Here is a 72,089-nt window from a genome sequence, read left to right as displayed (position 1 = left end):
TAAACCTCTATCAAGTCACCCCTCATCCTTCGCCGTTCCAACAAGAAAAGGCCGAGAACTCTCAACCTATCCTCTTACAATCCATTATCCTCCATTCCAGGCAACATCCTGGTAAATCTCCTTTGCACCCTCTCCAAAGCTTCCACATCTTTCCTAAAGTGAGGCGACCAGAACTGCACAAAGTACTCCAAATGTGGCCTAACCAAAGTCCTGTACAGCTGCAACATCACTTCACGACTCTTGAATTCAATCCCTCTGCTAATGAATGCTAATACACCATAGGCCTTCTTACAAGCTCTGAAGGATCAAACAACGTACTTTTGATAGGTGGATAAAGGCACTAAAAGTAGAGCATACCCATGACATTCTTACGGGATGATTATTTTGGAGGAGTTCAAAAATGCACTTCCAGCAATAATGAGAACCCATGGAAGAACAGAGAATTAAAACAATGAGCAGCTGAAATGGCTGATGATTGTGAGTTGGTTCACCAATCAAAGTTTGCTTTCCAACAATTTCAACCCATGAGGAATAGAAACTGGGGGAAGAGAGAAATCCTCACATGATAAGGGAACTGTCGACCTCAGTGAAGATCGTAAGGATAACCTACCACAGGATAAAAAGAAAACCCCATGAGGGGGAAAGTGAAGTTAAAAATCTCTGGTGCTTTCACTACAATAAAGGAGACCACATGAACTCACAGTGTTGGTCAGTAAAGAAAAGCACTGGGAAAGTAGGATAAGCCAGTGAATTTTGTTGGAGTTGTAAAGGAAAGCACAATGGAGACCAGAATGTACAAGCTGATCGGAGGTTGGTTTAGGAGGAAGTGCCAGATCTTCTAAAACCATATACTTGTGAAGGTAAAGTTTACTCACATATTCAGGGAGCAGCAGAATGTTGAATGATGAGATATATACCTCCGAAGGACCAGTGCCAGAAAATGTGCTAGTAAGTGGAACTCACGGCGAGACAAGAGGGCTCAAGTATGTAAAGTGAGGCTAGAGTGCAAAGTGGAGAAGTGACAGTCAAAGTACTGGATAAACTCTCCCTCTCCAGGAATACAATTTGTCCTTGCTAACGATATCGCTGGTTCACAGGTAGGAGTGCTGCCTACTGTAGTTGATAAGCCCAGTGGACAATCAGGCGGCTGAGCTATTACAAGGAGCATGCCCTGGGATTGTTCCTGACTGTGTGGTAAGGAGGTCACAATGTCACTAGTTCAAACAGGAGAGATCAAAGAGAAGTAAGAAATATGAAGTGGAATTATCAGACACCCTGGTTTGATCAGATGGTTGAGAACAAAACAGGAGCAGATGGATGACAAAGCAGACATCTTTAGCTCAGAGAAATTAACTGAGTTACAGCAGAAAGATGAAACACTGAAGCAATTGTATAAAAAAAACATACACAGAAGAGAAACTGAATGCATCCCTGTGTACTACTATCTTAAAAATAATGTCTTAATGAGGAAATGGAGACCATCACGTATTCAGGAGGATGAGAAATGGGCAGAAGTTCGTCAAGTTGTATTGACAGTGGGTTATAGAAAGGAGGTGTTACTGGAAGTGAATGAACTACCAGTAGGAGGTCATTTAGAGTCATAGAGATGTACAGCATGGAAACAGACCCTTCAGTCCAACCTGTGCTAAAATACAAAAATATTATTACTGACCTGGACTGCACAAGGATGTAGGTGAATTTTTCAAGACATGCCGTATATGTCAAGTATTGGGAAAAAACGCAGGCAATAATAAAATCTATAACTTTAATATCCATTCCTGCATTTGAGGAATTTTCCACAAGAGACTTGATTGACTGTGTAAGACCCCTACCTGAAACAAAAAGTGGGAACCAATATTTATTAACATTGATGGATGTGTCCACTAGATTTCTGGAGACATTCCATGAGGCAATATCACAGCTAAAAGGATTGCAGAAGAGTTATACAAAGTTTTCATGAGAATGGGCTGAGGAGTGGCAGATGGAGTTTAATTTAGATAAATAAGAGGTGTTGCATTTTGGGAAAGCAAATCTCAGCAGGACTAATGCATTTAATGGTAAGGTCCCAGGGAGTGGTGCTGAACAAAGAGACCTTGGAGTGCAGGTTCATAGCTTCTTGAAAGTGGATTCGCAGGTAGATAGGATAGTGAAGAAGTGTTTGGTATGCTTTCCTTTATTGGTCAGAGTATTAAGTACAGGAGTTGGGAGGTCATGTTGTGGCTGTACAGGACATTGGTTAGGCCACTGTTGGAATATTGCGCGCAATTCTGGTCTCCTTCCTATTGGAAAGATGTTGTGAAACTTGAAAGGACTCAGAAAAGATTTACAAGGATGTTGTCAGGGTTGGAGGATTTAAGCTGTAGGGCAAGGTTGAATAGGCTGGGGCTGTTTTCCCTGGAATGTCTGAGGCTGAGGGGTGACCTTATAGAGGTTTATAAAATCATGAGGGGCATGGATACGGTAAATAGACAAGGTCTTTTCCCTGAGGTGGGGGAGTTCAAAACTAGAGGGCTTAGGTTTAGGGTGAGAGGAGAAAGATATAAGACTCAGGGGGCAACATTTTCATGCAGTGGGTGGTGCATGTGTGGAATGAGCTGCCAGAGGAAGTGATGGAGGCTAGTATAATTATAACATTTAAAGGGCATCTGTATGGGTATATGAATAGGAAGGGTTCGGAGGATATGGGCCAGGTGCTGCCAGGTTGGACTAGATTAGGTTGGGATGTCTGGTTGACATGAACAGATTGGACTGAAGGGTCTGATTTCATGCTGTACATCTCTATGACTCTATGACTCTGTATGGACTACCCCCAAAGATACAATCAGATCAAGAGTTAAACTTCACATCAAAATTATTCAGGGAAGAAATGGACAGCTTAGGAATAAAAAAAATCAAATCCAATGCATACCATCCAGAATCACAGGGAGTGCAGAAAAGGTGGCATTAGGCATCAAAAACCATGTTCAGGGCTTAAAGTCAGATGATTAGGGTAAATGATTTCCATTTGTACTGTTTGCCATCTGTAATGCACAAAATAAATCGAACAAATTCAGTCCATTTGAATTAGTCTTTGGGCATGAAGTGAGAGGACCACTAAAATTGATTAAGGAGAAATTGATAAGCCAGAATCAGGGACCACATGTTTGAACTATGTGTAAAATTTTATGGAACGATTAAATAGAGTGGGGGTGCTGGCTACATAGCTTTTAAAAAAACATCACAACATACAATGAAACAGGAAGTAGACAATGAATTAAAAACTCGCAATTTTGCTATTGGAGATAAAGTTACTTCCAATGGTAGGTGAACCTTTCAAACAAAGGTTTAATGGACCTTATTAAGTTAAAATGAGATTGAGTGAGCTGACCTATTTGATAAAGACTCCAGACAGAAAGGAATCTCACCGAGTATGCCATGTGAATATATTCAAAAAATATTTTGATCGGGAAGGAAAGCAAAAGGGGAATGTGAAATGAGTTACAACGCAGAGTGAAAAACTAGTTCTGCGGATTCTGAATTGGACATTCCTCAAATTAAACTGGACAAGGAGGAAGATGTCAAAAATTGAGGTAAATTATTGAGTTACCTTCAGGAGGTGAATCAAAATGACCTGCAAGAGTGATTACTATCAGCTGGGGAATTATGTGGAAATAAGCTGGAAAGTACTGAGCTGGGAAGGTAGTAACTAAAGCCTTTAAGAACATAAGAACTAGGAGTAAGAGCAGGCAGTCTGGCCCTTTGGGACTGCTCCAACAATCAGTAAGATCACAGCTGGCCTTTGAGTTGATTTGCAGCTCAGGTTGAGGTTCTGGATGTAGCTTTGCTCGCTGAGCTGGAATGTTCATTTTCAGACATTTCATCACCATTCTAGGTAACATCTTCAGTGAGCCTCCAGATGAAGCACTGCGGGTACAGCCCACTTTCTATTTACATGTTAAGGTTTCCTTGGGTTAGTGGTGTCATTTCCAGTGGTGATGTCATTTCCTATAGTGATGTCATTTCCTGCTCTTTTTCTCAGGGGGTTGGTAAATATGATCCAAGTCAATGTGTTTGTTGATAGAGTTCCGGTTGGAATGCCATGCTTCTAGGAATTCTCATGCATGTCTCTGTTGGGCATGTCCTAGGATGGATGTGTTGTCCTAGTTGAAGTGGTGTCCTTCCTCATCTGTATGTAAGGATACTAGTGAAAGAGGGTCGTGTCTTTTTGTGGCTAGCTGATGTTCATGCATCCGGGTGGCTAGTTTTCTAGATAGAGTAGGATGGATTTTCAGATTGGTTGCTACTCTACACTCTCCATTCTGTTCTCTTTTTTGTTCGTGTTTCATTTGATAGGCTGTAAAACAATTCTGTTTTGTTTAAAACTGAGTGGTTTGACCAGCTGCTTGAGTCCTGGAATATCCACCTTCCCTCTGCCCAAGTTAACAAAAAATGTTAAAGTCTAGGCTACCTTCTTAAATGTTTTGACGGGATCCATAACATAAATCCAGTTCAGTTTCTTGTCCAGTCTAAATGTTCATCATGGAGAATTTAAATATGGTCATGTCATTGAATGATAAGCAGAGATGGTGACATTCTGTGCTACTGGTGACAGTAATCATATGTCACTTGAGTGGCACAAATCCACTCAGATCATTCTAGTCTGCTAACGTAGCTCATGAAGCACCATTCTATATGGAGTATTGGTCAAGTCACCTGATTTATAAGCATCTGCTGAGTGACTTACCTTTGAAGATCACCACCCTTATGCAGCAGGCCACAAGCTGAGGCATGAAGAGAAGAGGCAGAAATATGTCCACTACCTTAGCCTGCAGAGGTCTGCCACCATTTTTCCATCCATTATCACTTCCTTGGCAAATTCCAGCCAAACTCTACTGGAACAAACATAGATTATGAGGCCACTTTTCATCCTGATAACACTTTCAGTTTCCACCTTCCCATTAATGTATGTGACTAAGCAGTACACCTGAAAGCCTAAGTAAGATATAACAGACATGAACTTACTATGAGAAGCACAATAATTTTCCACTTCTCTGTCCGTTTCTTGCAGCAAATGTTATGACAATTATGATTCTCTCCAGAGGAAATTGTGGCCTTTCGAAATGTATCTCTGTCTACATGGTGGGCATGGCAGTAGCAGATCTATTCGTCATGATCTTCAATGTGATTGTGTACTTGATATTTAATTATCACTTTCCATATTCCTTTCTGTCTTACACTGCTGTATGTAAGTTTGTCTTGTACATAGCTTTTGCTACACTGGATATGTCAGTGTGGTTCACAGTCACATTCACATTTGATCGATTTGTGGCGATCTGTTGTCATGACCTTAAAGAAAAGTACTGCACCAAGAGAATTGCAACTACAGTTATAGCAACATCTTCAGTCCTGACTTGTTTAAAGGGTATTCCAATGTTGTTTTCATATGAAGCTGAACAAATAATTAACAATGTGCACTGGGGGTGCAGGACAAAAGCAGCTGTTTATACAATACCTGCATGGTCAGTGTATAGTTGGATGCAGTCATTGTCAGTCGTTTTGCTTCCTTTTTCTCTCATGACCTTGTTTAATTCTTTGACCGTCAGACGTATTTTATTGGCTAACAGAACACGCAAGGGACTCCGAGCTAAAAGCACCGAGAGTCAGAGTGATCCAGAGGTGAAAGGTCGGAGGAAATCTATCATATTACTCTTCACTGTGTCAGGCAGCTTTATTCTGTTGTGGTTAACATCCGTTGGAAGTTTTGCAGCCACCAGATTATCAAGCAATGTCTACTATCAAGGTGATTACTCAAATCCTGAATTTCTCGCCACGGAAACAGGATATCTGCTCGTGTATTTGAGTTCCTGTACAAACACGTGTATTTATGCAGCAACCCAGAGGAAATTCAGAGAAGAGCTGAGAAATGTTCTGAAATCTCCTTGGGATAAATTTCTTGATCCTTTTTTTAAAATAAGGAACATGCAAATTCAAACCAAATAAAATCTTGTAACTAAAGCAATATTTCATCTGGTTTTCTGAAGGGAAAGTCAATTGTCCTGACAACTTGACAATAGGAAATGTTGGGAATGGCATTAATGTTCTTAAATAAAAGCTAAAATGGTCCATTTAAAAGTTATATTTTCAATAATTTTCCATTGATTCCCCAAAGTAAATGATGGATGACACTGACACCAAGTCTGGTCTGGTCTGACCTGGATGTTGATAAGCAAGTATCTCTTGATGTTTCAGGAACCTGTCCCTCTTTGCAGTTGTAGTTGGCCGAGTTGTGTGTCTCAGGCTATTAATGTGAGGCTATTCCTGATGAAGGGCTTATGCCCGAAACGTCGAATTTCCTATTCCTTGGATGCTGCCTAACCTGCTGTGCTTTAACCAGCGACACATTTTCAGCTGTGATCTCCAGCATCTGCAGACCTCATTTTTTACCCTATTAATGTGAGGGGTCCAACAACTAGAATGAACTCGAAGCTCAGGTATCACATATAAACACAAGTTTCTGACCTTACTAAAGTGACAAGACAGCACAGTGGCTTAGTGGTTAGCACTACTGCCTCACAGTGCCTGGGGCAAAGTTCAATTCTAGCCTCAGTTTGTTTGCACATACTCTGGTTTCCTCCCACAGTGCCAGGTTAAATTGTCCACAATGTCTCGATTAGTTATGGAAATTACAGGGATAAGATTGGTGTGGACATAATGAGCTGAATAGTTTGCTTCCACACTATTGGGATTCTGATTTTATTAAATGTTATTTGATGTTACTTACTTTCAAATGAGTGTGTCTCAACTATTCTGAGAAATCTCCTTACTCTTGAGTAAGCACTTCCAGCATCCATACTGAAGCAGGTTGTGTGCGATGTGAAATTAAAAGATTTAGTGAAAGGTTTGTGGGTAGCACGATGGTTCAGTGGTTAGAACTGCCAGAGAGCTGGACTTGAATCCATCCTCCGGCGATTGTGTGGTTTCCACATTTTCCCCGAATCTGCAGGGTTTTATCCAGGTGGTCCGGTTTCCTCCCACAGTCCAAAGATGCACAGCTTCGGTGGATTGACCATGCTAAATCGCCAAGGAACTGCATGCTAGGTAGACTGACATTGAGAAATGCTAGGTTACGGGGATATGGTGGGAGTTGGTCTGATTAGATTAGATTAGATTAGATTTCCTACAGAATGGCAACAGGTTTTTCGGCCCAACAAGTCCATACCGACCCTCCAAAGAGTAGCCCACCCAGACTCATTCCCCTATCCTATATTTACCCCTGACTGATGCACCTTGCACTATGGGCAATTTAGCACAACCAATTCACCAAACCTGCACATCTTTTGGATTGTGAGTGTAAACTGGAGAACCCATAGGAAACCCACGCAGACACAGGGAGAATGTGCAAACTCCACACAGACAGTCGCCCGAGGTGGGAATGGAAGCCGGATCCCTGGCACCGTGAGGCAGCAGCGCTAACCATTGAGCCACCGTGCTGCCCCTCACTGAGCCACCGTGCCACCTCTGGACAGGGCTCTCTTCTGAGAGTTGGTTTGGACTAAATGGGCCGAATGGCCTCCTTCCACCCTGCAGGGATTCTATGATTCTATGAAGTCATTAAGATTTCATCTCAGAAGTTTTAAAAAGCCCTGATTCTTCTGCTTGAAAGCAGGATAATGTCCTTCCATCATCAACAAAGAATTTGGAGGGGGGTGGTTGTGGTAACCAGAGTTACAGATTTGAGGATGGTGTAACTGGTGAACAGGCAGATAGAGTGTGCAGAGAGTCTGTGAGGAAAGACAGACAGTTGATAGGGCAAAGTTACAGTCGGTGTGATGGGGTGAACCCCGCACTGCCTAGTTCTACCTCCTTCCCAAGATCCACAAGCCTGACCACCATGGCCGACCCATTGTCTCAGCATGCTCCTGCCCCACTGAACTCATCTCTACCTACCTCGACACTGTCCTATCCCCCCAGTCCAGGAACTCCCCACATACGTTCGAGACACCACCCACGCCCTCCACCTCCTCCAAGACTTCCTTTTCCCCGGCCCACAATGCCTCATCTTCACCATGGATATCCAATCCCTCTACACCTCCATCCGCCATGACCAGGGCCTCCAAGCCCTCCATTTTTTTCCTCTCCAGGCGTCCCCAACAGTACCCTTCCACTGACACTCTCATTCGTTTGGCCGAACTGGTCCTCACCCTTAACAATTTCTCTTTTGAATCCTCCCACTTCCTCCAGACCAAAGGGGTAGCCATGGGCACACGTATGGGCCCCAGCTATGCCTGTCTCTTTGTTGGCTACGTAGAACAGTTGATCTTCCGTAATTGCACCGGCACCACTCCCCACCTCTTCCTCTGCTCCATTGATGACTGCATTGGCACCACCTCGTGCTCCCACGAGGAGGTTGATCAATTCATCAACTTCACCAACACATTCCACCCTGACCTTAAATTTACCTGGACCATCCTGACACCTCCCTCCCCTTCTTGGACCTCTCCATCTCCATTAATGATGACCGACTTGACACTGACATTTTTCATAAACCCACCAACTCCCACAGCTACCTGGATTACACCTCTTCCCACCCTATCTCTTGCAAAAATGCCATCCCGTATTCCCAATTCCTCCGCCTCCGCCGTATCTGCTCCCAGGAGGACCAGTTCCACCATAGAACACACCAGATGGCCTCCTTCTTAAGAGGCCGCAATTTCCCTTCCCACGTGGTTAAAGATGCCCTCCAACGCATCTCGTCCATATCCCGCACCTCCGCCCTCAGACCACACCCCTCCAACCGTAATAAGGACTGAACGCCTCTGGTGCTCACCTTCTACCCTACCAACCTTCGCAAAAACCAAATCATCCGCCAACATTTCCACCACCTCCCAAAAGACCCCACCACCAGGGATATATTTCCCTCCCCACCCCTTTCCGCCTTCTGCAAAGACCGTTCCCTCTGTGACTACCTGGTCAGGTCCATGCTCCCCTACAACCCACCCTCCCATCCTGGCACTTTCCCCTGCCACCGCAGGAACTGTAAAACTTGTGCCCATACCTCCTCCCTCACCTCTATCTAAGGCCCTAAAGGAGCCTTCCACATCCATCAAAGTTTTACCTGCACATCCACTAATTGTTGTGGTTCTGTTCGCCGAGCTGGAAGTTTTTGTTGCAAACGTTTCATCCCCTGGCTAGGAGACATCATCAGTGCTCTGGAGCCTCCTGCGAAGCGCTTCTTTGATGTTTCTTCCGGTATTTATAGTGGTCTGTCCTTGCCGCTTCCGGGTGTCAGTTTCAGCTGTCCGCTGTAGTGGTTGGTATATTGGGTCCAGGTCGATGTGTCTGTTGATGGAGTTTGTGGATGAATGCCATGCCTCTAGGAATTCCCTGGCTGTTCTCTGTCTGGCTTGCCCTATGATAGTAGTGTTTTCTCAGTCGAATTCATGTTGCTTGTTGTCTGAGTCTGTGGCTACTAGGGATAGCTGGTCGTGTCGTTTCGTGGCTAGTTGATGTTCATGTATGCAGATTGTTAGCTGTCTTCCTGTTTGTCCTATATAGTGTTTTGTGCAGTCTTTGCATGGTATTTTGTAAACTAACTCCATCAACAAACACATCGACTTGCACCCAATATACCAACCACTACAGCGGACAGCTGAAACTGACACCCGGAAGCGGCAAGGACAGACCACTATAAATACCGGAAGAAACATCAAAGAAGCGCTTCGCAGGAGGGTCCAGAGCACTGATGATGTCTCCTAGCCAGGGGACGAAACGTTTGCAACAAAAACTTCCAGCTCGGCGAACAGAACCACAACAACGAGCACCCGAGCTACAAATCTTCGCACAAACCTTGAACATCCACTAATATCATTTATTTTATCCGTTGCTCCCAATGCGATCTCCTCAACATTGGGGAGACTGGACGCCTCCTAGCAAAGCGCTTTAGGGAACATCTCCAAGATACCTGCACCAATCAACCACACCGCCCCGTGGCCGAACATTTCAACTCCCCCTCCCACTCTGCCGAGGACATGGAGGTCCTGGGCCTCCTTTACCGCCGCTCCCTCACCACCAGACGCCTGGAGGAAGAACACCTCATCTTCTGCCTCGGAACACTTCAACCCCAGGGCATCAATGTGGACTTCAACAGCTACCTCATTTCCCCTTCCCCCACTTCATCCTAGTTTCAAACTTTCAGCTCAGCACTCTCCCCATGACTTGTCCGGACTTGTCCCACCTGCCTATCTTCTTTTTCACCTATCCATTCCACCCTCTCCTCCCTGACCTATCACCTTCATCTCCTCCCCCACTCACCCATTGTACTCTATGCTACTCTCTCCCCACCCCCAACTTCCTCTAGCTTATCTCTCCATGCTTCCAGCTCACTGCCTTTATTCCTGATGAAGGGCTTTTGCCCGAAATGTCGATTTCGCTGCTCGTTGGATGCTGCCTGAACTGCTGTGCTCTTCCAGCACCACTGAACCAGAATGGGGTGAAGTATGTCCATTTTAATGCAAGAAGTGTCAGGAATAAGGATGATGAACTTAGAGCATGGATCTGTACTTGGAGCTAAAGTGCTGTGGCCATTACAGAGGCTTGGATATCACAGGGACAGGAATGGTTGTTGGATGTTCCAGGCTTTAAGTGTTTCAAAAGGAATAGGGAGGGAGGTAAAATAGGTGGGGGAGTGGGATTCCTCATCAGGGATAGCATCACAGCTGCAGAAGGGGACCTTGTTGAGGAGAGTTTGCCATCTGAATAATTATGGTGGAAGTCAGAAACAGGAAAGGAGCAGTCACTTTATTGGGAGTTTCCTACAGACCTCCTCACAGCAACAGAGACATGGAGGAGCACATTGAGAGGCAAATTCTGGAACAGTGCAGAAGTAGCAGGGTTGTTACCATGGGTGACTTCAGCTTCCTCAATATTGATTGGATCTGACTTGGTGCAAAGAGTTTGGATGGAGCAGATTTTGTCAGGTGTGTCCAGGATATAGATAGGCTGACAAAAGGGGAGGCCATGTTGGATTTGGTGCTTGTCTTTATCCAGAGAGTGGCAGAGTCAGAATCATTGGTGACTTTTAAGCGGCAATTAGATAGGTACATGGATAGGTGCTTAAGCTAGGAGAAATGTTCGGCACAACATCGTGGGCCGAAGGGCCTGTTCTGTGCTGTATTGTTCTATGTTCTATGTTCTATGTTCTAAGTCTGGTGTCAGATCTTTCGGTGGGAGAGCATTTCAGCGATAGTGATCCTAACTCCCTGATCTTTACTACGGTCATGGAGAGGAATTGGAGCAGATGGTGTGGGGAGGTATTTAATTTGGGAAAGGGGGAATTACAGAGCTATTAGGCATGAACTATGGAGCATAAATTGGGAACAGATGTTCTCAGGGAAATGCACGTCGATAATGTGGAGGTTGTTTAAGGTGCATTTACTGCAAATGCTGGATAGGTTTGTCCCACTGAGGCAAGGAAAGGATGGTAGGGTAAAGGAATCTTGGGTGACAAGGGATGTGGAACATCCAGTCAAGAGGAAGAAGGAAGCTGACTTAAGGTTGAGGAGGCAAGGATCAGACAGGACTCTAGAGGGCTACAAGGCAGCCAGGAAGTAACTGAAGGATGGACTGAGGAGAGCTAGAAGCGAGCATGAGAAAGCTTTAGCGTGTAGAATTAAGGAAAACCCTACAGCATTCTACATTTAACAAGGTGCCACATCAGAGGCTATTGAATAAGATAAGGGCCCGTGGTATCAGAGGCAAGGTGCTAGCATGGCTAGATCCTGGCTGCCTGGCAGAAAGCAGAGAGTGGGGATAATAGGGTCCTTCTCAGGATGGCAGCTGGTGACAAGTGATGTTCCGCAAGGCTCAGTGTTGGGACAACAACCTTTCACTTTATACATTAATTGAAGCTGGCATCATCAGAACAGATGTGACCAAGATGGAGGAACTGGAAGAATATATTAGAGTCTTTCCAGAAAGCAGGATGTGAAGATGTATTGACAAGGTAATTGACCCTAACCCTATCCCCAGAAATTGAAACAGAGATGGACCACGTGAATGTGAGAAATTGGACGTTAAATTGACACGAGGGACAAGTTGCACCAAAGATATCATCAATATATATTGGAGAAAGAGTTGTGGATGGGGGTAAGAATAGGAGCAGAACAAGGAAGTTACTAGCTCACAAAGGTATAACTGGGACTCATGCAGGTATCCATGGCCATGCATCTGGCCTGAAGAAAGGGACAGAGTTAAAAGAGAAGTTGTTCAGAGTGAGGATGAGCTCGGCCAGGCGGAGGAGGGCAGTGGTGGATAGGGACAGTTCAGGCCGTTTTATCCAAGGGAGAAGTGGAGAGTCCCAAGACCATCCTAATGGGGGAAAGGCGAGGTAAGGGATTGCACATCCATGGTAAGGAGGGGGCAGCTGGAGTCTGCAAACTGGAAATTCTGAAATGGATATAAAGCTTGAAAGGGATTGTGGAATGCAAGTGGACAAGGAGAGAAAAAAAGGCATGAAATAGAGATTGGGGCAAGAGGTTGTGATGGGGGTGGTGGGGGTGGGGAGGGAAGATGTCTGGACTTGGACAGAAAGGGATCAGCTCAGGGATTGGGACCCCTAGGTTTTGCGTGTAACAAACTGCACTTCCCTCCCCACAGTCTCTGTCCAACTGCCTGACCTGCACCCTCTGTAGTTCCCATATTACCCAGTCACCACATGTGGAAAATCCCTCTGTATCTCCACCAGTTTACAATTCCCTACCTCCTCACTGAGTCCCAGCTCCTGGGACGTAGGACACAGTGAACAGGTGCAGAGACAAACTGGCCTGTTGACTGACTGCTTTAACACACAGCAAGATCCAAGTTATCAGGTATTCCTTGCAATCCTCTCACTGAGAAAGTTGCTTTACCTTTCCCTCTCACCACCGTCTCCTTCAGATTAGACAGCATGGGAGTAAAGCAAAGGAGAGATGGGGAACAGAAAGAGGCATTGCATTAAATATACATTCCATGTGGCACTGAGTCCAAATCTAACCCAGTCAGGAGTACACAGCAGAGAGAGATTCCGAGCAAAAGAGGCAGGACAGAAGGAGAGAACTGAACAGCAGCACTTCTGATCAAACTGATTGGGTCCTAAAGGACATAGTTGGATTGAGACTGCAGTGGGTGGTAAGGGAAACAGGAAAAACATACATTACTTCATGCTCACCAACCTGCCAACTGCAAATGCACCTGCCGATAGCCCCTCCAATCGTCAACAGGACAGAACCCCATTGGTCCTCACCTACCACCCCACCAACCTCCATATACATCGTGTCATCCATCGCCATTTCTGCCACCTCCAAATAGACCCCACCACCAGAGATATATTTCCCTCCCCACCCCCATCAGCACTCCGAAAGTACCACTCCCTCCGTGACTCCCTCCTCAGGTCCACACCCCACCAACCCAACCTCCACTCCCGGCACCTTCCCCTGCAACCGCAAGAAATGCAAAACTTGCGCCCACACCTCCCCCCTCACTTCCCTCCAAGACCCCAAGGGATCCTTCCATATCCGCCACAATTTCACCTGCACCTCCACACACATCATTTACTGCATCCGCTGCATGCGATGTGGCCTCCTCTACATCGGGGATGCAGGCCGTCTACTTGCGGAACGTTTCAGAGAACACCTCTGGGACGTCCGCACCAACCAACCCAACTACCCCGTGGCCGAATACTTTAACTCCCCCTCCCACTCTGCCAAGGACATGCAGGTCCTTGGCCTCCTCCATCGCCAGACCATGGCAACACGACGCCTGGAGTTCCAACTAGGAACTCTCCAACCACAAGGGATGAATGCAGATTTCTCCAGCTTTATCATTTCCCCTCCCCCCATCTTATCTCAGTCCCAACCCTCGGACTCAGCGCCGCCTTCTTGACCTGCAATCTTCTTCCCGACCTCTCCACCCCCACCCCCTCTCCGACCTATCACCCTCACCGTAACCTCCTTCCACCTATCACATTCCCAACGCCCCTCCCCCAAGTCCTTCCTCCCTACCTTTTCTCTTAGCCTGCTTGGCAAACTCTCCTCATTCCTGAAGAAGGGCTTATGCCTGAAACGTAGATTCTCCTGCTCCTTGGATGCTGCCTGACCTGCTGTGCTTTTCCAGTAACACATTTTTCAGCTCTGATCTCCAACATCTGCAGAACTCACTTTCTCCTCAATGAAGATGCAGCAGAGCATGTCAGGATCAGGCCAAACTTGATAACTCCACTTCCACTCCACCAAGGACGTGTCGGTCCTGGGCCTCCACCACTACCAAACCCTAACCACCTGAAACCTGGAAGGAGAATGCCTCATCTTGGAGGGAAGGGACCCTCCAACCACATGGGAGCAATGTGGATTGCACCAGTTTCCTCATTTCCCCTCCCCCCACCTTATCCCAGATCCAAACTTCCAACTAGACATTGCCCTCTTGACCTGTCCTACCGGTCCATCTTCCTTCTCACCTAACCACTCCACCCTTTTCTCCAACCTATCACCTTCACCTTCTGTCCAGCCCCATCCCAGCCACACACCCCCCTCCTATTTATCTCTCAGCCCCCTTATGCCACAACCCTCACTCCTGATGAAGAGCCTATGCTTGAAATGTAGAATCTCCTGCTCCTCGGATGCTGCCTGTCCGGCTGTGCTTTTCCAGCCCCACACTCTTCCACTCTGAATTCCAGCACCTGCAGACCTCACTTTCTCCTAAGGGATAGACAGAGTTAAGGGATCCCACAATCACTCAAATCTAGTCTTTGCACTCCTGCCAGGTCTTGTGAATGACGATGGGCAATGAAGCAACTCACTGGAGGAGGAGGAGGAGGAGGCTTCACAAATATCCCCATTTCCAATGATGGAAAGATCAATGCAAAAGGTAAGTCTGAAACATGCACAGCAATCTCCAGCGAGCAGTGCTGGGAGAATGATCTATCTTGGCCTCATCTAGTGATCCCCAGAATAACATGTCCTGGTGTTCTGGCAGTTCAGTTCACTCTGTGTGACATCAAGAAATGGTTGAAGGCACTGGATAGTGCTCAGGCTATGAGCCCTGACAACATTACAGCAATGGGGGAGGGGCATGGTGGCTCAGTGGTTAGCACTGCTGCCTCACAGCATCAAGGACCTGGGTTCAATTCCCACCTCTCTGTGTGGAGTTTGCACATTCTCCCCGTGTCTGCGTGGGTTTTCTCCGGGTGCTCCGGTTTCCTCCTACAGTCCAAAGATGTGCAGAACAGATGAATTGGCCATGCTAAATTTCCCATAGCTTTAGGTGTGTTAGTCAGGGGTAAATATAGGGTAGGGGAATGGATTTGGGTGGGTTTCATCTTGGAAGGGGCAGTGTGGACTTGTTGGGCCAAAGGACCTGTTTCCACACTGTAGAGAATCTAATCTAATAGTAGTGAAGAGCTGTGCTCCAGAACTTGCTGCTCCATAGGCTAAACTCATCCAGTTCCATTGTAATACTGTATCACCCAACAAAGTGGTCCCGAATGCAAAAAGCAAGACAAACCTAACCCAGGCAATTACTGTGCCATTAGTCTACTCTTGATTATCAGTAAAATGATGGAAAGCACCAGTCAATATTTCCATCAAGCAGCACCTGCTTTTATTGTTCAGTGACACCCAGTTAGAGTTCAGTCAGGGACCACTCATCTTCCGATCTCATTTAGATTTTAGATTTAGATTAGTTACAGTGTGGAAACAGGCCCTTCGGCACAACAAATCCACACTGACCCGCCATTGTTTCAAAAATGTCAGTGTTCTGTGTGAGACACGATTTGGAGATGCCAGTGTTGGACTGGGGTGTACAAAGTTAAAAATCACACGACACCAGGTTATAGTCCAACAGGTTTAATTGGAAGCATGCTCCGAAAGCTAGTGCGCTTCCAATTAAACCTGTTGGACTATAACCTGGTGTTGTGTGATTTTTAACTGTGTGAGACAGGCTGTGTGTCAATTCTTGATTGCACGTTTGTGCTTCTGTGCATGTGAGTGAGTTTGTCTGCATGTGTGCTTTTTTGATTGTGCAAATCCATGCATGTGTTTAGATTAGATTCCCTCCAGTGTGGAAACAGGCTATTTGGCCCAACAAGTCCACATCGACCCTCTGAAGAGTAATCCCCCCCCCCCCCAACAAACCTCACCTAACACTATGGTCAATTTAACATGGCCAATTCACCTGACCGGCACATCTTTGGAGGAAACTGGAGCAAACCCATGCAGACACGGGGAGAATGTGCAAACTCGACACAGACAGTTGCCCGAGGCTGGAATCGAACCTGGTTCGCTAGTGCTGTGAGGCAGCAGTGTTAGCCACTGAGCCACATGTGTGCGTTTGTATGTGTGAACGCAAGCATGAATTTGTGTGTATACATGTGCGCTTGCTTGAGCATGAATGAGTATGTATGAGTGTGTTATTGTCTGTGATTGTCTGAGTGTATGGGTGTGTGTGACAGAGTCTGTGTGTGTGTGAGACTCTGTGAGTGTGAGGGAATTTGCACATCTGTGTCTGTTTACTTGTTTGAGTGTGGAGAAACGGAGTTAATAGTCAGATTTGTTGAAGTATTTGTTGAAGCTTTGTTGGGTGGCATAGTGGCATAGTGGTTAGAACTGCTGCCTTGCAGTACCAGAGACTCAGGTTCAATCTCTGCGGGTGGCGTTTGCACATTCTCCCTGTGTGTGTGTGGGTTTGTTCAGGTTTCCTCCCACAACCTAAAAAATAATGCAGGTCAGGTGAATTAGGTGTACTAAATTGCCTGTGGTGTAGGGGAATGGGTCTGGGTGGGTTGCGCTTCAGTGGGTCGGTGTGGACATGTTGGGCTGAAGGGCCTGTTTCCACGCTGTAAGTAATCTAATTTTTCCACAAATCTGGACGACGCAAGTTTCCACCCAAAGGGAGATGCTTTATTATCAGACAGACAGTGAGAGATTCTCAGTGATGCAAAAGAAGTCGTGTAGCTACTTGTGGTGGTACTTTGCAATGATTCTCTGCTCCACACACGGAGGCAGGATATTTTATCGGAATAATACAGAAGTCGACAAGTCACATGGTTGATTGCCATTACATTGTTTAAGACAGGTAATTACAATTTTACAATGTCCAGTGATTGCTGATTTCCTGTGATAACTAGCGAATGGTTTACAGGGACTGGGTATCGTATTTTTCATCAGCATATGTTGATGGGTAGAGATTTAGACAGAAGGATTTTCCTTTGTTTTCATTGTTGGATTCACACACCTATGTTAATAGGTAGGGGAAACATGATAATGGGAACAAGAGGCAGTTAATAAGGTTGTGGCCAAGGCTATCAGTCTTACCCAGGGAAGACAAACATCTATGCCTGAGGCTGGAAGTGAAATCCACATGTATGGCTCCAGAGGATTCGGTTCTCCAGGAGTCAGCCAGCAGTGGAATGCTTAACCCTTGAGTTCCCAGAATGTCAGGAAAAAGAAGTAAAAATGGAACTCCTTCTTTTCTGGCTTTCTAACTTCCTCAGGTTTGTGACGTTAATCACATTTCTCTCACTCAACAAATGTTGCCAGAAATGCTGAATTTCTGCAGAAGTTTGTGTTTCCTGATTGTTTCAGGTCTCCAACAGGATTTTTTTTGTTTTTATTCGGTGACCAATTTATTTACATTTAGTTCCAGTACAGGCTTCAATAGAAAATCAACAATCGACTTATCAATAAAATGGGCTGAAAGTTAATATGAATTAGGTCATGACTGTCATTCTTAACTTCTTCAAAATGGCAAATTAGTTCATGGGGGTTCATTAACAAACATCGATCTTCCCTCCTGAACTGGACCAAATCTGGACGTTTCTGACCGCAGTCTCTGTGGTACACCTGAATGGGAACATTTCCAGGTTTGATCGGAAGTTGGTGAACATTGATAGAATGTGACCTGTCTTTGAAAGTGCCATTGGAGGGAGGTTGCTACTGAAGACACTGGCACACGGTGAGGGCAGCACAAAACACATCAGGTTTCTGTGAGAACCCAAAACATGAGAAGGATTAGGGCATGAAAGACACTTTGCACAAAGCAGCTCCTCCCTTTCTTTTTTAGAACTGGACTTATTCCCTTTTGAGGTCATCTCCAGGTCAGGCAACACATTGATATGGTTTAAAGATTTGATTTGTTAAGGAGTTGGAGGGGATGCTCAGAAAATAATCCTGTCAATTTTTTTTTTCTCCCTTATTGGGGGTTTTGATTTTCCAAGTCTAGATTTTGGGCTGAATAACTAGTTATGGATATTGGGATGCAGGATAAAATGTTGTGTTGATCACCTGAATGTGTCAAAGATTTGAGTTCTTTTATTTTTGGTGGCCATTGGTTTTCTCTTATTACATTGTAACTTGTGTGTTTTGCACTCCTTATGCACGTTATGTCGTGTGTGATTGTAATACACTTAGTCCTGGAGGAACGCTGTTTCTTTTTGCTGAATTAGTTGTATATGGTGGAAATGACAAAGAAAAGCTATTCGCAAATCAATCAAGTTTGTGAGACATGATTTCCTACACTCAAAGCCATGTTGACTAGTCCTAATCAGTCCTTGCCTTTCCAAATACATGTACATCCTGTCCCTCAGGATTCCCTCCAACAACTGGCCCAAAATCATCCGAAACGTCGATTCTCCTTCTCCTTTGATGTTGCCTGGCCTGGTGCACTTTTCCAGCAACGCATTTTTAAGCCACAATCAATGTCAGGCTCACTGATCTACAGTTCTCTGGCTTGTCCTTACCACCCTTCTTAAACAATGGCACCACGTTAGCCAACCTCCAGTCTTCCAGCACCTCTCCTGTGACTATTGATGGTACAAACATCTCAGCAAGAGACTCAGCAATCACTTCTCTAGCTTCCCACAGAGTTCTTGGACACATCTGATCAGGCCCCAGCAATGTATCCACCTTTATGCATTTTAACACTTCCTCTTCCTTAATACGGACATTTTTCAAGATGTCACTATTTATTTCCCCAGGTTCTCTACCTTCCATGTCCTTCTCCAGTTCAAACACTGATGCAAAATATATGTTTAGTATCTCCCCATCTCCTGCAGCTCCACACAAAGGCTGCCTTGCTGATCTTTAAGGGACCCTATTCTCTTCCTAGTTACCCTTTTGTCCTTAACGTATTTGTAGAATCCCTTTGGATTCTCCTTTACACTATTTGCCAAAACTATCCCATGTCCCCTTTTTGCCCTCCTGATTTCCCTCCTAAGTATACTCCTACTGCCTTTATACTCTTCTAGGATTCATTGGATTTCTCCTGTCATATGCTTCCTTCTTTTTCTTAACTAAAACCTCAATCCAGTGCTCCCGACACCTGCCAACCTTGCCTTTCACTCTAACAGTAACATACTGGCTCTGGACTATCATTATCTCATTTTTGAAGGCTTTCCATTTTCCAGCCCTCCCTCTACCAATGAACATCAGCCCCAATCAACTTTGAAAGTTCTTGCCTCATACCATCAAAATTGGCCTTCCTCCAATTTAGAATTTTAACTTTCAGATCTGGTCTATCCTTTTCTATCATGACTTTAAGACTGATGAGAAGGTGCCTGTGTTGGACTAGGGTAGACAATGTTTAAAAATCACATAACACCAGGTTATAGTCCAACAGGTTTATTTGGAGGCACTAGCTTTCGGAGTGCCGCTCCATCACCAGGTAGATAGTGCGGCAGAATCATAAGACTTAGAATTTATAGCAAAAGATCAACTGATTTATTATAGCAACTGATACAACATATTGAACAAACCGAGATTGTTGTTCTTGCAGATTTCGGTTCATTAATATATAAATGCCAGAACTCCATTTAAGTCACATTCCCGAGATAACTTAATGTTTTATTTTAAAAAAGGTGGTATCTCAGCTCAGGCAATGCATTAAAGGTGTGAGGTTAGAGTCTGTCTGTATCCCAATCTTGAGTCAGACTGAGTCTATTTTCAAAGTAGGAATTTATAAAATGTCAGATGGATTGACTGCCTGCAGACTGTGCTTTTTGAGCAAAAATAGAATGTATTTCCAAATACAATTTTACAAATGCAAATTCACACCAGAAATGTATATGTGTGTGTGTGCGAGCAGGTGAGGGAAAGAGAGAGAAAGAGAGAGAGTGAATGAGACAGAGCGTATGTATGAGAGAGGATCTGTGTGAGTGTGTGAGTATGTAAGTGTGTGTGTGTGTTTGTGTAAGAGTTTATAGCGCACTGGGGTCACCTGCAGTGTGACGTGAACCCCAGCTCCTAGTTGAGGCCATCTCCATGGGTACCCAACATGGCTATCAGCCTCTGCTCGTCTGCTCTATGTTGTCGCAGCAAACAGGGAGTCAGAATATTTGGTAAATAATCAAACTGAAAGGTTGTGGCTAGTAATGTCCTATAGGTATCTGTGGTGGGGCCCTCAATTATTCGCCATTTCATTAACACTTTGGTAATGGTACCAAAAATCAAATTGCTGAAGACATAAAATTGGGCAAAATTGGAGCAAATGTAATCAAATTGCAGCATAATATAAATAGATTAGGTGAATGGGCAAAGCTGAGACTGATGGATTTCAATGCAAATAAATGAGAAATTACCCATTTGGTTCGAACAAGGATAGATTAGGATTATTTTTAGAAGGCAATTTGTTTAATACAGTCAACGTCCAACAAGATTTTGAAGATCAGGTTCAGAAAATAATCAAGGCAGCTAATGAAATGCTGGCCTTCATATCTAAAAGGCTGAAATAAGGGGATGCAGATGGTATGGAAAATCCTAGTTAGATCCCACTTAGAGTACTGTGAGCAGAGCTGGGCATCATACATTGGAAAGGCTGTTTTAGCTCTGCAGGGAGTTCGACATAGATTTACAAGGCTTCAGGGATTAAGATAAGTAATTAATTTAATCAAATTAGACCTTTATTCCCCAGAATTTAGACAGATCAGGAGTGAGTTAATTGAGCTCTTCAGCAAATTAACAGGGAAAGACAGAGTTTATAAAGATAACTTTTTCCACTGATTAAAGTTTCTAGAAACAGGGGCATAGTGTAAGAATTAGGGCCAGGCCATTCAAGAGGGACAGTGGTAAACACTTAGTCACACAAGACTTCAGGAGGATTGAACTCTCTTCCTCAAATGGGTGGTTGTTCCTCATTCAATTGTTAAACTGAAATCTGAGATAAACATTTTTAAAAACAAGGGTATCAAGGAATATAGGCCCAAGGCATATGGAGTTAGGCCATGGATCTGGCTTTTGAATGGTGGAACATGCTCCAGGGGCAAAACAGCCCGTCCTTGTTCCTCTGTTTCGAAACCAACTTTCCAATCATGCAAATATGAGTCCATCATTACTATCACTTTGGTGTCATTATCAATCTAACCTGTTACTTTACCTTGCTACCACACTGCTACATGGGGCCATGAAACTAGAGACAGTTTATAGTGAAGAAAGAAGCATTGTCATTGTGTCAGTAAAACCAAATCAACTCTTGTCCAACATCAGGTTTGAACCAGGTTAGATCTTCAGGCTAACGTTCTCACAACTGAGCTATTTCAGCCAAGAACATATGTCACTATTCCTGTGATCCGTTTGACCTACATCACAAATGCTATCTCAATTAATAATCTTGTTCCTTCAAAGATAATCAGTTAAGTTCATCAGTCACGATCTTCTCTTAACGAGTCCATGCTGACTCTCCTGGATTAAATGTTCACACTCTATTTGATCATTTCTATTGTATCTCAGAGATTTTCCAATCATTTTCTCACCACAGGAAATATAATAGCAGCTGGTCTCCACTCATTATTTCTAACTTGAACCGTCCAATACAAGGGGAATAAACCAGGGCGGGCTGTCCCAGAGGAGGTCGGAAGGTGTGTCAGGGTGGACTGAGAGCTGGAAGGGGCATAGGGGCAGGCTGCCTTAGAATGGCTGGAACATGGGAGGGACTGGTGGATTGCTTGTGGCCTATATTGTATGCATTTTTAAAAATGTAATTGGACTGTCTTATATGTACAAATATCATTGTTAGTGTTTGGTAATGATTGAAAGTGGGATTTGAGGTTTGTCCTCATTCCCCTGAAAACTGGTTGAATTGTAGGGTTGGGGTCTGGCTTTGTCACTCCTTTCCCTCGTAAAATTGCTGTTTCCCTGTGTACAGCTGTTATAGTTAATTGTTTTGCAAACTGCGTATTGTTTAATAAAATCAAAAAAACATCAACAGTAGGGAAATAGATGGTGACATCTTGCAAAATGTCTAGATTACAGAGGAGGAAGTGCTGGATGTCTTGAAACACATAAAAGTGGATAAATCCCCAGGACCTGATCAGGTGTACCCTAGAACCCTGTGGGAAGCTAGAGAAGTGATTGCTGGGCCTCTTGCTGAGATATTTGTATCATCGATGGTCACAGATGAGGTGCCGGAAGATGGGAGGTTGGCAAACGTGGTGGCACTGTTTAAGAAGGGCAGTAAAGACAAGCCAGGGAACTATAGACCGGTGAGCCTGACCTCAGTGGTGGGCAAGTTGTTGGAGGGAATCTTCAGGGACAGGATGTACATGTATTTGGAAAGCAAGACTGATTAGGGATAGTCAACGAGGCTTTGTGTTTGAGAAATCAAGTCTAACAAACTTGATTGAGTTATTTTGAAGGAGTAACAAAGAGGATTGACGAGGACAGAGTGGTAGATGTGATCTATATGGACTTCAGTAAGGCATTCAACAAGGTTCCCCATGGGAGACTGGTTAGCAACTTTAGATCACATGGAACACAGGGAGAACTAACCATTTGGATACAGAACAGGCTCAAGGGTAGAAGACAGAGGTTGGTGGTGGAGGGTTGTTTTTCAGACTGGAGGCCTGTGACCAGTGGAGTGCCACAAGGATTGGTGCTGAGTCCACTACTTTTTGTCATTTACATAAATGATTTGGATGTGAGTTTAAGAGGTACAGTTAGTAAGCTTGCAGATGACACCAAAATTGGAGGTGTACTGGACAGCGAAGAGGGTTACCTCAGATTACAACAGAATCTTCGGGTAAAAAATGAGGTCTGCAGATGCTGGAGATCACAGCTGAAAATGTGTTGCTGGTTAAAGCACAGCAGGTCAGGCAGCATCCAAGGAATAGGAAATTCGACGTTTCGGGCATAAGCCCTTCATCAGGAATGAGAAGAGTGTGCCAAGCAGGCTAAGATAAAAGGTAGGGAGGAGGGACTTGGGGGAGGGGCGATGGAGATGTGATAGGTGGAAGGAGGTCAAGGTGAGGGTGATAGGCTGGAGTGGGGTGGGGGCGGAGAGGTCAGGAAGAAGATTGCAGGTTAGGAGGGCGGAAGAGCTTCTGTGCAGAGGAGATGACCTGGGGGGTGCAGTGAGAGAGAGATTCACTGAAATCCTTGTAGAGGGAGGAAGAGAGCTTCTTCAAGGAAGGCATCCTTGCAAGAGGATTCGCAGTAGGTTAAAATCTTCGGGTAAAAAATGAGGTCTGCAGATTCTGGAGATCACAGCTGAAAATGTGTTGCTGGTTAAAGCACAGCAGGTTAGGCAGCATCCAAGGAATAGGAAATTCGACGTTTCGGGCATAAGCCCTTCATCAGGAATGAAGAGAGTGTGCCAAGCAGGCTAAGATAAAAGGTAGGGAGGAGGGACTATCACATCTCCATCGCCCCTCCCCCAAGTCCCTCCTCCCTACCTTTTATCTTAGCCTGCTTGGCACACTCTCCTCATTCCTGATGAAGGGCTTATGCCCGAAATGTCGAATTTCCTATTCCTTGGATGCTGCCTAACCTGCTGTGCTTTGACCAGCAACTCATTTTCAGCTACAACAGAATCTAGACCGGATGGGCCAATGGACTGAGAAGTGGCAGATGGAGTTTAATTCAGATAAATGCGAGGTGCTGCATTTTGGGAAAGCAAATCTTTGCAGGACTTATACACTTAATGGTAAGGTCCTAGGGAGTGTTGTTGAACAAAGAGACCTAGGAGAGCAAGTTCATAGCTCCTTGAGAGTGGAGTCGCAGGTAGATACGATAGCAAAGAAGGCTATCCTTTGGCATGTTTTCCTTTATTGGTCAGATTATTGAGTACAGGAGTTGAGAGGTCATGTTGCGGCTGTACAGGACATTGGTTAGGCCACTGTTGGAATATTGCGTGCAATTCTGGTCTCCTTCCTATCGGAAAGATTTTGTGAAACTTGAAAGGGTTCAGAAAAGATTTACAAGGATGTTGCCAGGGTTGGTGGATCTGAGCTACAGGGAGAGGCTGAACAGACCGGGGCTGTTTTCCCTGGACCATCGGAGGCTGAGGGGTGACCTCAGTTTGTTTCCATGCTGTACATCTCTATGGCTCTAATAACATCACACAACACCAGGTTATTGTCGAACAGGTTTAATTGGAAGCTCTAGATTTCGGATAACCACCTGATGGAGGGGCAGTGCTCCGAAAGCTTCCAATTAAACCTGTTGGACTATAACCTGGTGTTGTGTGATTTTTAACTTTGTACACCCCAGTCCAACACTGGCATCTCCAAATCATTCCCTCCCGTGAAAACCCCTTCCTGCTGACTGACACCTCCCCCTCTTCTACAAAGTAAAAGAGAAAACTGCAAATCTATCAACGGGATCGAACTTCAAATTAATCCATACTTCTTGAGAGGGTTCTGCTTCCGGAACTGTTACCCGGAATTCCCTCCTCTCCACAATTACTGCAGCATGGCCTCAGTCTAACAGTTCCTCTTTTTTTGCCGTTTTATTTTCTAAAGCCCGAAAGAACTGCGGATGCTGTAAGTCAGAAACCAAAACCGAAGTCGGCGGTAAAGCTGTATGAAGAGAAATCCGAGTTCACGTTTCGGTCCGGTGACCCTTTCTGAGAACCTCACAAGTTTTAATTGTGTGATGATTCCAGAGTTGCCGTAAGATTTTCTTGGTATTTTTGTTATAGATTGATTTCAGATCATGAGGAATCCGAAATGCTACTTTGTGTGTATTAAAAACTGAGGTGGGGCATAATGAGATCTATCCACTCAGTAACTCTCATTCTTTTATGACTTCTGAATTCTAATATTTCACTGCAAAATTTCTAATAAAAGAAGAACGAAATTTGGAATCTACAGCTATTGCTTGAATTGCACATCAGCTGATATCTCCAACAGTACTTTATGTGGCGATGATAGTATAGTGGTGAGCATAGCTGCCTTCCAAGCAGTTGACTTGCGTTCGATTCCCGGCCATCGCATGCTGTGAATTTCAAAGCACTCACCAACCAAAACAGCCGATACACTCAGTGGGAATTAAACACTCACATCTGCACATGACATTGAGTCAGCCAGACCTCTGGAGTACAGACACTGCTTTGAAGTTGAGGATGCGCCCACGAGGATTAAGGAGTCAAGTCGGTCACGGTTCCAATAAACTGGAGTCAGGGCAGAATTCCTTGGTTTTCCATTTTATTTCTAAAGAAATGTTTCCGGATTTCACTCCTTTCAACATTACTCTCAGTGTTTTTGTGAAATACAGCCTAATATCAAGTGAAATGTGGGCGGGCAGTTCACAAATATTCAAAGAATCGGTAATTTTATTTTTTAAGGAGGGGGGTTAAAGTCTGACTGTGTCCCAGTGTACAGAATCTTACATGGATTTGTACAGTTTTTGACCAAAATAAATATAATTCTGCAAGTACATATTCACCCCACAAACTCATATGTGTGTGTGTGCAAGGGAGACCGTGTGTGTGTTATGTAAGGATGTGAGTGTGAGAGAGTGAGTGTAGATGCATGAGTGTGAGTGACTGGGTATAAGTCTGTGAGAGGGTGTGTGAGTGGGTGTGAGTATGAGGGGTGTATGTGTGAGCTTATGAGAGGCAGCTTGTATATGACAGAGGGTCTGCATGCCTGTGTGGGTCTTATAGGAGTGTGTGAGTCTGTAGGAATATGTGGGTCTCATAGGAGTATGTGGATCTTATAGGAGTGTGTGGGTCTGTTGGAGTGTATTTTTGCGTGTGTGTGTGTTTGTGCGTATATGTGAGAGAGTGGAAAGTTCAGTGGCGTCACCTGTAGTGTGACTTGAACCCAAAGTCCCAGTAGACGCCATTCCCATGGGTGCCAAATGTGACTATCAGCCTCTGCTCAGCTACTTTCCATTGTTGCCTGCCCCAACAATGGGAGAATGGTCACCGAATGTCCGAAGCGGAATGTTCTGAACCGCTGAAGTGTTCTCCGAATGGGAGGGAACACTGCTGCCTGGTGATTGTTATGCGGTGTCGTAGCATCTGCTCGGTGTCACTAATGTCCCATGCCTCAGGGTATCCTTGCCTGCAGCTTATGAGATAGACAATGTTGGTGAAGTACCGCATACATGGTGGGTGTGACCCCACGTGCAATGGTGTTGACACTCTGACACATCTTGCAGCAGCTGCCCTGACAGGGTTAGATGGTGTCATGGTCAATGTGGTCCTGAAGGCTGGGCAGTGTGCTGTGAACAATGATCTGTTTAGGGTTTGGTGGCTATCTAAAGGTGAGCAGTGGAGGCAGAGGGAAGGTCTTGGCGAGGTGTTCATCCTCATCGATAATATGTTGCAGTCTGCAAAGAACGTGGGGTAGTCTTTTGTTTCTGACCTGCACCGTCCAACACAAGGGCAACAATTATTGTCTGTTTTCTTATTCTCTCTGATCTGGGAACTTCATTGTTCCACAAGTTAGTGACCACTACTGACCACAAGTGGGAATTGCAACCAACCCGCAGAAATACTCAAGAGTCTGTCAGGGTGAATGAAGTCAGCAAACAGATTCTGTCTGTGCACGACACAATCCGATTGGTGTACATTTCGATTAAAAAATATAATAACGGATCTGATATAATAAATAACGTTCTTTGGATATTTGTGAACTGCCCACTCACTTTTCACTTGATATTAGGCTGTATTTCACAAAAAAAAACTGAGAGTAATGTTGAAAGGAGTGAAATCCGGAAACATTTCTTTTGAAATAAAATGGAAAACCAAGGAATTCTGCCCTGACTCCAGTTTATTTGACCCGGGTATCGCTTGACTCCTTAATCCGCCTGGGCGCATCCTCAACTTCAAGATTGTGGTTGCACGACAGAGGTCTGGCTGACTCAATGTTATGGGCAGATGGAAGTGTTTAATTCCCACTGAATGTATCGGCTCTTTTGGTTGTTGTGTGGTTTTAAAATTCACAGCGTGCGAGAGCCAGGAATCAAACCCAGGACAACTGCTTGGAAGGAAGCTATGCTCACCACTATACCACCATCGCTACATAGAGCACTGTCCTAGAAATCAGCTGATGTGCAATAATAGATCTTGACTCTAAATTTCGTTGTTGTTTTCTTGGAAATTTTGCAGTGAAATATTAGAATTCAGAAGTCATAAAAGAATGAGATTTACTGTGTGGATAGATCTCATAATGCCCCACCTCACTTTTTAATACACACAAAGTAGCATTTCGGATTCCTCATGATCTGAAATCAATCTATAATAAAACTGCCAAGAAAATCTCACGGCAACTCTGGAACCATCACACAATTAAAACTTGTGAGGTTCTCAGAAAGGGTCACCGGACCGAAACGTGAACTCGGATTTCTCTTCATACAGCTTTACCGCCGACTTCGGTTTTGGTTTCTGACTTACAGCATCCGCATGTTCTTTCGGGCTTTAGAAAATAAAACGACAAAAAAACAGGAACTGTTAGACTGAGGCCATGCTGCAGTAATTGTGGAGAGGAGGGAATTCCGGGTAACAGTTCCGGAAGCAGAACCCTCTCAAGAAATATGGATTAATTTGAAGTTCGATCCCGTTGATAGATTTGCAGTTTTCTCTTTTACTTTGTAGAAGAGGGGGAGGTGTCAGTCAGCAGGAAGGGGTTTTCACGGGAGGGAATATTTGGAGATGCCAGTGTTGGACTGGGGTGGACAAAGTTAAAAATCACACAACACCAGGTTATAGTCCAACAGGTTTAATTGGAAGCACTAGCTTTCCGAGAACTGCCCCTTCATCAGGAGGTTGTCCGAAATCTAGAGCTTCCAATTAAACCTGTTGGACTATAACCTGGTGTTGTGCGATGTTTAACTTCACAGGAGGGGGTAGTCATGGGCAGCTGTTTAGTGAAGGTCGCTTCCACTGATGTGAGAATGCAGTGCACGCAAAATCCTTCCTGCCCTCGATAGGTAACCTTAAAAAAGATGGGCTTTCCAAGGTCAAGGGGTGCAGGGTGCTGAGGCCGCTGTCATAATTTAGTTCCCATGGGTCCCAAATCCTTGGGATGCCCTGGCTGACCCCGGGAAACACTGAGGAGCTCAAGAGGGACTACGCAGGTTGGAGAACCATGAAGCCCCTCTTTGAGTCCCCAGCAGACTGGTGGGAAACAGTAAAAGGGATCATCAAGAGGTTCTTCATCCTCAAGGGTGTTCAGGAGGTGAGAGAGAGGTGAGAAAAACTGTCCCTGCTCCAGGAAAGTATGCAGAACTTGCTCCTGCTGCAGACGATGGGGGTCAACGTCACGGAGGACCTCAAGGAGGTGAAGGGCCAGCAAGCCTCACTCTTTGCCTAGGAGGTCTCCAAGATAATCTTCCGGTCCAGGGTTCGCTCGGTGAAGTAGGACGAGACATGCTCACGTTTCGTCTTCCAGAAGGTGCACAAAGAGAGCTCTGTGCTCAGCATCCTGAAGGAAGAAGATGGGTCAATAACATCATCTCAGGCTGATGTCATGAGGATCAGTAAATCCTTCTATGCTAGTCTGTATGACCTGAAGCCGACCGACAGCACGGCCTCCCAGTCATTCCTGTCCTCTACCATGGAGGTGTTAGATGACAGAACATGCGAGAGGCTGGACCAGCCGCTATCTCTGGACGAGCTGACCAAGGCCCTCGAGTCCTTCGAAAAGAATAATACTCCCAGAAGCGACGGCTTACCGGTCGAGCTCTATTCCGCTCTGTGGTACTTGATTGGCCAAGACCTGCTGGAGGTGTATGTCAGTATGCTTCGGGCAGGTACCATGAGTGAATCCATGAGGAAAGGCATCATCATCCTCATCTACAAGCGGAAGGGGGAGAGGGAGGAACTCAAAAATTGGAGACCAATCTCACTGTTGAATGTGGATTACAAAAGTCCTGTCAAAGGTAATCGCCAAATGGGTCAGGTCTGCTCTGGGGTCAGTGATTCACCCCGACCAAACCTGTGCTGTGCCGGGCAGGAAGATCGCTGAGAGTCTCGCACTCCTCAGGGATACGATCGCCCACGTGCAGGACAGATCAGCCGGGACGAGGAGAAAGCCTTTGACAGGATACACAGGTATATGAAAGATGTTCTCTCCAAAATGGGCTTTGGGGAGGGACTCTGCAATTGGATCAGACTGTTCTAAACTAACATTATCAGTTCACTCTCAATCAGATAGCTTCCCAGTCAGATCTGGAGTCAGGCAGGGCTGCCCTCTCTCTCCTGCCTTGTATGTGTGCTGCATAGATCCATTTGCCAAGTCCATCAGGAAGGGTGTGAGTCTGAGAGGGGTGACTATTCCGGGCAGCGGGGGCCTGCAGGTTAAGGCCTCCCTGTACATGGATGACGAGGCTGTTTTCTGCTCGGATCCACTGTCCGTGCACAGACTCATGTGCATTTGTGACCAGTTCGAACGGGCCTCGGGGGCCAAGGTAAACCGAGGCAAGAGCAAGGCCATGCTCTTCAGGAACTGGGCCAACCAATCCTTGATCCCCTTCACCGTCAGGACCCACCACCTGAAGGTGCTGGGTATTTGGTTTGGGGGGGCTGGGAAGAGCGCCAAGTCTTGGGAGGAGCGTATCAGTAAAGTGAGGCAGAAACTGGGCAGATGGAAGCTACAGTCGTTCTCCATCATGGGAAAAAACTTTGTCATCAGGTGTGAGGCACTGTCATTGTTGTTATACGTGAAACAGGTCTGGCCTACTCCCAGAACCTGCGCCGCTGCAGTCACCCGGGCCATCTTCCAGTTTATATGGAGTTCAAAGATGGACCGGGTCCGAAGGGACTCGCTATACAAAGATTTGGGCAACGGGGGAAAACATACACCCAATGCCACCCTCAACCTGATGGCCACCTTTGTGTGTGGCTGCATCAAGCTGTGCGTGGATCCCCGGTATGCAAACACCAAGTGTTATTACGTACTGAGGTTCTACCTGTCCCTGGTGTTGCGAAGAATGGGCCTGGCCTCGAAAACCACCTTTGACCACAAGTCCGTCAGGAAGTGGTCAGCACGTAGTGTCCTCGAGACCCTTAGTGAAAAAGAGAGGGCGGATCCTATCGAGCAGTTCCTTGAGCAGACTGTCAAAGCCATTTGGCAGAATGCCTCATCGCTAGAACTGTCCAACAAGCACCAAAACATGACTTGGCTGGTGGTGAGAAGGGCTCTGCCTGTGAGATCCTTTATGCACACCCAGACTCTCAGCCACACTGCACGCTGCCCTCGAAGCGGCTGCGGGGGGAGGGGGGGAGAGACTGTCACACACCTCCTTCTGGAATGTGCCAGTGCAGAGGAAGTCTGGAGAGAAATGCTGTGGTGTTTGTCGAGGTTCGTTCCGCGCAGCGCCGTGACGCGGGACTCCATCCTCCACGGCCAGTTCCCCGGGACGCATAATGAGACAAACATCAACTTTGCCTGGAAGATCATCAACTCAGTGAAGGACACTCTCTGGGTAGTCCGAAACCTGTTGATCTTCGAGCTGAAGGAGTTGACTCCGACTGAGTGTTGCAGACTGGCCCATTCCAAACTCCTAGACTATGTGTTGAGGGACGCGCAGAAGTTTAGGTCAGCTGCCACCAAGGCGGCGGTGGGGAAAGACCACCATGTAACATCTGTCTGCCTAAAAAAGAACAGTGGGCCCATGCAGTCGTTTGGGCTCTGCTGAAGCCTCAGCTAATTATATGGGCATATGAGTGAGAAATGGACAGACCTGTATAAAACAATGATAAATTCTAATCTCTGTGTGTAAATGTTGACATATGTATGGCACGACCAAATGTACAGATCATCAAATTATTTTATGATTATTTAACGAATAAAGGGTATTTTGAAATAAAAAACATGTATTGGCTGAAATTGAGTACAGTAACAGAATTGTTCAAAATTACATTTACTTTCATATAAACAAGATGATAAGTAGATTGAGGGGACAGTTAAGATCTCTGTCGGTTCATGTTGACCAGTCAGTAGAGAGGATGATCGATGTGGAACGAGTGATCGTTTACTGAATCCCAACCTTCTCCAGATCGAATCCTTTTTCACAGCATTTCTATGCAGCTCACCAGCTGATGTAAATCTCCCCACAGTCTGCAGATACCATCCCCAAAACCAATGACTCATGTTTTATTATCTACAAATTTGATATCCGACACCAATTCCACATCAGTGATAGATACACCAGACAAACAGGTGACTAATACTGAAGCCTGAGGAAAAAATCAAAGAATTGCGAAACTTCATCAGATGGAGACGTACGAAACCCAAAAGGTCAACTCTGCTTTCTCCCCACTGAAGGTGCAACACTGCTCAGATTCTCCAGCGATTTCTGTTCAGTTTCTGAACCTTGAGGAACTGAAATATTTCAAAACACACGCAGCATTCTTCTTATCATCAGGTTGGTCTACATGACAAACACATCCTTCATTCTTTATCCTTTAAAGTTAATCAGTCAAGTTCATCAGACACTACCTTCCATTAACAATTCCATGATGACTATCTTGGATGATGACGTGGAGGAGCCGGTGTTGGACTGGAGTGGACAATGTTAAAAACCACATAACACCAGCTTATGGTCCAACAGGTTTATTTGGAAGCAACAGCTGCTCCTTCATCAGGTAACAATGTGTGATTTTTTTCAACTTCATCTTGGATTAAACTTTCACTCAGTGTGTGGTCATTTCTAACATCTCTCAGAGTTTTACCGAGTCATTTGCTCACTAATGGAATTATAAAAGCAGCTGGTCTCCACTCCTCCTATTTCTGACCTGCACCGTCCAACACAAGGGCAACAATTATTGTCTGTTTTCTTCATCTCTCTGATCTGGGAACTTCATTGTTCCACAAGTTAGTGACCACTACGGACCACAAGTGGGAATTGCAACCAACCCGCAGAAATACTCAAGAGTCTGTCAGGGTGAATGAAGTCAGCAAACAGATCCTGTCTGTGCACGACACAATCCGATTGGTGTACATTTCGTTTCAAAAATAAAATAACCGATCTGATATAATAAGTAATGCTGTGCCCATAAACAATGGACTGCCCATCCACTTTCACTTGATATCAGGCTGTATTTCACTAAAATAATCTCAGAGTAATGTTGAAAGGAGAGAAACAAAACTCTGAACTGAGAGTACAGGTCTAGATATAAGTCAATGAGCTGAGTGCAAAGGTACAGAAACAGCACATGAATGGAGAGTAAAGTTAGAAAACTAACACAATGAACAAAGAGTACAGATAGAGAAACAGCATACTGAATTGAGAGTACAGAGAGAGAAAAAAAGCTCTCAACTGAGAGTACCGATAGAGAATTAACACAATGAACTGAGTGTACAGATCGAGAAACAGTACACTGAACTGAGAGTAGAGAAAGAGAAATAAAAGAAGGAACTGAGAGTACAGAAAGAAATTCAGCACACCTGAAGCAAGAGTACGGATAGAGAAACAACACCCTGAAGTGAGAGTACAGATAGAGAAAGAGCACACTGCACTGAGTGTACATATACAGAAGCAGCTCACAGAACTGAGATTACCCACAGAAAAACAACACATTGAACTAAAAGTACACATTGAGAAATAACACAATGAACTGAGTGTCCAGATACAAAAACAGCACACCGAACAGAGAGTACAGAGAGAGAAATAACACAATGAATTGAGCGTTCAGATTGACAAACAGCACACTGAACTGAGAGTACAGATAAAGAAACAGTACACTGAATTGAGAGGACAGAGCGAAAGAAAATAATGAACTCAGAAAACAGATACAGAAACAGCACAATGCACCAATAATACAGATAGAGAACGAGCACATTGAACTGAGTGCACAAATAGAGAAATAACACAATGAACTGAGAGTACAGATAAAGAAACAACACACTGAATTTAGAGTACAGAGGGAGAAACAACACACTGAACTGAGAATACAGATGGAGAAACAACACACAGAACTGTACGTTCAGATAGAGAAACAAACCACTGAACTGAGAATATAGAGAGACAATCAACGCAATGATCTGAGTGTACAGACACTGTAAGAGCACACCGAACTGCGAGTTCAGAAAGAGAAACAAAACACTGAACAGAGAGTACAGGTAGAGAAATAACACAATGAACTGAGTGTACAGATACAGAAACAGTGCATTCAACTGACATTACAGATAAAGAAACAATGCACTGAACTGAGAGTACAGAATGAAAAACAAAACAATGAACTGCAAGTTCAGACAGAGAAACAAAACAATGAACTTAGTGTATCGTTACAGAAACAACACACTGAACTGAGAGGACAGACAGAGAAGCAGCAAACAAACTGAAAGCACAGATAAAGAAATAACACAGTGAACTGAGTGTAATGTTACAGAAACAGCACACTGAACTGAGAGGACAGATAAAGAAACAGCACACTGAACTGAGGGTACATATAGAGAAATAAAACAATGAACTGTGTGCACAGATACAGAAACAGTACACTGAACTGAGAGTACTGTGAGAGAAACAGCACACTGAAATGATAGTACATATTGAGAAACAAAACAAAGAACATAGTGTACAGATACAAAAACAAAACACTGTGCAGTGAGTACAGATAGAGAAACAGTACATAGAACTGAGAGAACACATAGAAACACAACACACTAAACTGAGAGTACAGAAAGAGGAACAGTGCACTGAGTACAGATAGAGAAACAGCACACTGAAATGAGAGTACAGATAGAGAAATAATACAATGAACTGATTGTACAGATGTAAAAAAACAGCACACTGATCAGATAGGACAGACAGAAAAATAACACAATGATCTGAGAGTACAGATACAGAAACAGCAAACTGAACAGAAAATACAGAGAGAAATAACACAATGAACAGAGTGTGCAGATACAGAAACAGCACACTAAACTGAGAGTATTGATACAGAAATAAGACACTGAACTGAGTGTACAGATAGAGAAACAACATACTGAACTGAGTGTGCAGATTTAGAAACAGCACGCTGATCTGTGGGTGCAGACAGAGTAACAATACACTGAACTGAGAGTACGTATAGAGAAATAAAACAAAGATCTGAGTGCACAGATAGAGAAAGAGCACACTGAACTGAGAGTACAGATAGAACAATATCACAGTGAACTGAGTGTACAGATGCAGAAACAGAGAGAACTGACAGAGATACAACATACTGAACTGAGAGTACAGATAGAGAGACAATGCACTGAACTGCGAGTACAGAAAGAGAAACAAAACACTGAACTGAGAGTACACATCGAGAAATAACACAATGAACTGAGTGTACAGATACAGAAACAGCCCAATGAACTGAGAGCACAGATACAGAAATAGTACACTGAACTGAGAGTACACACAGAAAAATAACTCACTGAACTGAGAGGACATATAGACAAATAATACAATGAACTGAATGTACAGATACAGAATGAGCTGACAGTACTGATGGAGAAACAACACACGAACCAGATAGTACGGATAGAGAAATAACACAACGAACTGAGAATACAGATAGACAAACAGCACACTGAACTGAAAGTACAGACAGAGTAATAGCACACAGAACTGAGAGTACATATAGAGAAATAACTCATTGAACTGAGTGTACAGATTAAAAAAAACACACTGAACTGAGCGGACAGATAGAGAAACAACATACTGAACAGAGAGTACAGATAGAGAAATAACATAATGAACTGAGTATACAGATTGACAAACAGCACATTGAACTGAATGTATAGATAACAAAACAACACCTTGAACTGAGAGTACAAGTACACAAACAAACACAATGGACTGAGTTTAAAAATGTGTTGCTGTTTCTTTATCTGTACTCTCAGTTCAGCGTGCTATTTCTGTATCTGTACACTCAGTTCAGTGTTTTGTTTCTCTGTCTGAACTCACAGTTCAGTGTGCTGTTACTATATCTGAACATTCAATTCATTGTGTTATTTCTCCATCAGAACTCTCAGTTCAGTGTTTTGTGTCTACGTGATCTCGCAGTTCAGTTTGTTGTTTATTTATCTGTACTCTCTGTTCAGTGTGTTGTTTCTTTATCTGTACTGTCAGTTCAGTGTGTTGTTTCTTTACGTGTACTCTCAGTTCCTTGTGTTATTTCTCTCTCAGTGCTCTCTGTTCAGTGTGCTGGTTCTCTCTCTGTTCTCTCAGTTCAGTGTGCTGTTTCTGTGTCTGTGCACTCAGTTCATTGTGTTCCTTCTGTATTTGTACTCTCTGTTCGGTGTGCTGGTTCTCTCACTGTACTCTCAGTGCTGTTTCTGTATCTGTACGCTGAGTTCAGTGTTTTGGTTATCTACCTGAACTCGCAGTTCAGTGTGCTGTTACTGTATCCAAACACTCAGTTCTGTGTGTTTTTTTCTCTATCTGTACTGTCAATTCAATGTGCTGTCTCTGTGTTTGTACACTCATTTCTTATGTTATTTCTCTCTCTGAACTCAGTGTTCTGTTTCTCGATCTGTGCTGTCCAATAAGTTTTTTAATTCTCTATCTGTTCTCTCAGTTCAGAATGTAGTTTTCCTTTATCTGTACTCTCAGTTAAGTGTGCTCTTTCAACATCTGTACACTCACTTCATTGTGTTCTTTCTCTATCTGTACTCTCTGTTCAGTGTGTTGATTCTTGATCTGAGCTCTCAGTTCAGTGTGCTGTTTTTCTCACTATGTACTCTCAGGTCAGTGTACTGTTTTTGTATCTGTACACCCAGTTCATTGTTTTGCTTCTTAATATGTACTCTCATTTCAGTGTGTTGTTTCTCTATCTGTCCTGTCAGTCCAGTCTGCTGCTCCTGTATCTGTACACTCATTTCTTCATGTTATTCCTCTATCTGTACTCTCATTTCTGTGTGCTGTTTATCTATCTGTACTCTCAGTTTCGTGTGCTGATTCTGTACCTATACACTCAGTTCATTGTCTTGTTTCTCTGTCTGTACTCTCAGTTCAGGTTGCTGTTTCTGCATTTGCACACTCAGTGCATTGTGTTAGTTCTCTGTCTGTACTCTCGGTCCAGTGTGTTTGTCTACCTGTACTCTCAGTTCAGTTTACTGTTTCTCTATCTGTGCTCTCAGTTCCTTGTGCTGTTTTGTGTCTTTACACACAGTTCATTGTGTTATTACTCTGCATATACTGTCAGTTCAGCGAGCTGTTTCTCTATCTGTAAACTATGTTCATTGTGTTCTTTCCCAATCTGCACTCTCTGTTCAATGTGTTCTTCCTGTATCTGTACTTTCAGTTCAGTGTGCTGTTTCTGTATTTGCACACTCAGTTCATTGTTGTATTTCTTTATATGTACTATCAGTTCAGTGTCTTGTTTCTTTTTCTGAACCACAGTTCAGTGCTTAGTTTCTCTATCTGTACTCTCAATTCAGCGTGCTGTTTCTTTATCTGTGCTCTCAGTTCAGTGTGCTGTTTCTGTATCTGTACACCCAGTTCATTTTTTTTGTTTCTTAATATGTACACTCATTTCAGTGTGCTGTTTCTCTATCTGTCCTGTCAGTCCAGTCTGCTGTTTCTGGACCTGTACACTCCGTTCGTTGTGTTATTTTTCTATCTATACTCTCAGTTCCATGTGTTGTTTCTCTACATGTTATGTCAGTTCCATGTGCTGTATCTGTACTCTCAGTTCAGTGCGTTGTTTCTCCATGTGTCCTCTCAGTTCAGTTTGCTGTTTCTGCATTTGCACACTGAGTGCATTTTGTTAATTCTCCATCCGTTAAGTGTGTTGTTCCTCTATCTGTACTCTCAGCTCAGTTACGGTTTCTCGATCTGTACTCTCAGTTCGTTCTGCTGTTTATGTATCTTTTCACACAGTTCATTGTGTTATTACTCTGTATCTACTCTCAGCTCGGTGTGCTGTTTCTTTATCTGTAAACTCAGTTCAGTTTGTTGATACTTTATCTGTCATCTCATTTCCTTGTGTTATTTCTCTATCTGTTCAGTGTGCTCATTCTGCTCATTCGGTATCTGTACTCTTGGCGCATTGTGTTCTTTCTGTATCTGTATTCTCAGTTCATTCTTTTATTTCTCTCTGTACTCTCAGTTCAGTGTGCTGTTTCTTTAACTGTAGTCGCAGTTCAGTGTACTGTTTCTGTATCTGTGCACTCACTTCGTTGTGTTAGTTTCTGTATTTGTACTCTCAGTTCAATGTGTTGTTTCGTTATCTGCACACAGAGTTCAATGTGTTGTTTGTCAATCTGCACACTCAGTTCATTGTGTTATTTCTCTATTGTACTCTCTGTTCAGTGTGTTGTTTCTCCATCTGTACTTTCAGTTCAGTCTGCTGTTTTTTTTGTCTGTGCACTCAGTTCACTGAATTATTTCTCTCTATGTAATCTCAGTTCACTGTATTGTTTCTCTGTGGGTCCTCTCAGTACTGTGTGCTGTTACTCTGTCTGTACTCTCAGGTCAGCGTACTGTTTCTGTATCTGTACTCTCAGTTCATTCTTTTGTTTCTCAATATGTACTCTCATTTCAGTGTGCGGTTTCTTTATATGTACTCTCAGTTCAGTTTACTGTTTCTCTATCTAATCTCAGTTTCGTGTGCTGTTTCTGTGACTGTAAACACAGTTCATTGTGTTATTTCTCTGTGTGTACTCTCAGTTCAGTATGCTGTTTCTCTATCTGTACACTCAGTTCAGTGTGCTGTTTCTGTAATGGTACACTCAGTTCATTGTCTTATTTCTCTATCTGTACTCTCAGTTCAGTGTGTTGTTTCTCCATGTGTACTCGGAGTTCAGTTTGCTGTTTCTGTAATTGCACATTCAGTGCAGTGTGTTAGTTCTCTATCTGTACACTGAGAAAAGGAGGGGAAATGAGGAAGTTAGAGAAATCTGCATTCATCCCTTGTGGTTGGAGGGTTCCTAAGCGGAAGATGAGGCGCTCTTCCTCCATCACTCGTGTTGCCATGATCTGGCGATGAAGAAGGCCAAGGACCTGCATGTCCTTGGTGGAGTGGGAGGGGGAGTTAAAGTGTTCAGCCTCAGAGTGGTTGGGTTGGTTGGCAACACGACGTCTGCAGGAAGAACCCTCCAACCACAAGGGATGAATGCAGATTTCTCCAGCCTCCTCATTTCCCCTCCGCCACCTTTTCTCAGTCCCAACCCACAGACTCAGCACCGCCTTCTTGACTTGCAATCTTCTTTCCAACCTCTCCGTCTCCCCACTCCCCTTCCAGCTGATCACCCTCACCTTAAGCTCCTTCCATCTATCGCAGTCCCAATGCCCCTCCCTCAAGTCCCTCCTCCCTACCTTTTATCTTAGCCTGCTTGGCACACCTTCCTCATTCCTGAAGGACGGCTTATGCCCGAAATGTCGATTCTCCTGCTCCTTTGATTCTGTCTGACCTGCTGCGCTTTTCCAGCAACACATTTTTAGGCTCTGATCTCCAGCATCTGCAGTCCTCACTTTCTCCACAATGAACTGAGTGCACAGTTACAGAAACAGCTCACTGAACTGAGTACAAAGAGAAATAAAAGAATGAACTGAGAATACAGATACAGAAACAGCACAATTACACCAAGACAACAGATAAAGAAGGAGCACACTGAATTGAGAGAACAGATAGTAAAATAACACAAGGAATTGAGATGACAGATACAGAAACAACAAACTGAACTGAGAGTACCGATAGAAAAACAACACACAGAACTGAGAGTACATATTGAGAAACAAAACAATGAATTGAGAGTACAGATACAGAAACAATACGCGGAACAGAGGGTACAGATAGAGAGACAGCAATCTGAACTGAGAGTACCCATGGAGAAACAACACACTGAACTGAGAGTACAGAGAGAGAAATAACACAATGAACTGAGTTTACAGATAAAGAAACAACACACAGAACTGAGAGTACATATTGTGAAACAAAACAATGAACTGAGAGTACAGATACAGAAACAATACACTGAACTAAGAGTACAGATAAAGAAACAGCACAGTGAACTGAGAGTACATACAGAGTAAAAACACAATGAACTGAGGGTACAGGTACAGAAACAGTACACTGAATTGAGAGAACAGATCGAAAAACTGCACACAGAATACAAAGTACACACAGAGAAGCAACACGCAGAAATGAGCGTACATATTGTGAAACAAAACAATGAACTGAGTGTACAGATACAGAAACAGCATTAACTGACAGTACAGATAAAGAAACAAGGCACTGATCTGAGAGTACAGAACGAAAAACAACACAATGAACTGAGATTTCAGACAGAGAAACAAAACAATGGACTTAGTGTATTGGTACAGAAACAGCCCACTGAACTGAGAGAACAGATAAAGAAACAACGCACTGAACCGAGAGTACAGATAGAGAAATAATACAATGAATTGAGATTACAGATAAAGAAACAACACGCTGAACTGAGAGGACAGATAGAGATACAACACACTGAACTGAGAGGAGAAAGAGAAAATACACATTGAACTGGGAGTACAGAAAGAAAGACAAAACACTGATATGAGAGTACAGATAGAGAAACAACACACTGAACTGTAAGAGCAGATAGAGAAACAAAACACTGAACTGAGAGAACTGATAGGGAACACACTTATTGGACAGTACGGATAGAGAAACAGCACACTGAACATGGAGTACCGTGAGAGAAATGACACAATGAATGGAGTTTACAGATTGAATTGACAGTTCTGGTCTCCAAATTTGAAGAAAGACATTCTGGCTATTGAAAGAGTGCAGCGTTGGTTCACGAGGTCAATTCCTGGAATGGCGGAACTATCTTATGTTGAAAGATTGGAGCGACTGGGCTTGAATACCCTTGAGTTTAGAAGATTGAGATGGGATCTGATTGAGACGTATAAGATTATTAAAGGACTGTACACTCTGGAGGCCGGAAACATGTTTCTGCTGATGGGTGAGTCCCGAACCAGAGGACACAGCTTAAAAATACAGAGAAGTACAGATAAAGAAACAACGCACTGAACTTTGAGTACAGATAGAGAAACTATCTGTATTCGGGAATCAACCATCAGCGTATCACCCCCGGGACTCACCCATCACCCAACTGCAAACAGTACTCGAGGTGTGGTCTCACCAGGGCCCTGTAAAGCTTCTATACTCAATTCCTCTTGTTATGAAGGCCAGCAGACTATTATCCTTCTTCACTACCTGCTGTAACTGCATGCTTACCTTCAATGTATAAGAACACCCAGATCCCTTTACCTAAATTGATTCCATTTCGGTAGTAATCTGCCTTCCTGTTCTTGCCACTAAAGTGGATAACCATACATTTATCCACATTAAACTGCATTAGGCATGCATCTGACGACTCACCTAACCTGTCCAGGTCACCCTGTAATCTCCTAAAATCCTTCTCACGTTTCACCCTGCCACCCAGCTTAGTATCATCAGCAAATTTGCTAATGTTATTACCAAAACCATCTTCTATATTATTAACATGTATTTTAAAGAGCTGAGGTCCCAGCACTGATCCCTGCGGTACCCCACTGCCTGCCATTCTGAAATGGAACCGTTTCTCACTACGCTTTGTTTCATATCAGCCAGGCAACTTTCAATCCAAGATAGAGATATAACGCATTGATCAGATAGAGAAACAGCACACTGAACTGAGAGTAAAGATAGTGAAAGAGCGCACTGAACAGAGAGCACAGAGAGGTAAATAACAACATTTTCTGAATGTAGAGATATAGAAACAACACATTGAACTGAGAGTACAGAAAGAGAAACAACACACTGAATTGAGAGTACAGATAGAGGAACAGCACTCTGAACTGAGAGCACAGAGAGACAAATAACACAATGGACTGAGTGTACAGATACAGAAAACGCACACTGTACTGAGAGGACAGATAAATAAACAACACACTGAACTGAGAGTACAGAGAGAGAAAGACCACACTACTCGGAAAGTACAAATAGGAAAACAGCACATTGAACTGAGACACAGGTAAAGAAATAACACACCACTGAATTGAGAATCCAGATAGAGAAATAACACACTGATCGGACAGAACAGGTAGAGAAACAGCACACTGAACTGAGGGTACAGACACAGAAACAGCACACCGAACGGAGAGTACAAATAGAGGAATAACAAAATTGTCAGATTGTACAGATGCAGAAACAGTGCACTGAACTGAGAGTACATATAAAGAAACAACACACTGATCTGAGATTACAGATAGAGAAATAACACAATGAACTGAGTGTGCATAAACAGAAAGAGCAGACTGTTCGGCGTGTACAAATAAAGAAGCAACCCACTGATCTGGAGTACAGATAGAGAAACACAACACTGGACAGTGAGTAGAGATAGAGAAACAGCACATTGAACAGAGAGTACAGAGGGAGAAATAACAAAGTGGTCTGAGAATACAGATACACAAACATCACACTGAACAGAGAGTAAAGATAGAGAAACAACACACTGGCCAGAGATTACAGATAGCGAAATAACACACTGAATGGACAGGACAGATAGAGAATCAGCACACTGAACTGAGAGTACAGATAAAGAATGAACACAACGAACTAACTGTACAGACAAGGAAAGAGCACACTGAACTGAGAGTACAGAACGAGAAATATCACATGGACTGAGTGTACAGATACAAAAACGGAACACTGAACTGAGAGTACAGACAGAGAAACAGCACACTGAAATGAGAATACAGATAGAGAAATAACATACTGATCACAGTGCAGTTAGGGAAACAGCACAGTGAACTGAGATGATAGATAGAGAAACAACACACTGAACAGAGTACAAGTAGAGAAATAACACAATGAACTGAGTGTACAGATACACAAACAGCAAACTGAACTGGGAGTACAAATAAAGAAATAGTACACTGATATGAGAGAATAGATAGAGAAATAGCACAATGAACTGAGTGTACAGACACAAAAAGAGCATAATGAACAGAGAGTACAGATTGAGAAATAACACACAATTCGAACAGTATAGATAGACAAACAGCTTTCTGAACTGAGTGTACAGATAGAGAAACAGCACACTGAACTGAGAGTACAGATAGAGGAACAGCACACTGAACTGAGAGTACAGAGAGAAAAATAACACAATGGACTGAGTGTACAGATATAGAAAGTGCACACTGTACTGAGAGGACAGATAAATAAACAACACACTGAACTGAGAGAGCAGAGTGAGAAAGACCATACTAGTCGGAAAGTACAAATTGGAAAACAGCACACTGAACCGAGAGTACAGGTAAAGAAATAACAAACTGAATTGAGAATCCAGATAGAGAAATAACCCACTGAATCGACAGAACTGATAGAGAAACAGCACACTGAACTGAGAGTACAGAGAGATAAATAACACAATGCACTGAGTGTGCAAATACAGAAAGAGCACACTGTACTGAGAGTACAGATAAATAAACAACACACTGAACTGAGTACAGATAGAGAAATACCACACTATTCAGACATTGCAAATAGAGAAACAGTAAAATGTACTGAGAGCACAGATAAAGTAACAACATACAGAACTGAGTGAACAGATAGAAGAACATCACACTGAACTGAGAGTACAGATTAAGAAACAACTGACTGAACTGAGAGTACTGATAGACAAATAACAAACTATATTCGGACAGTAGAGATAGAGAAACAGCAAAGTGAACTGAGAGTACAGACAGAAGAATAACACATTAATGGACACTGACCAGACAGTGCAGGCAGAGAAAGAACACACTGACCTGAGCGTAAAGAAAAACAAACAACACACTGAACTGAGAATACAGACAGAGAAACAGCACACTGAACTGAGTATACAGATAAAGAAATAAATACTGAACTGAGAATCCAGATCGAGAAATAAATCACTGAATGGACATTACAGGTAGGAAAACAGCACACTAAACTGAGAGTACAGATAAAGAAACAGCACACTGAACTGAGAGCACAGATAGAGAAATAATAGAATGAACGGACAGTACAGATAGAGAAACAGCACACTGAATTGAGAGTACAGATAGAGAATTAACACACTGATCAGACAGTGCAGGCAGAGAAAGAGAACACTGAACTGAGAGCAAAGATAGTGAAACAGCGCACTGACCAGAGAGCACAGATAAAGAAATAACAAAATTCTCTGAATATAGATACAGAAACACCACACCGAACTGAGAGTACAGATTAAGAAACAGCACACTGAACAGAGAGTACAGAAAGAGAAATAATAAAATTATCCGAGTGTACAGATACAGAAACACAGCACTGAATTGAAAGTACAGATAACGAAACAACTCACTGAACTGAGAGTACAGACAGAAAAACAGCACACTGAACTGAGAGTAGAGAGAAATAACACAATGGACTGCGTGTACAGATACAGGAAGAGCGCACTGTACTGAGAGTACAGATAAATAAACAACACACTGAACTGAGAGTACAGATCGAAAAATACCACACTATTCCGATAGTACAATAGAGAAACAGCAAACTGAACTGAGAGTAAGATAAAGTAACAACAAACAGAACTGAGTTGAAAGATAGAGAAAAAGCACATGGAACTGAGGTACAGACAGAGTAAACGAAAACTGAACTGAGAGTACAGATACAGAAACAGCACACTGAACTGGGAGTTAACATAGAGAAACAACACACTGAGCTGAGAGTACAGATAGAGAAACAGCACACTGAACAGAGAGTACAGATACAGTAATTACACAGTGACCTGAGTGTACAAGTACAGTAGGAGTACACTGTACTGAGAGTACAGATAAATAAACAACGCACTGAACTGAGAGTACAGACAGAGAAATAACTCAAACAGTGCAGATAGGGAAACAGCATACTGAACTGAGAGTACAGATACAGAAAGAACACAATGAACTGAGTGAACAGATACAGAAACAGCACATTGAACTGAGAGTACACATAAAGAAACAGCACATTAATCTGACAGTACAGATTGATAAATAATACAATGAACTGAGTGGACAGATACAGAATTGAGAGTTCAGACAGAGAAACAAAACAATGAACTGAGAGTACAGATACAGAAATAACACAACAAAATGAGTGTACGGATACAGTAACTGCACACCAAACTGCGACTTCAGATAGAACTGAGAGTAGAGATAGAGAAACAGTACACTGAACTGAGAGCACAGATGGAGAAACAGCACACTGAAATGACTGTACATATTGAGTAACAAAACAATGAACTGAGTGTACAGATAAAAAAAATTACACTGAACTGTGTGTACAGATAGAGAAACAGCACACAGAACTGACAGTATAGATAAAGAAACACACTGAACTGAGGGTACATAGAGAGAAATAAAACAAAGAACTTAGTGTACAGATACAGAAACAGCGCACTGAACTGACAGTACAGATAGAGAAAGAGCACACTGAATTGAGAGTAGAGATGGAGAACTGACACAATGAAGTGAGCATATTGAACTGAGAGTAAAGAAACAGCGCAGATATAGAAATAACACTGAACAGTGAGTACAGAAAGAGAAACAAAACACTGAACTGAGAGTATAGATAGAGAAATTACAAAATGAACTGAGTGTACAGATACAGGAACAGCACCCTGAACTGAGTGCACAGATAAATAAACAGCAGACTGAACTGAGAGTACAGATGGAGGAATAGCACGGTAAACTGAGAGTACAGATAGAGTAACAGCCCACTGAACAGAGGGTAAAGGAAGAGAAACAAAACAATGAACTGAGAACACAGAAGGAGAAAGAGCACACTGAACCAAGAGTACAGTTGGAAAAAGAGCACACTGAACTGAGAGCACAGACAGAGAAACAATTCACTGAACTGAGAATACAGAAAGAGAAACAAAACACTGATGTGAGAGTACAGATAGAGAAACAACACACTGAACTGAGAATACAGATGGAGAAACAACACACTGAATTGTAAGTGCAAATAGAGAAACAAAACTCTGAACTGAAGTACAGGTAGAGATATAAGACAATGAACTGAGTGTAAATAAACAGAAACAGCACACTGAATGGAGAGTACAGATAGAGAACTAACACAATGAAATGAGAGTACATATTGAGAAACAAAACAATAAACTGAGTGAACATGTACAGAAACGATACACTGACTGACAATACAGGTATAAAAACAGCACAATGAAATTAGTGTGCTAATGCAGAAGCAACACACAGAACTGAGAGTACTGACAGAGAAATAACACAAAGTACTGAGAGGACAGATACAGAAGCAGCAGACTGAACTGAGAGGATAGATACAGAAGCAGCAGACTGAACTGAGAGGACAGATACAGAAGCAGCAGATTGAACTGAGAGGACAGATACAGAAACAACACACTGAACTGATATTGAACTGAGTGTACAAATAGAAAACTAACACAGTGAACTGAGAGTACAGATACAGAAACAACACACTGAACTGAGAGTACAGAGAGAAACAAAGCTCTGAACTGACAGTACAGAGAGAGAAATAACACAATGAACTCAGTGTACAGATAGAGAAACAGTACACTGAACTGAGGGTACAGATGTAGAAACAGCACACTGATACGAGAGTAGAGAAAGAGAAATAAAAGAATGAACTGAGAGTACAGAAAAAAAATCAACACACTAAACCAAGAGTACAGATAGAGAAAAAACACCCTGCCCTGAGAGTACAGCGAGAGAAAGAGCACACTGCACTGAGTGTACATATACAGAAACAGCACACAGAACTGAGAGTACCCACAGAAAAACAACACACTGAACTAAAAGTACATATTGAGAAATAACACAATGAACTGTGTCCAGATACAAAAACAGCACACTGAACAGAGAGTACAGAGAGAGAAATAACACAATGAATTGAGTGTTCAGATTGACAAACAGCACACTGAATTGAGAATACAGAGAGAAAGAAAATATTGAACTCAGAAAACAGATACAGAAAGAGCACAATGCACCGAGAATACTGATAGAGAACGAACACATTGAACTGAGTGCCCAAATAGACAAATAACACAATGAATTGAGAGTACAGATAAAGAAATAACACACTGAATTGAGAGTACAGAGGGAGAAACAACACATTGAACTGAGAGTACAGACAGAGAAACAACGCACTGATCTGAGTGTACAGATAGAGAAACAACACACAGAACTGCGAGTTCAGATAGAGAAACAAAACACTGAGCAGAGAGTACAGGTAGAGAAATAACACAATGAACTGAGTGTACAGATATAGAAACAACACACTGAACTGAGGGTACAGATAAAGAAATAACACAGTGAACTAAGTGTAATGTTACAGAAACAGCACACTGAACTGAGGGCACCTATAGAGAAAGAAAACAATGAACTGTGTGCACAAATACAGAAACAAAACACTGTGCAGTGAGTACAGATAGAGAAACAGTACACAAAACTGAGAGAAACACAACACACTAAACTGAGAGTACAGAAAGAGGAACAGCACACTGAGCAGTGAGTACAGATAGAGGAACAGCACACTGAAATGAGAGTACAGATAGAGAAATAACACAATGAACTGATTGTACACATACAAAAACAGCACACTGATCAGATAGGACAGGTAGAAAAATAACACAATGAACTGAGAGTACAGAAACAGAAACAGCAAACTGAACAGAAAATACAGATAGAGAAATAACACAATGAACAGAGTGTGCAGATACAGAAACAGCACACTAAACTGAGAGTACTGACAGAGAAATAAGACACTGAACTGAGAGACCAGATAGAGAAATAACAGACTTATTGGACTGTACAGATAGAAAATCCATGCACTGAAGTAAGAGTACATACAGAGATATAAAAGAACGAAGTGAGAATACAGATACAAAACAAAACAATGAACTGAGAGGACAGACAGAAATAACACAAAGAACTGAGTGTGCAGGTATAGAAAGAGCACACTGAACAAAGAGCACAGATAGAGAAATACCACAATATACTGACTATACAGATACAGAAACCGCACACTGAACTTACAGTACAGATAGAGAAAAGGTAAACTGAACTGAGAGATCAGATAAAGAAACAACACACTGAACGGTGAGTTCAGAAAGAGAAATAAAACACTGAACTGAGAGTACCGATGGAGAGGCAGCACACTGAACTGAGAGTACAGATAAAGAAACAACATACTGAACTGAGTATGCAGATTTAGAAACAGCACACTGAACTGTGGGTGCAGACAGAGTAACAATACATTGAACTGAGAGTACAGAGAGAGAAATAAAACAAAGAACTGAGTGTACAGATGCAGAAACAGTACACTCAACAGAGAGAACTGACAGTGATGCAACATACTGAACTGAGAGTACGGACAGAGAGCGACAATGCACTGAACTGCGAGTTCAGAAAGAGAAACTAAACACTGAACTGAGAGTACACATCGAGAAATAACACAATGAACTGAGTGTACAGATACAAAAACAGCACAATGAACTGAGAGTACAGATACAGAAATAGTACACTGAACTGAGAGTACACACAGAAAAATAACTCACTGAACTGAGAGGACATATAGATAGATAATGCAATGAACTGAATGTACAGACACAGAATGAGCTGAATGACCTGACAGTACTGATGGAGAAACAACACATGAAACAGAGAGTACGGATAGAGAAATAACACAATGAACCAAGATACAAATAGAGAAATAACACAATAAACTGACAGTACAAATAGAGAAACAGCACACTGAACTGAAAGTACAGATAGAGTAATAGCACACAGAACTGAGAGTTCATATAGAGAAATAACTCATTGAACTGAGTGTACAGATAAAAAAAACAGCAGACTGAACTGAAACTGTAGGCGGAGAAACAACACAGAATTCAGCGGACAGATAGAGAAACAACACACTGAACAGAGAGTACAGATAGAGAAATAACACAATGAACTGAGTGTACAGATTGACAAACAGCACATTGAACTGAATGTATAGATAACAAAACAACACCTTGAACAGAGAGTACAAATACACAAACTAACACGATGAACTTAGTTTAAAAATGCGTGGCTGTTTCTTTATCTGTACTCTCAGTTCAGCGTACTGTTTCTCTATCTGTAAACTCAGTTCATTGTATTATTTCTCTATCTATACTCTCAGTTCTGTGTGTTGTTTCTCTGTGTGTACTGTGTATTCTATGTGCTGTTTATCTATCTGTGCACTCAGTTAATTGTGTTACTTTTGTATTTTTCCATCTGTTCAGTGTGTTGGTTTCTCACTGTACTCTCATACAATGTGCTGTTTCTGTATTTGTACACTCAGTTCATATGTTATTTCTCTCTCTGAACTCCCTGTTCAGTGTTCTGTTTCTCGATCTGTGCTGTCCAATAAGTTTTTTAATTCTCTATCTGTTCTCTCAGCTCAGAATGTTGTTTTCCTTTATCTGTACTCTCAGTTTAGCGTGCTCTTTCAGCATCTGTACACTCACTTCATTGTGTTCTTTCTCTAGCAGTACTCTCCGTTCAGTGTGTTGATTCTTGATCTGAGCTCTCAGTTCAGTGTGCTGTTTTTCTCACTCTGTGCTCTCAGTTCAGTGCACTGTTTTTGCATCTGTACACCCAGTTCATTGTTTTGCTTCTTAATATGTACTCTCATTTCAGTGTGTTGTTTCTCTATCTGTCCTGTCAGTTCAGTCTGCTGCTCCTGTATCTGTACACTCAATTCATTGTCTTGTTTCTCTATCTGTACTCTCAGTTCAGGTTGCTGTTTCTGCATTTGCACACTCAGTGCATTGTGTTAGTTCTCTGTCTGTACTCTCAGTCCAGTGTGTTTCTCTAACTGTACTCTCAGTTCAGTTTACTGTTTCTCTATCTGTACTTTCAGTTCCTTGTGCTGTTTTGCATCTTTACACACAGTTCATTGTGTTATTTCTCTGTATATACTCTCAGTTCGGTGTGTTGTTTCTTTATTTGTACTCTCATTTCAGCGTGCTGTTTCTCTATCTGTAAACTCAGTTCAATGTGTTCTTTCTCTATCTGTACTCTCTGTTCAGTGCTTTGTTTTTCTATCTTTACTCTCAGTTCAATGTGTTCTTTCTGTATCTGTACTTTCAGTTCAGCATGCTGTTTCTGTATTTGTACACTCAGTTCCTTCTGCTGTTTCTGTATCTTTACACACAGTTCATTGTGTTATTACTCTGTACCTACTCTCAGCTCGGTGTGCTGTTTCTTTACCTGTACTCTCAGTTCAGTTTGTTGTTACTTTATCTGCCATCTCAGTTCCTTGTGTTATTTCTCTATCTGTTCTCTTAGTTCAGTGTGCTCATTCTGCTCATTCTGTATCTGTACTCTTGGCGCATTGTGCTGTTTCTGCATCTGTATTCTCAGTTCATTTTTTTTTATTTCTCTCTGTACTCTGTATGCTGAACTGTAACTGTACTCTCAGTTCAGTGTGCTGTTTCTGTAACTGTACACTCAGTTCATTGTGTTATTTCTCTATTGTACTCTCTATTCAGTGTGTTGTTACTCCACCTGTAATTTCAGTTCAGTCTGCTATTTCTTTTTGTCTGTGCACTCAGTTCACTGAATTATTTTTTTATATGTACTCTCAGTTCACTGTATTGTTTCTCTGTGGTTACTCTCAGTCCTGTATGCTGTTACTCTGCCTGTACTCTCAGATTAGCGTACTGTTTCTGTATCTTTACACTCAGTTCATTCTTTTGTTTCGCAATATGTACTCTCATTTCAGTGTGCGGTTTCTCTACATGTACTCTCAGTTCAGTTTCCTGTTTCTCTATCTAATCTCAGTTTCGTGTGCTGTTTATGTGACTGCACACACAGTTCATTGTTTTATTTCTCTGTGTGTACTCTCAGTTCAGTACGCTGTTTCTGTAACGGTACACTCAGTTCATTGTCTTATTTCTCTATCTTTACACTCAGTTCAGTGTGTTGTTTCTCCATGTGTACTCGGAGCTTGCTTCTGTAGTTGCACATATAGTGCATTGTGTTAGTTCTCTGTCTGTACACTGAGAAAAGGTGGACGGAGTGGGAGGGGGAGTTAAAGTGTTCAGCCACGGGCGGTTGGGTTGGTTGGCAACACCTGGAGGAAGAACCCTCCAACCACAAGGGATGAAAGCAGATTTCTCCAGACTCTTCATTTCCCCTCCCCCATCTTTTCTCAGTCCCAACCCACAGATTCAGCACCGCCTTCTTGACCTGCAATTTTCTTTCCGACCTCTCCGCCCCCACAGCCCCCAAACTACCCTCTCCGGACAATCACCTTAACCTCCTTCTACCTATCGCATTCCCAATGCCCTCCCCCAAGTCCCTCCTCCCTACCTTTTATCTTAGCCTGCTTGGCACACCTTCCTCATTCCTGAAGGACAGTTTATGCCCTAAATGTCGATTCTCTGGTTCCTTTGATGCTGTCTGACCTGCTGTGCTTTTCCAGCAACACATTTTTAAGCTCTGATCTCCAGCATCTGCAGTCCTCACTTTCTCCACAATGAACTGAGTGCACAGTAGCAGAAACAGCACACTGAACTGAGAGTACAGAGAGAAATAAAAGAATGAACTGAGAATACAGATGCAGAAACAGAATGATTACACCAAGACAACAGATACAGAAGGAGCACACTGAACTGAGAGAACAGATAGTGAAATAAAATAAGGAATTGTGATGACAGATAAAGAAACCACCAACTGAACTGAGAGTACAGATAGAAAAACAGCACACTGAACTGAGAATACAGATAAAGAAACAACACACAGAACTGAGGGTACATATTGAGAAACAAAACAATGAATTGAGAGTACATATACAGAAACAATACACAGAACTGAAGGTACAGATAGAGAAACAGCAAACTAAACTGAGAGTACACATGGAGAAACAGCACACTGAACTGAGAGTACAGATAGAGAAATAACACAATGAACTGAGAGTACAGATAGAAAATCAACACACTGAACTGAGAGTACATATTGTGAAACAAAACAATGAACTGAGAGTAAAGATACAGATACAATACAATGAACTGAGAGCACAGATACAGAAACAGTACACTGAACTGAGAGAACAGATCAAAAAACAACAGACAAAATACACAGTACACACATAGAAACAATAAACTGAACAGAGAGTACAGGTAGAGAAATAACACAATTAACTGAGTGTACAGTTACAGAAACTGATAGTACAGATAAAGAAACAAGGCACTGAACTGAGAGTACAGAACGAAAAACAACACAATGAACTGCAAGTTCAGACAGAGAAACAATAAACTTAGTGTATCGGTACAGAAACAGCACACTGAACTGAGAGAACAGGTAAAGAAACAACGCACTGAACCAAGTGTACAGATAGAGAAATAATACAATGAAATTGTGTGCACAGATGCAGAAACAGTACACTGAACTGAGAGTACAGATAGAGAAACAGCACACTGAAATGAGAGTACATATTGAAAAACAAAACAAAGAACTGACCGTACAGATACAAAACAACACACTTTGTAGTGAGTACAGATAGAAAAACAGTACATAGAACTGAGAGAACACACAGAAACACAACACACTAAATTGATAGGACAGAAAGAGGAACAGCACACTGAACAGAGAGTACAGATAGAGAAACATCACACTGAAGTGAGAGTACAGATAGGGAGATAACACAATGAACTGATTGTACAGATACAGAAAAAGCACACTGATCAGAGAGGACAGATAGAGAAATAACACAACGAATTGTGTGTGCAGTTACAGAAACAGCAAACTGAACTGAGAGTACTGATAGAGAAATAAGACACTGAACTGAGAGACCAGATAGAGAAATAACATACTTATTGGACTGTACAGATAGAAAATTCACACACTCAAGTGAGATTACATATAGAGATATAAAAGAATGAAGTGAGAATACAGATACAGAAACAGCATACTGAACCAAGAGTACAGACAGAAATAACAGAATGAACTGAGTGCACAGATAGAGAAACAGCACACTGAACAGAGAGTTCAGTTAGAGAAAGAACACAATGAACGGAGTGTACAGATGCAGAGAGAGCACACTTAACTGAGAATAAAGATAGAGCAACAACACAATCGACTAAATGTACAGATACAGAAACAGCACACTCAACTGACAGAGATACAATACACTGAACTGAGAGTACAGATAGAGAAACAAAACACTAAACTGAAAGTACACATAAAGACCTAACACAATGGACTGAGTGTACAGTTACAGAAACAGCACGTTGATCTGTGCGAAGAAACAACAAACTGAACGGAGAAAACAGATTGAACTAAGAGCACAGAAAAAGAAATAAAGGAAAAGAGAAACAACACACGGACCTGAGAGTGCACATAAAGAAAAAACACACTGAACTTAGTGTACAAATAGAGAAATAACACAATGAACTGAGATTACAGATAGGGAAATAACACACTGGATGAACAGTACAGACAGACAAACAGCAGACAAAACTGAGAGTACGGAGAGAGAAAAACAAATGGAAAAACAGCACACTGAAGCGAGATTACAGATAAAGAAACAACACACTGAACTGAGAGGACAGATGGAGAAACAAAACTCTGAACTTAGAGTACAGATAGAGGAATAAGACATTGAACTGAGTGTACAAGTACAAAAACACCACAGTGAACTGAGGGTATAGATACTGAAACAGCACACACTGAACTGAGAGTACGGATAAAGGAACATCACACTGAAGTGAGAGCACAGACAAGACAAGTAACATGGAATGGACAGTAGAGCTAGAGAAATATTTCAATGAACTGTGAGTACAGATAGAGAACGAGCACACTGAAATTGAGAGAATGAAAGAGAGCACACTGAAATGAGTGTACAGATAAAGACACAGCACACACTGAACAGAGTACAGAAAGAGAAATATCACATGGACTGAGTGGACAGATCCAGAAATCACACTCTGAACTGAGTACAGATAGAAAAACAGCACAGTGAAATGAGAGTACAGATAGAGAAACAACACACTAACAGACAGTACAGGTAGGGAAACAGCAAACTGAACTGAGAGTATGCATAGGGAAACAGCACACTGGACTAAGCGTACTGACAGTGAAAAAACACACAAATATGAGAGCACAGATAGAGAAGGAACATAATGAACTGAGTATACAGATACAAAAACAGTACACCGGATGGACAGTATAGATCAAGAAACAGAACACTGAACTGGGAGCAGAGACAGAAATAACAGATTGATCGTGCAGTACAGAGAGAGAAACAGCACACTGAACTGAGTACAGAGAAAGAAACAACAAACTGATCTGAGATTACAGCGAGACGAGTAACACACTGAATGGACAATACGGATAGACAAACAGCGCACTGAGCTAAGCGTACAGATATAGAAACAGCAGACAGAACTGAGAGTGCAGCTGCAGAAAAAGCACCCTGAACGAAGAATACAGGAAGAGAAATAACACATGAAATGAGTGTACAGGTGCAGAAACAACACACAGAATAGAGAGTATAGACAGTGAAACAGCACACTGAACAGAGAGTACAGACAGAGAAATAACACACTGAGTGGACAGTACAGATAGACAAACAGCACACTGAACAGAGAGTACAGATAAAGAAATAACAAACGGCTCTGACTGTACATATATAGAAACAGCAACAAAATGGAGAGTACAGATAAAGAAACAGAACACTGAACTGAGTATACAGATACAGAAACAGCACACTGAACTCAGAGGACAGATAGACAAATAGCATAATGAACAGAGATTACAGACAGAGAAATAACAAAATGGACTGAGTGTACAGATATAGAAAGAGCACAGTGAACTGAGAATACAGATAACGAAACAACAGATGAACTAAGATGACTGATAGAGAAATAACACACTGAATGGTCAGTACTGATAGAGAAACAGCACACTGAACTGAGAGTATGCATAGAGAGAAAGCACATGAAAGTGCGAGTACAGACAGAGAAAGAATACAATGACCTGAGGGTACAAAAATATAAAAACAGCACACTATATGGATAATAACAAACAGAACACGGAACTGAGAGTAGAGATAGAGAAATAACAGACTGATCAGAGAGTACAGATAGAGAAACAGCACACTGAACTGAGTACAGATAAAGAAAAAACACACTGAAATGAGATTACAGAGAAATATTATACTGAATGGACAGTACGAAGAAAGCAGCACACAGAACTGAGTGTACAGATGGAGAAAAAGCACACTGAACACGCCGTACAAATAGAGAAACAGCACACTGAGCTGAGAGTACAGATAGAAAAAAAACACACTGACCTGAGATCACAGATAGAGAAATAACACACTGAATGTACAGTACAGATAGAGAAACGGCATACTGAACTGAGAGCACAGATAGGGAATTGCGTGTACAGACAGGGAGAGAGCACACTGAACAGAATGTACAGGAAGAGATATATCACATTAACTGAGTGTACAAATACAGAAAGAGCACACTGAAATGAGAGTAATGATAGAGAAATAAGACACTGATCGGACTGTACAGATGAAGAAACACCACACTGAACTATTCTGACAGTACAGATAGAGAAACAGCACACTGAATTATTCTGACAGTACAGATAGAGAAACAGCACACTGAACTGAGAATAAAGATAGAGAAACAATGCTCTGAACTGAGAATACAGAAAGAGAAATAACACATGAAATGAGTGTACAGAGACAGAAACAGCACACAGAATAGATAGCACAGATAAAGAAACAGCAAACTGAAAAGAGAGTACAGACAGTGAAATAATACACTGTTCGAATAGTACAGATAGAGAATCAGCACACTGAACTGAGAGTACAGATAGTGAAACAACATACTGAACAGAGTACAAATAGAGAAAGGGCACACTGAACTGAGAGAGAATTAACACAACTAACTGAATGGACAGATACAGAAAAATTCCACTGAAGTGAGAGGATATAAGAAGAAACACAAGAATGAACTGAGAGTACAAATACAGAAACATCTCACTGAACTGAGAGTTCAGTGAGAGGAACAACAGACAGATGTGACAGTACAAATAGAGAATCAATACACTGAACTGAGAGTACAGATACAGAAATAATGCACTGATTGGACAATACAGAAAGAAAGAAATTGCAATGAACTGAGAGTACAGATACAGAAACAGCACAATGAACTGGGAGTTAACATAGAGAAACAACACACTGAGCTGAGAGTACAGATAAATAAACAACACACTGACCTGAGAGTACAGATTGAGAAAGAGCACAATGGACAGAGAGTACAGATACAGAAATAACACAATGACCTGAGTGTCTAGGTACTGAAAGAGTACACTGTACTGAGAGTACAGATAAATAAATAACTCACTGAACTGAGAGTACAGACAGAGAAAGAACACTATTTGAACAGTACAGATAGGGAAACAACACACATAACTGAGAGTACAGATAAAGAACAGCACAATGAACTCAGAGTACAGATCGAGAAATAATACAATGAATTGAGTGTACATGTACAGAAACAGCACACTGAACTGAGAGTATAGATACAAAACAGCACACTGAACTGAGAGTACAGATAAAGGAACAACACACTAAACTGAGAGTACAGATAGAGAAATAACACACTGATTGGACAATACAGAGCGAAAAAAATCACAATGAACTGAGAGTATAGATACAGAACCAGCACATTGAACTGCGTGTAAACATAGAGAAACAACAAACAGAACTGAGAGTACAGATAAATAAAAAACACACTGAACGGAGAGTACAGAAAGAGAAATAACACTATTTGAAAAGTACAGATAGGTAAACAGTACACTGAACTGAGAGTACAGACACAGAAACAGCACATTGAACTGAGAGTACAGATAAAGAAACAGCACATTGAACTGACAAAACAGATAGAGAAATAACACATTGTTTGGACAATACAGTGAGAGAAAATTCACAGCGAACTAAGAGTACAGATACAGAAATAGCACACTAAACTGAGAGCATTGACATAGAAACAACACACTCATCTGAGAGTACAGATAAAGAAAAAATGCACTGGACTGCGAGTTCTAATAGAGAAAAAACACAATGAACTGAGTGTACAGGTACAGAAACAGCACACTGAACTGGGAGTTAACATAGAGAAACAACACACTGAAAGTGAGAGTACAGACAGACAAATAACACATGGAATGGACTGCACAGATAGAGAAACAGCACACTGAACTGAGAGGACAGAATGAGAAACAGCACACTGAAATGAGAGTACATATTGAGAAGCAAAACAATGAACTGAGTGTACAGGTACAGAAACAGCACTCTGAACTGAGAGTACAATAGAGAACGAGCACACTCAACTGAGAGTTCACATAAAAAAATAACAAAATGAACTGAGTGTATAGATACAGAAATAGCAAACTGAACGGAGAGGACAGGTAGAGAATTAACACAATGAAATTAATGTACAGATAAAGAATCTGTACACTACCTGAGAGTACAGATACAAAAACAACACACTGAACTGAGAGTACAGACAGAGAAACAAAACACTGAGCTGCAAGTTCAGATAGAAAAACAAAACACTGAACAGAGAGTACAAATAGAGAAATAACACAATGAACTAAGTGGAAAGATACACGAACAGCACACCGAGCTGCGATTTAAGATAGAGAAACAAAACACTGACCTGAGTGTACAAAGAGAGGAATAACACAATGAACTGAGTGTGCAGATAAAGAAACAATGCACTGAACTGAGTGTACCGATAAATAAGCAGCAAAATGAACAGAGTACAGATATAGAAATAATGCAATGAACTGAGTGTACAGATACAGAAACCGTACACTGAAATGACAGTACAGATAAAGAAACAACACATACAAATGATAGTACAGCTAAAGAAACAATACACTGAACTGACTGTGCACATACAGAAACAGCACCGTGAACAGAGGGTACATAGAGAGAAACAAAACACTGAAATGAGAGATCAGATAGAGAAATAAAACAACGAACGTATTGTACAGATACAGAAACAGCACACTTAACTGAGAGTACAGATAGAGAAAGAGCACACTGAACTGAGAGTACAGATGGAGAAATGACACAATGAACTGAGTGCAATGATACAAAAACATCACACTCAACTGAGAGTAGTAACAGAAATAAAACAATGAACTGAGTGTACAGATACAGAAAGTGCGGAAGCAATTGAAAGCACAGATATAGAAACACACTGAACTGACAGTACAGATAGAGAAACAAAGCACTGAACTGTGAGTTCAAATAGAGAAATAACACAATGAACTGAGTAAGCAGACACAGGAACAGCACACTGAACTGAGTGTACAGATGGAGAAATAACACAGTAAACTGAGACTACATATAGAGAAACAGTACACTGAACTGAGAGTACAGAGACAGAAAGAGTACACTGAACTGAGAGGACAGAAAGAGAAAGAAAACAATGACCTGTGAGTACAATACAGAAACAGTACACTCAACAGACAATACAGATAGAGAAACAGCACATTGGACTAACAGTACAGATAAAGAAACAACTAAGAGTTCACATAAAGAAATAACACAATGAACTGAGTGTACAGATACAGAAAGAGCAGACTGAATGGGCAGGACAGATAGAGAATTAACACAATGAAATTGTGTGCAGATACAGAAACTGCACACTAAACTGAGAGCACAGATACAGAATCAAAACACTGAAATCAGAGTACACACAGAGGCAAAACACTCAACTGCAAGTTTAGATCAAGAAACAAAACAATGAACTGAGAGTACTGATAGAGAAATAACACAATAAAATGAGTGTACAGACAGAAAAATAACGCACTCACTTGAGTGTACAGGGAGAAAAATAACACAATGAACTGAGTGTACAGACAAAGAAACAGTGCACTGAACTGTGAGTACAGATAGAGAAGCAGTATACTGCACAGAGAGTACAGGCAGAGAAATAACACAATGAACTGAGTGTACACACACAGAAACAGCAAACTGAACTGACAGTACAGCTAGATTAAACAACGCACTGAACTGAGTGTGCAGATTTAGAAACAACACACTGAACAGAGGCTACAGATAAACAAGCAACACACTGAACTGAGAGTACAGACAGAGAAACAACACCCTGAACTGAGAGTACAGAGAGAGAATTAGCACAACTAACTGAATGCACAGATACAGAAAAGTCCCACTGAAGTGAGTATATAGGAAGAAACACAACAATGAATTGAGAGTACAATTACAGAAACATCACACTGAACTGTGAGTTCAGTGAGAGGAACAGCACACAGATATGACATTACAAATAAAGAACCAATACACTGAACTGAGTGTACAGATACAGAAATGGCACATAGAATTGAGAGCACAGAGAAAGGAACAACACCCTGAACTGAGAGTACAGAAAGAAAAATAACAAAATGAACTGAAGGTACAGGTACAGGAATAGCACACTGAAATGAGAGTACAGGTAAAGAAGCAACACACTAAACTGAGAGTACAGATGCAGAAATAATGCAATTGCTGGACAATACAGAGAGAGAAAAATCACAATGAGCTGAGAGTACAGATACAGAAACAGCACACTGCACTGCGTGTAAACATAGAGAAACGACAAACTATACTGAGAGTACAGATAAATAAAAAACACACTGAACGGAGAGTACAGAAAGAGAAAGAACACTATTTGACAGTACAGATAGGGAAACAGCACACTGAACTGAGAGTACAGATAAATAAACAACACACTGAACTGAGAGCAGAGACAGAGAAAGAACACTATTTGAACAGGACAGATTGGGAAACAGTACACTGAACTGAGTACAGATAAAGAAAGAGCACGTTGAACTCAGAGTACAGATAGAGAAACAACACAATGAACTGAGTGTACAGATATAGAAACAGAACACTGAACATATTATCTAGCTATCCTATTGTTAACAGCTAAGGTGAGAATGCAACTTTTTAAATAAAAAGGTTCTGTGATTTACACATGAAAGAAGTAGAATTATCACTGTATTCTAACAGTTACATCAGTTGCATCACACTGTAAATTTTTGCTATAAATTCTGTGAGATGATCGAGCCCTCCACTATCACCTGATGGAGTGTCGCTCTGAAAGCTAGTGTGCTTCCAATTAAACCTGTTGGACTATGACCTGGTGTTGAGTGATTTTTAACTTTGAACACTAAATTGAGAGCATTGATATAGAAACAACACACTGAACTGACAGTACAGATAAAGAAAGAAAGCACTGGACTGCGAGTTCAAATAGAGAAATAACACAATGAACGGAGTGACCAGATACAGGAATAGCACACTGAACTGAGAGTACAGATAAAGGAACATCACACTGAAATGAGAGCACAGACAGATAAGTAGCATATGGAATAGACAGTAGAGGTAGAGAAATGTCACAATGAACTGTGAGTACAAATAGAGAACCAGCACACTGAACTTGAGAGGACAGAAAGAAACAGCACACTGAAATGAGAGTACATAGTGAGAAACAAAACAATGAACTAAGTGTACAGATACAGAAACAGTACACTCAACAGTGAATACAGACAGGGAAACAGCACACAGAACAATTAAAGAAACAACACACTGAACTGAATGTACAGACAGAAAAAGAACACTATTTGAACAGTGCAGATAGGGAAAAAGTACACTGAACTGAGAGTACAGATCGAGAAATATCACAATGAACTGAGTGTACTGGTACAGAAACAGCACACTAAACTGAGATTACAGGTATAGAACAGCGCACTGAACTGAGAGTACAGATAAAGGAACGACACACTGAAGTGAGAGTACAGGCAAACAAATAACACATGGAATGGACAGTAGAGATAGAGAAACAGCACACTGAACTGAGAGTACAGATACAGAATCAACAATACTGAACTGAGAGTACAGATAGAGAAATAACACACTGAAATGTGAGTACAGATAGAGAAATAATAGACTGATCGAACAGTACAGATAGAGAAACAGCACACTGAACTGAGAATAAGCATACAGAAACAGCACATTGAACTGAGAGTTCAGATACAGAATTAACACACTGAAATGAGAGTTCAGATAGAGAAATGATAGACTGATCGGACGGTACAGATAGTGAAACAATACTCTGAACTGCGAGTACAGATAGAGAAGCAGCAGACTGAACTGAGAGCACAGATAGCGAAATAACAGGCTGATCGAACAGTACAAACAATGAAACAGCATTCTGAACTAAGAATACAGATAGAGAAACAGCAGACTGAACTGAGAGTACAGATACAGAATCAACAATACTGAACTGAGAGTACAGATAGAGAAATAATAGACTGATCGAACAGTACAGATAGAGAAACAGCACACTGAACTGAGAATAGGCATACAGAAACAGCAAATTGAACTGAGAGTTCAGATACAGAATTAACACACTGAAATGAGAGTTCAGATAGAGAAATGATAGACTGATAGGACGGTACAGATAGTGAAACAATACTCTGAACTGCGAGTACAGATAGAGAAGCAGCAGACTGAACTGAGAGCACAGATAGCGAAATAACAGACTGATCGAACAGTACAAACAATGAAACAGCATTCTGAACTAAGAATACAGATAGAGAAACAGCAGACTGAACTGAGAAGACAGATACAGAATCAACAAAGTGAACTGAGAGTACAGATAGGGAAATAACTCATTGAATTGAGATTACAGATAGAGAAATAATAGACTGATTGAACAGTACAGATTGAGAAACAGCACAATGAACTGCGGGTACAAACAGGGAAACAACACACTGAAATAAGGTAACAGATAGAGAAATAAAACAAAGAACTTAGTGTACAGACACAGAAACAGCACACAAACTAAGTAGAGATAGAGAAAGAGCACACTAAACTGAAAATACAGATGGAGAAATAACACAACGAACTGAGTGTATAGATACAAGAAAAAAGCAACTCAACTGAGAGTTCTAACACAGAAATGAAACAATGAACTGAGTGTATAGATACAGAAAGCACACGAAATTGAGTGCACAGATATAGAAACAACACACTGAACTGACAGTACAGATAAGAGAAACAGCGCACTGAACCAAGAGTATAGATACGGAAAGAGCACACTGAACTGAGAGTACATATAAAGAAACAACACACGGAACTGAAGTACATAAAAAATAACAACACGCTGAAATGCAAGTTCATATAGAAGAACAAAACACTGAACTGAGAGTACAGATAGAGAAATAAGACAATAAACTGAGTGTAAAGATACAGAAACAACACACTGAACGGAAAGTACAAACAGTGAAAGAGCACACAGAAATGAGAGTACAGAGAGATAAATAACACAATGAATTGAGTGCACACATACAGAAACAGCACACTGAAATGAGAGCACAGATTGAGAAACAAAACAATGACCTGTGTACAGATACAGAACAGTTTAGTCAACAGTGAATACAGATAGAGAAACAGCACACAGAACTGACAGTTCAGATAAAGAAGCAACACACTGAACTAAGAGTTCACATAAAGAAATAACACAAAGAACCGAGTGTACAGATACAGAAATAGAACACTGAATGGACAGGACAGATTGAGGATTAAAGCAATGAAATTGTGTGCAGATACAGAAAATGCACACGAAAGTGAGAGCACAGACATAGAAACAAAACACTGAAATGAGAGTACAGGCAGAGAGACAAAACACTGAACTGCAAGTTCAGAAAGTGCAACAAAACAATGAACTGGGAGTACAGATAGAGAAATAACACAAGAAAATGAGTGTACAGATGCAGTAACAGCACAACAAATTGTGATTTCAGAGAGAGAAACAAAACACTGACCTGAGTGTACAAGGAGAGAAATAATACAATGAACTGAGTATACACATACAGAAACATCAAAGTGACCAGAGAACAGATAGAGAAACAGCACACAGAACGGAGTGTACACAGTGAAACAGCACACTGAACTGAGTACAGGTAGAGAACTAATACAATGAACGGAGTGAGTAGATGCAGAAACAACACCCTGAAATGAGAGAACACACAGAGAACGAACTGACTGAATTGAGAGTACAGACAGAGAAATAACAAAAGGAACTGAGTGTGCAGATAGATAAACAGCACATTGAACTGAGAGCACAGACAGAGAAAGAGCAGACTTAACTGAGCATAGAGATGGAGAACTAATTTCTTTTACAGAGTGTACTTTTAGAGAAGCAACCCATTGAACAGAGAGTACAGTTAGTGAAAAAGTGGACTGACCTGCGATTACAGAAAGACAAACAAAGCATTGACCTGCAAGTTCAGATCGAGAAACAAAACATTGAACTTAGAGTACAGATAGAGAAATTACATAATGGACTGAGTGTACAGGTAGAGAAACAGCACAATGTACTGAGAGTGCAGATAGAGATCTAACACAATGAACTGATGTACAGTTATAGAAACAGCACGCTGAACTGTGGGAACAGACAAAATAACACAATGAACTGAGTTTACAGATAGAGAAACAGAACACTGAACTATGAGTACAGATAGAGAAACAGCACACTGAACTCAGAGTACATACAGAGTAATAACACAATGAACAGGACACAAAACTAAGAGTACAGATAGAGAAAGAACAAACGGGTCTGACTGGACAGATACAGAAACAGCTCACTAAACGGAGAGTACAGATAGAGAAATAGCACTCTGAACTGAGTGTAAAGATGTAGAAACAGCACACTGAACTGAGAGTACAGATAGGGAAACAGCACACTGAACTGAGAGTACAGAGAGAATTAACACACTGAATTGATAGTACAGAGAGTGAAACAACACACTGAACTGAGAGAGAATTTCTGTATCTGTACACTAAGTTTATTGTATTGTTTCTCAATATGTACTCTCATTTTAGTGTGCTGTTTCTCTTTCTGTCCTCCCAGTTCAGTGTGCTGGTTCTCCATCTGTACTCTCAGTTCAGTGTGTTGTTTCCCTATCTGTAGTGTCCGTTCAGTGTACTGTTTCTGTATCTGTACACTAAGTTCATTGTTTTGTTTCTCAATATGTACTCTCAGTTCAGTGTGCTGTTTCTCTTTCTGTCCTCTCAGTTCAGTGGGCTGGTTCTCCATCTGTACTCTCAGTTCAGTGTATTGTTTCCCTATCTGTACTGGTCAAATAGTGTTCTTTCTCAATATGCACTCTCATTTCAGTGTGCTGTTTCTCTTTCTGTCCTCTCAGTTCAGTATACTCTTTCTGTTTCTGTACACTAAGTTCATTGTATTGTTTCAAAATATGTACTCTCCATCTGTACTCTCAGTTCAGTGTGCTGTTTCTCCATCTGTACTCTCACTTCCGTGTGTTGTTCCTTTATCTGTACTCTCAGTTCAGTGTCTTGTTTCCCTATCTATACTGTTTAAATAGAGTTTTTTCTCTGTCTGTACTCTAAGTTCATTGTAATTTTTCTCTCTCTGTATTGTCCAATCAGTGTGTTATTTCTGTATCTGTACTCACAGTTCACTGTGCTGTTTCTCTATCTGTACCTTCAGTTCATTTTGTTATTTTTCTGTCTGAGCTCTCAGTTCAGGTTATTGTTCCTTCTTCTGTGCTCTCAGTTCAATGTGCTGTGTCAGTTTCTATACACTAAGTTCACTGTATTGATTCTCTATTTGTCACATCTGTCTATTGTTCCTCTCACTGAACTATCAGTTCAGTGTGTTGTTTCTGTATCTGTACTCTCAGTTTATTGTTGTGTTTCTTCTCATATCTTCTCACTTCAGTGGGATTTTTCTGTATCTGTGCACTCAGTTTGTTGTGCTAATTCTCTCTCAGTTCAGTGTGTTGTTTCACTCTCTGTACTATCAATTCAGTGTGTTAATTCTCTCTGTACTCTCAGTTCAGTGTGCTGTTTCCCTATCTGAACTCTCAGTTCAGTGTGCTGTTTCTACATCTTTACACAGTTCAGAGTGCTGTTTCTCTATCTGTACTCTCCGTTTAGTGAGCTGTTTCTGTATCTGTCCAGTCAGACCCGTTTGTTCTTTCTCTATCTGTACTCTTAGTTTTGTGTCCTGTTTATCTGTAAACTCAGTTCAATGTGCTTTTTCTGCATTTCTGTATTTCTCTAACTGAGAGTACAGAAAGAGAAACAACACACTGAACTGCAAGTTCTGATAGAGGAACAAATCAATGAACTGACAGTACAAATAGAGAAGTAAGACAATGAACTGAGTGTGCAGATACAGAAAGATCGCATTAACTGAGAGCACAGAGAAACAGCACACTGAACTGAACTGAGAGTACATAGAGAGAAATAAAACAATGAACTGAGTGTACAAATACAGAAACAGCACACTGAACTGAAAGTACAGATAGAGAAAGAACACACTGAACTGAGAGTACAACTAGAAGAACAAAGCACTGAACTGAGAGTACAGATAGAGAAAAAACACAATGAACTGAGTGCGCAGATAGAGAAACAGCACATTGAATGAAAAGCACAGATTGAGAAATAAGACAACGTACAGATACAGAAACAGCACATTGAACTTACAGTACAGATAGAGGAACAGTACACTGAACTGAGAGATCAGAGTGGAGAAATAACACAATGAACTGAGTGGACAGACTGGAGCGAATGGGCTTATAGCCTTGAGTTAGAAGACTGAGAGGGGATCTGCTTGAGACATATAAGGTTATTAAAGGATTGGACACTCTGGAGGCAGGAAATATGATTCCGCTGATGGGTGAGTGCCGAACCAGCGAACACACACAGCTTAAAAATACGGGGTAAAGCATTTAGGACAGAGATGAGGAGAAACTTCTTCACCCAGAGAGTGTGTGTGGAATGCTCTGCGCCAGAGGGCAGTGGAGGCCCAGTCTCTGGATTCATTTAAGAAAGAGTTGGATAGAGCGCTCAAGGATAGTGGAATCAAGGGTTATGGAGATAAGGCAGGAAAAGGGTACTGATTAAGGATGATTAGCCATGGTCATATCGAATGGTGGTGCAGGTTCGAAGGGCAGAATGACCTAATCCTGCACCTATTATCTATTGTCTGTTGTTTCAGTTCAGTATGCTAGTTCTCTACCTGTACTCTCAATTCAGTGTGCTGTTTCTCTATCTGCACTGTCCGAACTGTGTGTTATTTCTCGATCTGTACTCTCAGTTCAGCGTGTTCTACATTTAACAATAATCTCTGATCAGGATGCTCCTTCTGTGTCTGTACACTCAGTTCATTGTGTTATTTCTCTACTTGTACTCTCTGTTCAGTGTGCTGTTTCTCTATCTGTGCTGTCTGAATAGTATGTTATTTCTATATCTGTAATCTCAGTTCAGTGTTCTTTTTCTTTATCTGAAATCTCTGTTCAGTGTGCTGTTTCTCTATCTGTACTCTCAATTCAATGAGCTCTTTCTCTATCGATACTGTCGGAATCGTGTGTTATTTCTTGATCCGTACTCTTAGTTCAGTGTGTTCTACATTTAATAATACTCTCATTTCAGTGTGTTGTTTCTCTCTCTGCACTGCCTGAATAGTATGTTATTTCTGTAGCTGTAATCTCAATTCAGTGTGCTTTTCCTTTATCTGTAATCTCTGTTTAATGTGTTTCTGTATCTGTACACTCAGTCCATTTTTTAATCTCTCTCTCTGTAACCTCTTTGTTCAGTGTGCTGTTTCTCTATCTGTACTGTCCTATCAATATGTTATTTCTCTGTCAGTACTTTCAGTTCTGTATGCTGTTTCTCTCTCTATACTCTTAGTTCTGTGTTCTGTTTCTTTATCTATACTGTCCATTCAATGTGCTGTTTTTGAATCAGTACACTCAGTTCATTGTGTTCTTTCTCCATCTCTACTCTCAGTTCAGTGTGCTGTTTCTCTATCTGTACTGTCCGAATTGTGTGTTATTTCTTGATCTGTACTCTCAGCTCAGCGTGTTCTACATTTAACAATACTCTCTGTTCAGGGTGCTGTTTCTGTGTCTGTACACTCAGTGCATGTCATATTTCTCCTTCTGTACCGTCTGGTCAGTATGCTCTTTTTGTGTCTGTACTCTCAGTTCAGTGTGCTGATTCTCTATCTGTAATGTCCATTCAGAGTGTTATTTCTCCCTCTGTACTCTCTGGTCAGCGATTTCTCTATCTTTACTGTCTATTCAGTGTGATGTTTCTATATCTGTACACTCAGACCACTTTATTATTTCTCTGTCTGTACTCTCTGTTCAATGTGCTGTTTCTCTCTCTCTCTAGTCACTGTCCAGTGTTCTGTTTCTCGATCTGTACTCACAGTTCAGTGTGTTGTTTATTTGTACAGTCTGAACAGTTTGCTCTTTCGGTATACGTACACTCCCTTCATTGTGTTGTTTCTTTATATGTACTCTCAGTTCAGTGTACTTTTTCGGTATCTGTACAATCAGTCGATTTTTTTATTTCTCTGTTAGTACTCTCCATTCGGTGTGCTGTTTCTGTGTCTGTACTCTCAGTTCATTGTGATATTTCTCCATCTGTACTCTCAGATCACCTATTTGTTTCTCTTACTGAACTCACCGTTCAGATCGTTGTGTATTTATCTGTATTGTTAGTTCAAGGTGTGTTTCTCTAACTTTGTTGTAAGTTCAGTGTGCTCTTTCTGAATCTCTACAGTCAGTTCATTGTGCTATTTCTCCATCTGTACTCTCAGTTTAGTGTATTGTTCTTTTATCTGTACTCTCAGATCAGTGTGTTCTTTCTCTATCTATACTTTCAGTTCAGTGTTATGTTGCTGTATCTTTATATTCAGTTCATTGTTTTATTTCTCTATATGTATTCTCAGTTCAGAGTGCTACTTCTCTGTGCTCTCTGTTCAGTGTGCTGTCTCTGTATCTGTACACAGAGATCATTGTCTTATTTCTCTACCTGTACTCTCAGTTCATTGTGTAGTTTCTCTCCCTGTACTCTCAGTTCAGTGTGCTCGTTGTCTATCTGTACTCATGATGAATCATGCTGTGTCTATATCTGTATTCTCAGTTCATTCTTTATTTCTCACTGTACTCTCAGATCAGTGTGCTGTTTTCCTATCTATACTGTCCGTTAGTGTGTTATTTCTCCGTCTGTTCTGTTATTTGTGTGCTGTTTCTCTGTCTGTAATCTCAGTTCAATGTGTTGTTTCTTTTTCTGTACTCTCAGTTCAGTGTTCTGTTTCTCTATCTGTACTCTCAGTTCAGTGTGCTACTTCTTTATCTATACTGTCCTTTCAGTGTGCTGTTTTTGTATCTGTACACTCAGTTCATTGCATTCTTTCTCTATCTGTACTCTCAGTTCAGTATACTGTTTCGCTATCTGTGCTCTCAGTTCTGTGTGCTGTTTGTCTATCTGTACTGTCCATTCAGTGTGTTATTTCTCTGCCTGTAATCTCAGTTCGGTGTGTTGTTTCTTTATGTCAGTCCAGTGTGCTCTTTCTCTATCTGTACTGTCCTTTCAGTGTTTTATTTCTCTATCTGTAACCTCAGGTCAGTGTGTTATTTCTCTATCTTTGCTATCATTTCAGTGTTCTGTTTCTTTATCTATACTGTCCATTCTGCATACTGTATTTGTATTAAACACTCAGTTCATTGTGTTCTTTCTCTAGCTGTACTCTCCGTTCAGGCTGCTGTTTCTGTGTCTGTACACTCAGTCCATGTCGTACTTGTCTTTCTCTAACTCTCTTTTCCATATGCTCTTTCTGTGTCTGTACACTCAGTTCATTGTGTTATTGCTCTATATGTTCTCTCAGTTCAGTGTGCTGTTTCTCTATCCGTACTGTCCTTTCAGTCTATTATTTCTCTATCTGTACTATCCGATCAGTGTGCTGTTTTTGTATCGGTACACACAGTCCATTGCATTCTTTCTCTATCTGTAGTCTCACTTCAGTGTGGTTTTTGTCTGTCTGTATTATCCATTCAGTGTGTTATTTCTCTGTCTGTAATCTCAGTTCAGTGTGTTGTTTCTTTTTCTGTCCTCAGTTCAGTGTGCTGTTTCTCTATCTATACTGTGCGATCAGTCTGTTATTTCTCTATCTGTACTCTCAGTTTAGTGTTCTGTTTCTTTATCTATACTGTCCATTCAGTGTGCTGTTTTTGTATCTGTACATTCAGTTCATGTCATATTTCTCTTTCCCTACTCTCCGTTCAGTATGCATTTTCTGTGTCTGTACACTCAGTTCATTGTATTATTTCTCTATCTGTTCTCTCTGCTCGGTGTGCTGTTTGTTTATCTGTACTGTCCATTCAGTGTGTTATTTCTCTGTCTGTTCTCTCAGTTCAGTGTGTTGTTTATTTTTCTGTACTCAATTCAGTGAGCTGTTTCTCTATCTGTACTGTCCAATCAATCGGTTATTTCTCTATCTGTACTCTCGGTTCAGTGTGCTGTTCCTCTATCCGTACTGTCCTTTCAGTCTATTATTTCTCTATCTGTACTTGCATTTCAGTGTGCTGTTTCTGTATCTATGCTCTCATTTCATTGTGATATTACTGTTCCTGTACTCTCATTTCAGTGTGCTGTTTCTCTCTCTGTACTCTCAGTTCATTGTGCTGTTGCTGTATCTCTGCACTCAATCCATGTGATCTTTCTCCGTCTATATTCTCTGTTCAGTGTGGTCTTTCCTTGTCTGTACAGTCAGTTCTTTGAGTTTATTCTCTATCTGTAATCTCAGGTCAGTGTGCTGTTTCTCTATCTGAGCTCTCCATTCAGTGTGTTGTTTCTCTATGTGTACTCTCAGTTCAGTTTGCTGTTTCTCTATCTGCACTGCCCATTCAGTGTGTTATATTTCTGTCTGTAATCTCAGTTCAGTGTGTTGTCTTTTTTTCTTAACTCAATGCATTGTGCTGTTTCTCTATCTGTACCCTCAGTTCAGTGTGCTGTTTCTTTTTTATACTACCCTTTCAGTGTGTTGTTTTTGTATCTGTACTCTCAGTTCATTGAATTATTTCTCTACCTGTACTCTCATTTCAGTGTACTATTTATTTCTCTGTACTCTCAGTTTAGTGGGCTGTTTCCCTACTTTTACTGTCTGATCAGTGTGTTATTTCTCTATTCTTACTCTCACTTCAGTGTGCTGTTTTCCTATCTGTACTGTCTGTTAGTGCGTTATTTCTCTATCCGTACTCTCATTTCAGTGTGCTGTTTCTCTATCTGTACTCTCAGTTCTTTGTGCTGTTTGTCTGTCTGTACTGTCCATTCAGTGTGCTATTTCTCTGTCTGTAATCTCAGTTCAGTGTGCTGTTTCCCTCTCTTACAGTCTGATCAGTGTGTTATTTCTCTACCTGTACTCTCTGTTCAGGGTGCTGTTTCTGAGTCTGTACACTCAGTCAATTTCATATTTCTCTTTCTCTACTCTCTCTGTTCAATATGCTCTTTTGTGTCAGTACACTCAGTTCATTGTGTTATGACACTATCTGTTCTCTCTGTTCAGTGTGCTTTTTCTCTATCTGTGCTCTCAGTCCATTCAGTGTGTTGTTTCTCTGTCCGTACTCTCAGTTCAGTCTGCTGTTTCTTTATCTATACGACCCTTTTAGTGTGCTGTTTTTGTACCTGTGCACTCAGTTCATTGCGTTCTTTCTCTATCTGTACTCACATTTCAGTGTGCTGTTTCTGTATCTGTACACTCAGTCCATGTGATATTTCTCATTCTGTACTCTCTGTTCAGTATGCTCTTGCCTTTCCTGTACTTTCAGTTCATTGCGTGAATTGTCTACCTGTACTCTCAGTTCAGTATGCTGTTTCTCTACTTGTACTGTCCATTCAGTGTGTTATTTCTGTCTGTACTCTCATTTTATTGTGCTGTTTCTGATTCTATGCTACCCTTTCAGTGTGCTGTTTTTGAATCGGTACACTCAGTTCATTGCGTTCTCTCTCTATCTGTATTCTCAATTCAGTGTGCAGTTTCTCTATTTGTACTGTCCTTTCAGTCTATTATTTCTCTATCCGTACCCTCACTTAGTGTGCTGTTTCTCTATCTGTACTCTCTGTTCAGTGTGCTGTTTTCTGTATCTATACCCTCAATGTGTTATTTGTCTTCCTGTACTCTCAGTTCAGTATGCTTTTTCTCTGTCTTAACTCTCAGTTCAATGTGCTGTTTTCCTATCTGTACTGTCCATTCGTGTGCAATTCCTCTGTCTGTACTCTCATTGCAGTGTGTTGTTTCTGTATCTGTACTCTCATTCAGTGTGAGGTTTCTCTGTGCGTACTGTCCATTCACTTGGTTATTTCTCTATCTGTACTCTCCATTCAGGGTGCTGTTTCTGTGTCTGTACACTCAGTTCATTGTGTTATTGCTCTATCTGTACTCTCAGTTCAATGTGATGTTTGTCTATCTGTCCTGTCTGATCATTGTGTTATTGCTCTATCCGCACTCTATCTGTTCTTTCCATTCAGTGTGCTGTTTCTCTATCTGTACTTTCGTTCAGTGTGTTGTTTCTCTTCCTGTACTGTCCATTCAGTGTGTCATTTCTCTATCTGTAATTTCAGGTCAGTGTGTTGTTTCTCTACCTCTTCTCTCCGTTCAGTGTGTTGTTAATCTACCTGTACTGTCCATTCAGTGTGCCATTTCTTTACCTGTAATCTCAGGTCAGTGAGTTGGTTCTCTATCTTTACTCTCAGTTCAGTGTGCTGTTTCTTTATCTGTACTGTGCATTCAGTGTGTTATTTCTATATCTGTTCCCTCTGCTCAGTGTGCTGTTTCACTATCTGAACTGTCTGATCAGTGTGTTATTTCTCTATCCATACTCTCAGTTCAGTGTGCTGTTACTTTGTCTATGCTAGGAGAAAGTGAGGACTGCAGATGCTGGAGATCAGAGCTGAAAATGTGTTGCTGGAAAAGCGCAGCAGGTCAGCCAGCATCCAAGGAACTGGAGTTTCGATATTTCGGGCATAAGCCCTTCTTGCTCTTGCAGTGTGCTGTGTTTGAATCTGTACACTCAGTTCATTGCATTCTTTCTCAATCTATACTCTCAGTTCATTGTGCTGTTTCTGTGTCTCTACACTCAGTCCATGTGATTTTTCTCCTTCTGTACTCTCATTTCAGTGAGCTCTTTCGCTATCTTTCCTGTTCATTCAGTGTGTTATTTCTTCATCTATAATCTCAGGTCAGTGTTTAGGTTCTCTATCTTTACTATCAGTTGAGTGTGTTGTTTCTATATCGTTACTCTCAGTTCAGTGTGTTATTTGTGTGTCTGTACTCTCAGTTTCAGTGTGTTGTTTCTGTATCTGTGCACTCATTTCAATGTTTTGTTTCTCTATCCGTACTCTCAATTCCATGCATCTGAGGACATGTATTAACCAGCAGAAAGTCTTGGTGTTTAGATTTTGTTTTCTCCACCAGGAAGGAGAAAGTGAGTTTCAAAAACAAGTCTTCACAAACCATTGTAAAAGTCAAACAGAACAAATCAAGCAAACAAAACACAAGGATAAAGATGATTTGTTTGTCTGAATTCTAGCAGCTACATTGCCAATCCTTGGACATCCCAATAACATGACAAGGTTGGGCATGGTTGAGGATCCCAATGAGATTCTCCAATATAGTCAGCTTGATACTCACTTCTGTTCACTGCCTGGTTAATATAAAGAGGCCACATGCTTTATTTCATAGACAAAGCGATGTTTTTTAAGCAAGATGATAGCAACTACACAGAGAAGTGATCACAAAACGGAAAAGCAGTTTTGGAAGAGAATAAGTCCCCATGGCACTTCATAGCAGGTAAACCAGACACAGACTGACATTATTAGGATGGGATATTCAGGCAGGTCACCAAAAGCTTGGCCAGACTGATTTTTGATCAGTTCCTTAAAACGTCAGAGATGATGATGTCCGGGGAACTATCTATCTGCAGGAAGTACCACTACTGGTGGTGGGGCTGATGTAGGAATCGAGAGATGTACAGCAAACTGGACTTGGCAGAACAAAA

Source organism: Hemiscyllium ocellatum, chromosome 12 (assembly GCF_020745735.1).
Source record: "Hemiscyllium ocellatum isolate sHemOce1 chromosome 12, sHemOce1.pat.X.cur, whole genome shotgun sequence".
Taxonomy (NCBI): domain Eukaryota; kingdom Metazoa; phylum Chordata; class Chondrichthyes; order Orectolobiformes; family Hemiscylliidae; genus Hemiscyllium; species Hemiscyllium ocellatum.
Note: the sequence above shows the minus strand (reverse complement) of the source record.